The sequence below is a fragment of the Arachis hypogaea genome, chromosome 17 (assembly GCF_003086295.3).
Source record: "Arachis hypogaea cultivar Tifrunner chromosome 17, arahy.Tifrunner.gnm2.J5K5, whole genome shotgun sequence".
In the NCBI taxonomy this organism is placed as follows: domain Eukaryota; kingdom Viridiplantae; phylum Streptophyta; class Magnoliopsida; order Fabales; family Fabaceae; genus Arachis; species Arachis hypogaea.
Genome location: NC_092052.1, coordinates 12711496 through 12783584, shown reverse-complemented (window position 1 = coordinate 12783584; position 72089 = coordinate 12711496). Strand labels below are relative to the sequence as shown.

General features: G+C 33.5%; 3 protein-coding genes, 1 long non-coding RNA gene and 1 pseudogene across 4 annotated transcripts; 4 read left to right on the top strand and 1 right to left on the bottom strand.

Moving 5' to 3' along the window:
- The first annotated feature begins 13728 nt into the window (after positions 1–13728).
- Positions 13729–19507, top strand: LOC112765089 (deoxyhypusine hydroxylase). The gene is made up of 8 exons (XM_025810957.3): positions 13729–14459; positions 16734–17064; positions 17228–17361; positions 17454–17689; positions 17775–17913; positions 18037–18163; positions 18893–19011; positions 19097–19507. Exons 2-8 carry the CDS (start codon positions 16899–16901, stop codon positions 19127–19129), a joined length of 954 nt encoding a protein of 317 aa, XP_025666742.1. The 5' UTR covers positions 13729–14459; positions 16734–16898; the 3' UTR covers positions 19130–19507.
- An 11340-nt stretch (positions 19508–30847) lies between these two features.
- Positions 30848–32204, bottom strand: LOC112762830 (protein FAR1-RELATED SEQUENCE 5-like). Its single transcript, XM_025808659.1, has 2 exons — positions 31493–32204; positions 30848–31395 (listed from the first exon to the last, which is right to left on the bottom strand). The coding sequence occupies exons 1-2, from the start codon at positions 32202–32204 to the stop codon at positions 30848–30850; spliced, it is 1260 nt and encodes a 419-aa protein (XP_025664444.1).
- A 1659-nt stretch (positions 32205–33863) lies between these two features.
- Positions 33864–35149, top strand: LOC112762829 (uncharacterized GPI-anchored protein At4g28100-like; annotated as a pseudogene).
- A 22207-nt stretch (positions 35150–57356) lies between these two features.
- On the top strand, positions 57357–60910 carry LOC112762535 (mannose-1-phosphate guanylyltransferase 1). The gene is made up of 5 exons (XM_025808401.3): positions 57357–57658; positions 59012–59145; positions 59443–59505; positions 59598–59837; positions 59959–60910. The coding sequence occupies exons 2-5, from the start codon at positions 59035–59037 to the stop codon at positions 60628–60630; spliced, it is 1086 nt and encodes a 361-aa protein (XP_025664186.1). The 5' UTR covers positions 57357–57658; positions 59012–59034; the 3' UTR covers positions 60631–60910.
- Positions 60911–65700: 4790 nt separating this feature from the next.
- On the top strand, positions 65701–69644 carry LOC112764921 (uncharacterized). The gene is made up of 2 exons (XR_003183400.3): positions 65701–66139; positions 69314–69644. It is a non-coding gene; the product is annotated as an uncharacterized lncRNA (long non-coding RNA).
- Positions 69645–72089: the final 2445 nt, after the last annotated feature.

The following is a 72089-nucleotide window of genomic DNA, read 5'->3' as shown; positions in this document are numbered from 1 at the left end:
TATTCTTTTATGTTAATATCTCAAATTGATAGTGTTGTAACCGTTGCAAATTATTTTTTAAATTCACTAATTAATATAGTGACGGTTATAGGCCGCCGCAAAATTAACAACTTATTAGTAGTGGCTATATCAATAGTTGCTGAAAACTGTTGCAAAAAAACCCTACGTCCTAAATTACGCGAGTTGTGGAACTGCTGGAATATGATTTTGCGGTAATTTAAAATTATCGCAATTTTTAAAACAAGTCATTGCTATTCGACGCATGTGCTGTAGTGTATATATTTTTTTTTTTTGATAATGCCAAAAGAGATTAATTAATTTTCAAAAGAGGACTTATTTGTAACCCTTTCCTTTTGGTTTGAGATTTTAACCATTGATCTAAGAAAAATATAGAGAAAAATCTAAAACAGTCTCTGACAATTACTTCGAAAGACAATGAGGTCCTTGATAAAATAAAAAACTCAACCCGACCCTGACAATTATCTCGAAAGGACAATGAGGTCCCTGCACCAAAAAAAAGTCAATGTTTTTTTTTTTTCACAGAGACTAATCAGTCAAAAAAAATCAGAGACCGAATTGGATATTTTTTTTTTCTTGAAGGCCTCATTGTCCTTTCGAAGTAATTGTTAGGACTGGATTGGAATATTCACTCAAAAATATATACGGTTGATGTCTTAGTTACATTCAAACTAAAAAATGATTATAAATGCAACGAGTGTGTTCACATATAGATATGCGATTGGCTAATTTATTCACATCACATGCCTGCATAAAGATTAAGAGTTGTGTTTCATAAGTACCATCACTCCACAATGTATAATAGTTCATTGGTTTCTAATTCTAATGTACATCTTAGCATTGCCATTAAAATAAAAAGTCAGTTCTTTACAACTTTTCAGCTTTTACAAAGGATTTTATCAATTTTTTTCATTTTCTTTTTACTTAGCCTGCATTGATCAATTGAATCAAATAAGTATCCGATCCATTTAGATTAATTCAATTTTAGAATTATTTATATTTACTTTTGTCCCATTGGTGGATTGATGTATATCTATTCTTATAAAATAGATTACACACACCTAAAATTTTACGGTGTAAATTGTCATGAAATTATTTATTCAAAAAATTTAAATTGATAGAAAAATACAACATAATGATTATATCTCTAATACTCCCTCTCAGGCGTAAGAGCTTCGGACATAGAGTTCTGATACCATGCATGTCATGAAACTACTCAAAGCTGATAAATGAAGGTAACTTTAATAGTTATATCTCTAACATAAATATATTACACAAAATATTGTTGTTTCTTATTTAAATGAAAGTAAGATTGGCCATGAAATAAGATAAATCACAACCTTCAATTTAAACTTGGAAGAGGGTTCAAAAATGAAATCCTCCAAAAAGCTTCTTAGTATGTTGAACAGGTGAAGGTGATGAAGATATTGTGCTAGCCACTACTGTAATCGCAAGCTTTTGCCCTGTGGTGCAGTGCTCGCCAACACCACATAGATACCATTTTTGCCCTGGACTTGCCAACACAATAACATCATTTCCACTCCTCAATGCGTCGCTGTGATTTGAAGGCACGGTGCAGTTCTGGAACGCTGTTGCATTTACTTTGTACACATTGTGTTGCCCAACTTCATATCTGAATACTACAACATATATATATATATATATATATATATATATATATATATATATATATATATATATATATATATATATATATATATATATCAAATTTTGAAAATTAATTTAATACATTGTCTAAAATTATTAAATATTAAAATGTTATTAACTAACTAAGTAAAATACTTAGTGACACCCAAAAAAGTCATTCAAATTTCAAAATGTTGGAGGACTAATAATTTTTTTGAAAAAAAAAAATTAATATTAGTCATCTAATATTTTTTTAATAATTAAGGTATATCAAATTCGAATGTTTAGTGTAATTTAAGAGATTAATAAAAATTAGCTAATATACTCCAAAAATTTATTTAAAAAAAATCTAAATTTACGATTTTTTTAGATTGGCATACCAAGTGAGTCTCCAACTTTGAAGACTTTATCTGCAGCCCAAATGTTGTAATCAAAGCCTGTTGCCCATCCATGATGATCTCCAACTACATATTCAGTGCCCATAGCAATGCAAGGGAAAAAAATTGTGACTATAACAATCATAATTACATTACTGTAGCCACCAAGAGCCATGGCCATATATAGATCTCTTTTCTTTTTTTTGTTGAATTTATTTATATACAACTCAGTAGAAGAGAGAAAGAGAAAGCGAAAGAGAAAGAGCAAAGAGCATAGTTTATACAATAATATTTCTAAATGTTTGTTATAAGTTGTATGTAACGAGAAATTAATGTTATGGACGGCATGCCGAATAAGAGAGTAACTTGGGCGATAATGTGTTGTACGACTAAACAACATTCTCTGATGCTTCATTGGAGTTTCTTATGCTCCTCTTTATTTTCAATAGAATTATACTAGGACCATTGTATTGATAATACCTTTAATATCGATATCATTCATGGTGTTCTTCTTCTTTTATTCCCCTTGCTTTCGTAGCTAGAAGGAATGAAGGATTGCTACTAAGGATTATAAACAACGGATCTAAACTTCATTTAATTATAACAATCATCTTAACTTTATATACCACAAGTCTTTTTTTTTTTTTCCCAACTCCATTATGTCACTACTCCTTGTCTTGTTTTTTTGTTTTTGTCAGGGCCACTACTCCTTGTGCTTGGCTTTTTTATTTGGAAAGACAATATTCGCATTATACTTATTGTTTTGTCATAATTTTGGGCTTTACTAAAATAATATTGCATCATGTATGCATTATCAAAGCGAAAAAATAAAAAGTTGGTGAAGGGTTCATTGGTGAGTGTATAAATCCAACGGTTATTAGGTGATAGTATTATTGTTTTATAATTTAACCCCAATATCTGTTGTAACTTAATCCCCAACATAGCAAAGTCTAACTAAGACTATCATCAACTTTTTCAAATTCTAGCCAACATGTAACCAGTAAAAAAAAGTGAGTTATTGGATAAAATTTCACACCAATCTCACATCATTAAAATTAGGGTTAAGTACTGAAATCGTCCCTAAGATCTGGGGTGAAAATCAAAATCGTCCCCGACCTTTTTTTGTTATTAAAATCATCCTCAACGTTACAAAACGTTATAAAATCGTCCTTTTCCACTTCAATTTTATTTTTTTTCCCATATTACCCTTCATTATTAATAAAAATAATTAAAAATAATATTAAAAATTTAAAACAACCCCCCCTCCCCTCCCACCCCTCAACCCTCCCCCTCCGCCCTCCGCCCTCCCTCACTCACTCCCGCCTCCCCCTCTGCCCACTCCCTCACCCCCCCCCCCTCACCCCTCACCCCTCACCCCTCCCCCTCCCGTAACTCCCTCTCACTCACCCTCCCGACCCCCCACCCCTCAACCCTCACCCCTCCCCCCTCCCCCTTCCCGTAACATCCCTCACCCCCTCACCCCACTCCCTTCAGCCCACTCCCCTCACTATCCCGTAATCCCCTCACCCCACTCCCGTAACCCCTTCCCCAAGAACCCACCACCACCCCACCTCAGAAAATCATAACTCAGAAAATCATAACTCAAAAAATCAGAATAATCAATCAAAACTCAGCAACAATAATCAACAAATTCAGCAACAACAATAATCAAAACTCAGCAATAATCAAAACTCAGCAACAATTCACAAAAAATTTGGAAATTCTACAACAAAAAGAACAGTGGCAGAAGAAGAAGAAGAAGAACAGTGGCAGATCACAGGCGGCTTGGTCGCCGTCCCTAGACGCCGTCGCGTCAGGCACAGGAGTGGCCACCGTCGCTGCAGAGAAGCCGCACTGTCACCGTCGCATCCTTGCCGCCAGCTTCGCCGGATCTGGCCGTCGAACCAGTCCTTGCCACCGCCGTTGGAGTCGCGAGCAGAAGCGGGAGAAGAAGATGCGAGCCAAGGCCGAGGCGGAGGGGTGGCCACCGTCGCTACAGAGAAGCCGCACTGCCACCGTCGCATCCTTGCCGCCAGCTTCGCCGGATCTGGCCATCGAATCCGTCCTTGCCGCCGCCGTTGGAGTCGCGAGCAGGAGCGGGAGAAGAAGATGCGAGCCAAGGCCGAGGCGGAGGAGGCGCCGTGCCTGGCAGCCGCCGTCCCCCGGCTTCCCTTCCCTCCCCCTCCCCTCCACCCCCCTTCTCGCGCCCCACCCCCTTCTTTCTCTCCCCCCGTTTCTCTCTGTATCCCTTTCTTTCCCTCTTTCCCTTTTTTTAATTTAATTTATATTTATTTTATTTTATAATTTTATTTATTTTATTTTTTAATTTTTTTAATGAGGGGTAGTTTGGTAATAAAAAAAATAAAATTGGTAAAAAGGATGATTTTAAAGCGTTTTTGAACGTTGAGGATGATTTTAATAACAAAAAAAGGTCGGGGATGATTTTGATTTTCACCCCAGACCTTAGGGACGATTTCAGTACTTAACCCTTAAAATTATCATTCATGACTATTTGATGACTACAAATCACAAAAATTGCTATCTCCTAGCACTCCTCTTTTCGAAATTGCCACCAAGGCTTAGAGTATTTAGATCGATAAGCTAAAACACTTGCAACTCTTTGCCTTATTAGTACATGTGATTCATGGTGGATGTTACAATACTTTTCTAATATTTGGAATTTTAAAATTTCTTTACATTATCAATATTACAATGTGTGTTGGCACAATTTTCTAACAGTATTTTATTAATAGAGTTTTTATTATATATTGATAACATCATCAAACAATTAATGTCAACAAATTATATTTTTTAAAAAAGTTACTATTTAAAAAATTAACACTAACATAAAATTATACTTTGAAATAAAAATCATAAAATAATCATAAAATATTAATCTCCCATCTTTACTTATTAAGCAACATTTTTTTAATTAGAGTTTTATTAGTTTTAATTTTTTTATTTTTAAGATTTATTTTATTTTAGAATTTCATAAACTCATTACATATTTTTATTTTTATTTAATCTAATTTTATTCACATAATTTAAAATTATAAAATTTTTAAATTAAAATTTAAATAAATATAATTTAATTAATAACTTAATTTAATTTAATAAAAATAAACGTATTCATATTATTATATTTATATAATTAATTATATTTATTCGATTTAAAAAAAATACTATTTAAAATTATTAATTATAAATTAAAAAAATTTATATAGTCATATTATTTTTAATACGATTACGTTTACAATACTTTCTAATAGTTTGGTGAATTAATCATGTATAAAATTTTTAATTATTTAATGAATTAATACTCCGTATATTTTTTTTTTAAATTAGTTTTTTGCAGTTAAATTTTTTATTTTTTTCTTTATATTTATTTTACCTCTTTTGCTTTAAATTAAAAAATTATTTATATTTATTTTTAAAATATCATATTTAAGTCCCTAACGTTTTAAAATTGGCTCAATGTTGTCCTGCCGTTAGGGATCTGTTAACAGAATTGACGACGAGACGTAAATAGGATGAAGTTTGTAAGTTTGTAAGTTTAACCTTAAAATGAATACTAAATAATGTATTTGGATCTATTAAAACCAAATACAAATTTCTTCTTTTAAATTAATAAAACAGCCTTGATTGTATAACTAGTATTTTTGTCATTTTAAAATGATCTAAAATTGTATCGTAATCTTTTTTAAATTAAATTTGAATTTTAACATTATAATTTAATTAAACAACAATAATCTTAAAAGGATATTTTAGTCTTTTCAAGATTAATCTTAAATAGTATATTTTCATTTTTTTTAATATTTAGGATAATTTTTTAATTTTTAATGCATTTGAAAAGACCATTAATACTAAATAAATATTTTAGACTTTTAAATTTTAATGTTACTCTTTAAAAAGAGTACTTTTATCTTTTTAAATTCAATATAAATTTTTTATTTTTAAAATAATTAAATAACTCTAATCTTAAAAGAGTATTTTACTGTTTTTGTCTTTTAAAATTTATTACAAACTTATTTTACTTTTTTTGAAATTAAATTAAATTTTCAGTTAATTTTAAATGATATTTTAGTCTTTTAATATTAATTCTAAAAGAATATTTTTTTCTTTTCATTTTTTTATAATTTTATGATAATCTAATATCAAATCAAAATAAAATAATATAATCTGATTTAATAATGGTCCAGATTTGTTTTATCGCACAAAAACATGGAAAACCCCTAAGCCCAAATGGATTTGTTTTTAGTATACTAACCCAGGAGTCCAACACAAAATAAATGCAAATAATAATGATAAAAATAAATAAAATACAACTTTGTTAGTTTGTTTATGAGTAAATAGTCAAATTGGTCCCCAAAAGATAGTCCGATCTTCAAACGAGTCCCCGTAAGAAAAAGATAATAAAATTTGTCCCCGAAAAATTTAAAATTGATAACGTTAGTCCTTCCGTCAGTTGGATGATGACGTGTCACGTTAAGTGCCACGTGGCATATGATGACGTGGATGGCTAATGCCACGTGTCACAAGATGATCGGTTGACATGTCAGATCGGTGACACGTGGTATGCCACGTGGCACTTGACATGTAAAAAAGTTATTTATAATCAAAATAGTTCAGACGTAAGTCATATTCATCCCTAAAATTTTAAAAATTAATCAAATTAGTCATTATATAATTATTTTTATTTTTTTATAATATTAAATTTAAAATATTTTTTGATACTATTAATTTTAATAGAAATATGATTGACAATAAAAAAATTAGTAATTGTATCTTTTCTTCTTAAAAATTTGTTCAATAAAATTATCTCTCTCCTCTAATTCTTGTCACAATCTCTCTTATTCTTTTCTATTCTAAAACCTTTTTTTTACATTATTACATTTTGTTGGAATATATATATATATATATATATATATATATATATATATATATATATATATATATATACTCAAAATTGAAATGTAGGTATTTGTTAACCTAAACAAAGTTATATGCTCAAAATCAAAATTTATGTATGTTAATCTAAATGAAAGTAATAACATAATGAAAAAAAAAGATGTATAAATTTTTATTAAATTTGTTTAGGTTAACATACATAAATTTTTATTTTGAGCATATAACTTTATTTAGGGTAACAAATACATACATTTCAATTTTGATTATATATATATATATATATATATATATATATATATATATATATATATATATATATATATATATATATATATATATATATATATATATTCTAGCAAAATGTAATAATGTAAGAAAAAAGTTTTAGAATAGAAAATAATAAGAGAGATTTTGACAAGAATTAGAGGAGAGAGATAATTTTATTGAACAAATTTTTAAGAAGAAAAGATACAATTACTAATTTTTTTATTGTCAATTACATTTCTATTAAAATTAGTAGTATCAAAAAATATTTTAAATTTAATATTATCAAGAAAAAAAATTATATAAGGACTAATTTGATTAATTTTTAAAATTTTAGGGATGAATATGACTTACATCTGAACTTTCAAGGATTATTTTGATTATAAATGACTTTTTTACATGTCAAGTGCCACGTGGCATGCCACGTGTCACTGACCTGACACGTGGCATGCCACGTGTCACCGATCTGACATGTCAACCAATCATCTTGTAACACGTGGCATTAGCCTTCCACGTCATCATATGCCACGTGGCACTTAACGTGACACGTCATCATCCAACTGACAGAAGGACTAACGTTACCAATTTTAAATTTTTCGGAGACAAATTTTATTATCTTTTTCTTATGGGGACTCGTTTGAAGATCGGGCTATCTTTCGGAGACCAATTTGACTATTTACTCGTTTGTTTATAAAATTTTGATACTTCAAAAGTTGTAAGGAGCATTTAATCGGGTCCCGTGATTCATTGCTTTAAATTGCTACCTCTACTTGTAATCTCATATTGAGTTGATTAATGGAACAAGTTTTGTTGACCTCACCTCAAAAGAGGCGTTTATCATATTGATAATCTCACGTTATTTTCTTTCTCTTTTTCTTGATTGGTGTGTCTTGGGTGCAATTAGGAAGCATTCCATGAAAGCGAAACTGGGCCTAACAGTCAATTTATGGAGGGTAATAAAATAACGAAAATATTTGGTAACAAAAAAAAATCAGACAAAAATAGCCATAACTTATTTTATTTAGTATTTATTAATTGTTGCGATAATTAATTAATGTTAAATAAGATAAATTTTTGCTTTTTTTTGTCTACCTAACATTACCCATAAAATAATTGATGGGCACCATATAAATTGATACGAAAATTATTGTTCACTTTGATAAAGACATTAAAAATATTATTTTTTAAAAATATTTATATATATTACATTGTTATTAGATGTATTTATTAAATCAGTTAACAATTTATATTTTAATAAACTAGAATAAAATCTATTTATTGTAACAACAATAATAAATCTAATTGTCTACATTATAATTATCAGACCGAATTTAATTCGATCGATTTACATAATTTAAACTAAATCATGCTTAAATTTTATAAATGGCAGCATCCCAATTTCGGAAGCATTTCCAAATCTAGTGGAATTGAACATTGACTACTACAAAGATATGGTTAAATTGCCTAATGAATTGTGTGATATTTTCCCACTAAAGAATATCAGTATTACAAATTGTCACAAGCTTTCTGCACTTCCTTGAGATATTGGAAAGTTATTAAAGTAGGAACTGCTAAGGCTTAGTTGTTGTTTTTTATTGTGTTGAAAGTTTGAAGAAAATTGATCTCCCCTTCACCCAAATATTTTGTTTGATTATGTTTAAAGTTTGAAGAATAGTGTAAGAAAGAGAATAACAAAATTGGATGGGAGTGAGCACTCTAATGCAAGCAATTCTACTAAGAGGAAGTTAGTTATAAAACAGAAACACGTGGCTGCTGACCCACCTCCTTCAGACGTGCATAGAAGTATGAGAGGACGCATCATAAATTCCAAATGGAAAGATTATGCAAAGTAGCTTGAGCCTGGTATAGTGCCATTTTATCATTCTGTTCCTCACTCTTCTGGTTACATCGAATTCCTTGTATCTGTTCTAATTAATTATTCTCTTCGTCCATGTTCTCATGCACAACGAGCATCGCTGCGTTTCTGCTTCACTTTCGTTTCTTAGTTCATACAACTGTTTCATTAGTTTATTTTGTCTTCAAGTAATACTACAAACTCATATAGCTCTAATTTTCTTGTAATTATTATTCTGAATCATCAATACAATATTTTTTCATTTGCATTCTTAAGTACCTTCTATTTGGTGCTTTCATTGGCATGGCAACCAGAATGAAGGGTTTGGAGGCTGATGTCAAGAAGCTGTTTCAAATGATGGAGTCGATGATGGAGGAGAATAGATATGAGCGAGCTCGATTGAAGGAAGCAACGGATCTGAATTCGAGTCTCTCTAAGCCTCCATTTCCCAAATCGCTAATGAGTCATTTCAGGCTCGATCGGTTGTTTTGGGTTTGAACCATGGCGCGACCTCCGGAGGAGATCATTCTTGGCGTGGAACTACACAACCCAAGAAGATAAACTGCGACTTGGCTAAATTTGATGGATCTAATGCTAGCTTGGATTTTTTCTGTTGATCAAAATTTTTAGTTCTTCCGGTTTCCTGAGGAGGAACAAGTGGGTCTCGCTGCGATGCACATGTCAGACCGTAATAGCTTGGCCGACACCTGAGAACCTCAAACAACTTCAGGGGTTTCTTGTGTTGACAGGTTACTATAGGTGCTTCATCAAACGCTATGCTTCTCTTACATCTCCTCTCATGGATTTATTGAAGCAAGATGCACTCCAGTGGAGCTCAGTTGCTGCTCATGCCTTCGAGTCATTAAAGAAGGCAATTACTTCCGAACCAGTTTTAGCACTTCCAACTTTGATCAAAATTTTATAGTGGAAACTGATGCTTCTAGTACGGGAATTGGAACGGTAATTTTGCAAGATAAACACCCCATCACCTTCTTTTTTAAGAAATTATCTACTAACAAACAGCGTCAGTTAGCTTATGCCCAGGAATTCTATGCGGTGACTGAAGCAGTAGCTAAGTTCTACCATTACTTATTGGGGGAAGAAATTCATTATATGTACAGATCAGTAAAGCTTAAAGACTCTGGGAGATCAGACCTTGCACAGCCCTGACTAGAAAAAGTGGATACACAAGCTCATGGGGTATGACTTTGAGATTCAATATAAACCTGGTAAGAAAAATACTGCTGCTGATGCTCTTTCACGTAGCTTCATGGCTGCTTGGTCTTGCTTGAAACTGGAATGGTTCAATATATTGAAGAGCGAAATTGAGGCTGACAACGAACTGAAGGAGCTTCGGGAGAATTATGAGAAAGGCTCACCTAAGGACCCCAACTATTCTGTTCAGAATGGAGTGCTATTATGGAGGAATAGGTTGGTGGTTCCAAAAGGGAGTTCATTGATGCAAGAAATTTTGCACGAATACCGTGATGGCGTGATTAGAGGTCATTCCGGCATTGCCAAGACTATGGAACGGATTTGTTTTGCCTTTTATTGGCCAAATATGCAAAGAGATATAAGAGCTTATGTTCTTTCCTGCTCCACTTGCCAGCATGCCAAAATAGAGGCTCGACTACCTGCAGGGTTGCTCCAACCTCTCCCCATACCATCATAGGTGTGGGAGAATATCTGCATGAATTTTATCACTGCTCTTCCACAGTCTCATGGGTACACGGTCATTATGGTGGTCATTGATGGATTGACAAAATTTGCTCATTTTATACTCTTGAAACATGACTTTGACAGTCGTTCAGTGGCAGAGGCATTCATCAGGAATATTGTCAAACTCCATGGCTTTCCTAGCTCCATTGACTCGGATAGGGACCGGATCTTTATGAGTCACTTTTGGCAGAGATCATTTAAGTTGCAAGGCACTACTTTATCTATGAGCTCAGCATAACACCCACAAACGGACGGGTAAAGTGAAGTCGTGAACAAGATATTGAAGATGTATCTTTGTTGTTTCTGTTTCGAGAATCCCAGGTTATGGTTCAATATGCTACCTTGGGCCCAGTATTGGTATAACACTTCTCATCACAGAAGTATCAAAATGTCTCCTTACATGACTCTATATGGTCGTGTCCTCCCAAATCTCATTAGATAGAGTTCTCTCATGCTGACGAACCGTCATTGCAAGAGTTGCTTACCAATCGGGACACGCTGCTTGAACAGCTTAAGGCTAACCTCAATTGTGCCCAATAATATATGAAGACGTTACTGATAAAAATTGTCGGGATGCTGAATTTAAAGAGAATGATATGGTGTTGGTTCATTTACAGCCTTATCGCCAACACTCAGTAGCTTTGAGAAAAAATCAGAAGTTGGGAATAGGATACTTTGGACCATCGCATTGTCAATAAACTAAGTTCGGTGGCTTATAGACTCGAACTTCCTCCGGAAGCCAAGATTCATAATGTGTTCCACATTTCAGTGTTAAAAAGATTCCGCGGGGATAACACTAATCAGTACTTGCCATTGCCTTTACATATTAGTGCCAAGGGTCCTATACTTGAGCATTCTCAAGTTTTGGGAGTTCGCACCATTGTCAAACATGGACAACCAGAACAACAGGTCCATGTGCAGTGGAGAATCAGAGACATTGCAGAAACATCCTAAGAACCAATTATAGATGTGACTAGACTATACGCTGCTCTCAACCTTGACGACACGGTTGATCTAAATGCAGACGGTAATATAAGAAAGAGAATAACAAAATTGGATGGGAGTGAACACTCTAATGCAAGCAATTTTACTAAGGAAAAATTAGTTACAGAGCAGAGAGACGTGGCTGCTGACCCACCTCCTTCAGACGTGCGTAGAAGCATGAAAGGACACATCATAAATACCAAATAGAAGGATTATGCAGGGTAGCTTGAGCTCGGTATAGTGCCATTTTATTATTCTATTCCTCCATCTTCTAGTAACATCAAATTCCTTATATATGTTCTAATTAATTCTTCTCTTCGTTCAGGTCCTCATACACGACGAGCATTGATGCGTTTCTACTTCACTTTCTTTTCTTAGTTCATACCACTGTTTCATTGGTTTATTTTGTCTTTAAGTAATACTACAAATTCATATAGCTCCAATTTCCTTGTAATTATTATTCTGAATCATCAATACAACATCATTTTTTCATCTGCATTATTAAGTACCTTTCAAATAGTTATCCTCCCCTTATCCACATATTTTTATGTTTGACTGTGTTTACAATTTGAAGAATAGAGATTCACCTATTATCTAAAATAAAATAAATTGTAGAGTAGTGTTTACATAATGATAGTTTCTTGTAAAACTACTATGCTATATATGGTTGTATTTTACTATTTTCGTGTGTTCTATGTGTAATTTCATGGGTGGACTTCAGTTCATTGCACTAGTGTTTTTTATTAAATAAAGAGTTAATAGTCAAAATCGTTCTCGAAAGATACATCGATCTCCATTTTAGTCCTCGAAAGATAAAATTAATCAAATTCATCTCTAAATAATTTTTTTTAATCACGTTTGTCCCTCCGTAAGTTTCTTGACATTGCCATTAACCTGGAACGTGAAGTGACAGTGCAACATAGTAAACAGTGTCGTTTTGTATTCTTCATCCCCAAAAACAAGCGTTCTCATTCGTTCTTCTCGCACCTCCAGCTGATAGAGAAGCCTCGCTACCATTGCATAGTGATCTCGTCACTTTCAATGTCGCTGCTCAAAGCCATCCCTGCACATGATTCTCATTGCTCCATCGCTCTCTTAGTCGCCTTCTCCTTTTCTCCTTTTTCTGTTTTTGTTGTGCTCAAACACCATCATCCATCTACCTCCATTGAACAAAAAATAATCTACACTAAAACAAATTTTTCCATTCAAAATCCAAATTAATTTCTCTCATGAAGATAATGAAACTAAAAATCACAACAGAACAAAAGCAAAACTACCAACTTCAAATTAGAAACTAACATAAATTTGCATGTGAGAAAAATCACAATAAATTCCACAAATAAAAACAGAAAGATTAAGACTTTGAAAAAAACTCATAGATTCTATGGATTTAAGAGTGAAGGGTGATTCACCATAAAAAATTTCAATTGACCAAGAACCCTTATTGTCTTCTTGACAACCCACGGTGAAAAGACCCGTATGAACAGCAGGTGAGAAGGCAAGCCAAATTAAGGATTTTGAACGCTGCAAGATCTTGCAGCGCCACCGCAATGTACTACCTCAGACACAAGCATTTCATGCCGAAAAAGAAAGAAAAAAGAGAAAGATTTTTGGAGCGAAAGAGAGGGATTTCTGTTATGAGAGGTGGTGATAGGGAGAAACGTGGCTGAATATCCCATCCTAAACATCAAACAGCGTCGTTTTAACCCTTGGAGACAAAAAAAAAAAGACAAAATTATGTCATTTTAGAGTGTGTTACGCTATCAATTAATGTTCAACGTTAGTAAACATTAGCCACATCATCAATCAAAATGACAAAAAGACGAATTCTATTAACATAATTATCTTTTAAGGACTAATTTAATTAATTTTATCTTTTAAATACTAAAATAGAAATCGGATAATCTTTCAACAACGATTTTGACTTATTAACTCATAAAATAAAATTTTAGTACCTTGGTATTTTATTCTTTCGTCCTTGTCAAACTTTACTTTTATTTTCATTGCGGTTCGATGACTTCAGTTCATGCTGAGAAACCGCTGCTCTAAAAATTGCTAGAGAACCGTCCTGTCGGTTTACACAAAAGGGTCAGATTCCTAATTCGTTTCTTCTCCCAGCCCCTTTCTCCCTTTCCTTCTTTCATTCAGAAAGAAATCACAGAAACTGAGAGAAAAAAAAAACCCTAGCCATTACCGCCGCCGTAAGCAGTGGCACACTGCCACCGTCCGTCGCACTCAAAGTCCGCCGGCCGTCCGTCCGTGTAGCTTTCCTCGTGCTTCAAGTCTCCGACCCCTGTTCTCTCTCACCAATCGAAGCTTCTTCCTCGAGGTCAGCTCGGTGTCCGTCGTCTTCGTCTGCCCAGCCATCCTTCCGTCGCCCAAGCCATTGAATCCCTTTTTCTTTGCCATTCGTTCTGCTAGCCGTATCACAGAGCACTAGTTCCGGAACTCTGCCGTCGCTGCGCCGAGGAGGACGACCTTGAACTTCCGCCGCCGCCGTCGTCTTCTGTACGATATGTCTGTTCGGTCTCCGGCATTGGAAGGTGTCTCGTGACTCGTGACTCCTGAGTCGTCAGTGGTGAAGTGACGAAGAAGGAATAACAGTGGTTGTTGTCTGCTCGCCATGCTGCTTGCCGTCGCGCTCAACTGCTCTCCGTCATACTCTGCCCAGACTGCTCAGATCGAAGGTCAGTGCTCATTGCTAGTGCTTGTTCTTCGTTTTTTTATGCTTTGTTCAGAAGTGAGAACGAAGGTTTAGGATTCTGCTAGTGCTACTCAGATTGATTTTTTCGTTTTCTTTTTTGAATTTTTCGTTCTTGGTTCTTTGTTCTTAGGTTTAGGATTCTGCTGCTGCTAGTGCTATTCAGATTGAATTGTTGAATGATTAATTCTGCTCTGCTGCTTTTTTGGTGCTGTGCTGAAACTTTGATAATCCTTCTTAATCTTTGGAAAAGTTTGTTAATTTTTGTTAAAATTGTGCTGAATTCTTGTTAAAATTGTGATCAATCTGCTGTCTGCTGAAAATATTGCTAATCTTTGTTAAAATCATGCTTTATTTGTTTAATATAATCAATCTAATCTTTGTTAAAATTATGCTGAAGCATGAGCTTTTATTTGTTCAATACAGTAGTGATATAATCCACTATAATAAAAACTATGCAAAAGAAAGAATTTTAGCATAAGACCAATAAAAAGAAAAAAGAAAAAAATCTATGCAAAAGATTTAAGTAAATCCAAAAGAAGTTCAACTATGATAGGTGTACACCAAAATCAGCCACCAGAGTAGAAAATATATGGAGGTTGATTTTGGCGTGCAAATAGCATTTTTAAAAGAAGTTCTTGCTTGAAGAGGCATGTTAAATATATAACCATTCATATACATCTTTCTATTAGTTTAAATTTCTAGGAGAAATGATTTCGTCATGACAGGATAGAGTACACCTCCAAGGTTTGCAAGAAGGAAGATTCACAAAATCACTTGATTTTTTCCGACTGATCAATTGTTTTGTTCTTACGAAAACGAAACTGTTTTTAAACATTGGCGATAATTAACTAAATGACAATAAATTTTTTGGTTACATGAGAAAGAAACAAAGAAAACTAACTGAAAACAATACGTGGTCTCTATTACTAGAAAGAAGAAATGCTAAAGATTGAGGAGGTGCGTGCTAAACATGCAGCGCAATGTCCTAATGAAGATTTTCCTTTTTCTAAACAACTTATAGTAGATCATAGATGGTCTTGAAGTGGTTCAAATAGAAAAGCAAAGCACCAAGAAGGGGTCTATGAATTGAATGCTTGTGCTTTGTTATGCTCTTATAAATCTCCCAACCACACACATGCTGAAAGTTTAATATATGCATGGCGATAATGTTGTGCCTTTGTATTGAGTAAAATGATAGAACTTGTTTCATCTAATCAAAATTATATGTTGTTAACTTTTATTTCTTTTTTCTCTCACTATTTTATTTTATTAGATGGAGAAAAAAAGAATGTTGATGTGAATATGCCTAATGTTATAATTGAGTTTTAAATATTACTTCTTTTGGTGATAGTTCTATAGATGATGATCTTCGATTATTATCTACATATGATTTTTGGTCACTTAAACAGTGTTTATGGTTGGTAACGAGTGATGTCTTTCTTTTTAAGTTATAAACTTCATAATAACTATTTTTTAATGACGGAGACATTATGAATTTGAGTGTAAATTTAACATCTATGTTATGATTTATGTGAATTTTTATTTTATTTTATCATGAATTTTGATGTGTTGAACTTAAATAAAAATTTAAATGATAAAATATAGATAAATTATTAGGTGAGGATATAAAATTTACTGTTATTGAATAATTGAATTTAGGTTTTTAAAAAATTATATTGACATAGTTTAAATAACTATTATATATTTAATTAAATCGGTTCCATCACGATAAAATTTTAAACTAATTTTTTTTACCATTATGGCGTTATGCACACCGGTCACCGGTCTAATTCTTGCAGACTCGCCATAAAGACCAGCTGGGAAAATTATTTTCGTTTAATATTTAGAGTAATATTTAGATTTAGACAATACAGTCTCTCCGTTAGTCACTATCGGTGACTACTGATGTGAACGTTAATTCGTATATGTGGTTGTTAAGTGTTTATGTGTGCGAGCTGGACATAGCATTCTCCAGAGTGAAGTGCAAAACAGTTCCAAAGAATTTAAAAAATCTCAAAACAGTCCGTGAGAAATTTTAAAACAGTCCCTTCGAATGTTCTTAATCTTTTTCAAAAGTTAACGTCTAATAATATTTTTATTAATCAAAAGTTTAAAATATTATTGAAAAATATATAATAAATAAAAAATAACAAAATATACATTAAAGGATAATTTTATTTATTAACACTAAAATGTTAGAAATTAAAATTTAATATTTATTTTTTGTTATATTTATATTATTTATTTATTTACCTAGGGCGCATATCCCGGATAGTGTACTGCGTCTTCTGTGTGTGACTGTTATTGCGAGAATTGGATTCGGCGTTGCGCTTTGGTAGAGAAGCCGTAGACGGAGAATCAACTTCACAACAGAACAACTCAACAAGTGAACAACAAGAAGCATCAAACTCCCTTTGTATTCATGGTGGCTTCCTCCAACGACGCCGTTTTTACTTCGTCAAAGGACACCGAGAAGTTCCTCTGCAACTTGTTGCTGGATTCCACACAACCCATCTCTGACCGCTTCAGAGCCCTCTTCTCCCTTCGCAACCTCAAAGGCCCCGCCCCTCGCGATGCCCTCATTCTTGGTTTGTCTTTTTTTTTTTTAATTGTTATTATTGCATTTCAGCCAGTTATAGATTTTATTCATTTATTTATTAAAGTAATTTCAATTTTGTTGCGGAATTACAATAATAAATGTAGCGTATAAACGTCGATGCTGTTTTGATTAGAGCTACTTTTACTTCGCAGCGACGAGAGATTCATCAAATTTGTTGGCACATGAAGCTGCATTTGCGTTGGGCCAAATGCAGGAAACCGAAGCCATTCCAGCTTTGGCAGCAGTTCTAAATGACCTTTCTTTGCATCCAATTGTTCGCCATGAGGTAGTTTCCGCGAAGCCCTGCTCTTTGTTCTTGTTCTTGTTTTTGCAAATTGTTCCAGTTTTAAGACCATTGTGTTTGTTGTAACTGCATAGGCAGCTGAAGCACTTGGTGCTATTGGTTCATACGGTAACATTCCCCTGCTGAAGAGTAGTTTGGATTTAGATCCGGCTCAGGAGGTCCGCGAAACTTGTGAGTTGGCTCTGGAACGTATTCGACATGTAAAAGATGCTGGAAATAGTGATGATTCATCTACAACTGATATTTCACCTTTTAAGTCGGTTGATCCAGCCGCACTGGCATGCTCTTGCACCTCGGTACAACAACTGAGGTTTGTCCAGTTCATGCTAATGGATAGAACCTTGTGTAACTAAACATTAGATAGTTGGTTTGCTAAGCCATCTTAATCAAATCAGGGAAATACTTCTGGATGAAGAAAAAGGGATGTATGAGAGATATGCAGCTCTTTTTGCACTTAGAAATGATGGTGGAGAGGAAGCTGTTGCTGCTATTATCGATTCATTGGGTTCAAAAAGCGCTCTTCTACGTCATGAGGTTTGATAAGTACACTTTGTTTTCTTTGTTTTTATTTTTCTGTAAATTTTATTTTGTTTGAGTATGCCCAAATATTCTTTTGTACTTTGAATGCAAATGCCTATATTTTTGGCAATTTTTTAGGTTGCGTATGTTCTGGGTCAGTTGCAAGACAAAGCTGCTTCAACTGCTCTATCTAACATACTTAAAGATGTGAATGAGCACCCAATGGTTAGACATGAAGCTGCCGAAGCTCTTGGGTCAATTGCAGGTATTGAAACCAAATATTAAAAACTAAAATGTTGTGATATCTTTTACGCACTAAGGTATTCAATATGTTAAAGGAGTGTGATCTTTGTGATGCCAATGTATGTCTAGTAGAAGTGCAATAATATCATATACTGTATGAAATTCATATGTTAATATAGAATCAAGTAGAAAATAGTGGCAGTCCAAGTGAATTTACATTGCAAATTCTAGTTTTTTAATGCTTCTGTCCATCTTTGTTGTGACTGGTCAAAAGTAACCTCATTCTCATTCAGGTTGAATAATGCTTCTTGTACCATTCAACTGGCAATACTTGCTAGTTATAGTCAAAGTGATTTGCAAGTTTTTGAGACATTTATGCAAACTAAAATATCATACAAGTTACTTGTTTGAGTTGGAAGAGATATAGATAATCTCCTCGTCTCTTTTCCATCAAGTGACTTGTCAGGTCGTTAGGAACTAAGGTGGCACATTTGTCAATCTCAGAGACATAATTGGTGTAATTGAGATCTCAGAGATTATTTTAGTACGAGCTGTCAATTTCAAGATGACTCTGGGCTTAACTCGAGAAGCTTAATTTATCTCATTATCTTTAATAAGATTTTTTTTAAGCTAACCGACTGGACATATATTAGTTCATTGCTCAACAATTTATTGCTATTCGGCTTGTGCTCAGCATTTAAATGCCCTCATTTACACTTTTCTAACAAAGTTCTTTTGCTATACCCTTTAGATGACCAAAGTGTAGCCCTTCTTGAGGAGTTTACAGCAGATCCGGAGCCTCTTGTCTCTCAAAGCTGTCAAGTTGCACTAAGCATGCTAGAATATGAGCGATCAGGAAAATCATTTGAGGTATTCACCAAAGTAGTTACCATAGAATTCGCTAGTTTTGTTTTAAATTTTGTTAACATGGCTTTATTTTCTCCCATTGTGGCAGTTCCTCTTCATTCGAACCCCAACTGTGCATTGAATTACAGAAGAAGGAAAGATGCATGAGATTGAAGAGATACACACAGAAAAGGCGTAAAACATTTAGCTGATAATAATTAGCTGATTTTTTGAAAATTTATTTTTATTTAAAAGTTCACACACTTTGATTTTACCTATCTCTTCTTCCTTTTGTACTAGAACCATAGCACCACACCCCCATTGCCAGAACCACTGCTTCACCCTTTGGTAGCAGTCCTCGTTGGCCACTGCAGTCTCTACCATAACCAAAATTACCAAAATGAAAAAGAATGGAAAAAAAATAGATTTGTGACAGAGAGAGGGAGGTGAGATTTAAATTTTGTACTTCAAACATCTTAAACTATGTTTTGAACATTAAAAAAAAATCTTTATATTCAAATGATTGAAATTATAAATCCAAATTGACAAATAAAAGGGAAGAGATTGAACAACTGAAACCCGTTATTTTGGAACATTTAAATTACAAATATTGAGAACGTACACAATTAGAAAAAGGGTCACTGGTGAGGAAGGTAATTTCCTTCTTCATGTGATGAAAGTGAATGATAATAATTTACTTATTGGGCTAATTTTTGGTAGCCTTGGGCTGTTTTTGTTAGGGAATCATCATTTTTGTTTCCAATGTTAATTGTGTTTTTCATTTTTTATTTTAACTGGCTCAAATTAGATTTTTGGTAGGACAATTCTTTTGAAGCGGCATTTTGGGCGTGGAGAGAACGACAATAATCACATCCATAATGTAAAAAAGCAAGCCATGTGAGAGTTAATACTCAAAATGGTCTCTGAAATTTAGAGATATTTAATTTAACTCAAAATTTTAATTAATTTAATTTGAATTCCCAAATTTAAATAAGTGACTCACGTTAGCCCTTCTGTTAATCTCCATTAACGACACGTGGACTTGACATGTGGTTTTATTAAACGATGTCGTTTTCTCCTTGGCGTGTAATCTCTTTTCAAAAGACAGCGTTTTCCATTCTAAATGATCAAACCACTCAAAACAGAGAAATTCTTCTTCATTCTCTCACATGCACCATATGCACCATACTGTGGAAGATCAATGTCACTGCTAGTGTAAGGCGCCGACAAAGCTTGTCGCACACGTTCTCGTTTGCTAGTACAAGGAAGAAGAAGGTGCGCACCACTGTTTTTCCAAAAAAGGTTAGTAACGCAAGCATTCTATGTTTGGGTTCAATGTTATGTTTTGTGTCTTCTCTTGGTTGGGGTTTACAGGCCATTAATTTGTACTCTATTTAATGCTCAAATGGATTGGGTCCATTGTGAAAGAAGATTACAGGCCATTAATTTATACTCTATTTGATGCTCAAATGGATTGGGTCCATTGTGAAAGAAGATAGTTTTAGTTATTGATCCTCTTCTGTTAGGGATTTTTTTTAAAAGATTAATTATGATTAACGTTAACCGTGTTACAGAGAAGAAAGCATATCTAAATTAGTGAAGTCTACCACTTCTTTATGTACTAGTTTCTGTCTATAGATGATTTCAATAGCTGAACTTTTTTTTTTGAAAATATAAAATGAGAAATTCATGAATGAGTAAATAGATTATGCTTGTCAATGTGATAATGCGGAGCTATTAATTATGGCTAACAAAAAATTGTGTAGCTGTTGTTACACGGATAAATTTTATATATGAATTTTTATATTTTCTGTTCTGAAAAAATAATGATTGGCATGTTAATGTAGAATCATCTGATGCATGATATGAAAGGTCTTGGATGTTGAAGTTAATTTGTTAATTGTTTGAATTATATTTGTAAATGTGTGATTTGTTAATCATTGTCTATCATCAGGGAGGCAGCTTTGTTATAAAGAATGATGGCAGTGTAGTTTACAAAACGGACAATACAGATGAATTAATTGGACTAGATGAAAATAGATTGAATGTATTTTCACTAAGAAATTACTACAAGGAGCTCGGTTATGCTGACATTGTTAAATGTTGGTGGCTTATTCCTGTAGAATACTTAAGATTTTTAATTACACTATTATTTTTAACTTGTTTTAATTAAGAGTTTGATATTAATATATACTATTATATTCAAAATTAAACGTGACTTATTAACATATCATAAGGACCTGCTCTCCCTCTAGGAAATACTTATGCATACTTGTTTGAAAGCATATATGTTATTTAAATTTTTCTATATATCGGTTAAACATAAATAAACATGCTAGCAATTAGTGGAGAGTTATGAATACTAGCACTTAGTATGGGAATTATGTGCTATAGAGTACTTAAAGAGTACAAATTCAACTTGTTTCAATTCGAGATGTTTAGTTTTACTGTTAGCATTTTACTAATTACACACATTGTCATAGACCTGGAATACATAGAACATGCAATCTTTTATTTTATCGGGTTCAATAATAGTTCATTAAATATTTCTAATTACATGTAGGTGCCTCCACCTCCACCGCTCACAAGGCTGGATAAGCTACCGCATAAAAGAAGAGCAACTCTCGGTGTGGAACTAATGCAAAAAGCGCATAAAAGAAGAGCAACTCTCGGTGTGGAACTAATGCAAGAAGCTAATTTTGAGACAGCGTTAAAGTTTACAGAATTTATGAAATTTGTCCCCACTCCGGGCTTTAAAACACCAAGGAAGAAATAGAGATTAAATTATGTTGTCTTTTGTGCATGAATTGATAAATGTAATCCAAAATTGTGTGTTTCGAAGTCATTTTGTGGCTGTTTTGTGGCTGAAATGTGTGTCAGTGGTTGTTTATGCCTTTTGTCATAATGATGACATTCTAGACATCACTCTTGGTTTATCATGTATTACAATGGTCATTATCATGACTATGGTTGACCTATGAAATCAGATTCAAGTTTTATTATTATAACTTATTTTGCAATTTAGAGATTTGGTAGATAAATTACAAGTTAGTTTATTATTGATATTTGCATATTTGTAATCAGTCTCTTGTTTATTCTTACCATTTTACTTTTACAACTTTAGTCACAAATTTTAATTTACAGAATCATACCTATTTGTAATATCCTCACTGAATTTGTAAGTTTAGTCAAAACTTACAATTTACAAAACAGATTTGTATTGAAAAAAACATAACTGTAGTGACATTAATTCAATTTTATTCATCACTTTCCTACACCCAAGGTATAGCCAATGGATACAACTACAAACAAAATAAGAAAGAAACTCAAAATACTATTCCATACTTTTAAAATCCTAATTTTCAGCTTCTATTGCACTAATCTTCCAACCCACGTTCATCTTCCAATACTCAATGCTATTTTCAATTTCATGTCTGCCAGTCATGTCTTCTTCTTTCACGCCATTTGCGCACATAAAAAGTCCACACCATCTATTCCCAAAGGTCTATGACAACAAAAATCACAAAATAAATTATGCATGTATTACAAAAAGAAGATGTAAATTCAAGAAGGAAGCAATTCAAGAACTCACATTATAGTTTGGATATCCAAAAAATAGTCTCTCTGAATTTGCTTCTGTTCCAGACCAACGAAGAATGGGACGCATTCCACAACCACACCAGTGTGGAACCTTTCCAGATCTAGCTCGACTTGGATTCCTATCCAAACTTCCATGTGAATGAGATCTGTTGCAGCTTCCGGAACCTTGGTGGTACTCCTCATCATCTTCTCCAACACCTAAACAACGATACCAATTTGGTAATTTGGCACTTGTTAGGATTTTATATTAATTAAAAGGGACTAAATTGAGTCTAAAAATTTTTTCCTATGTCATCAAGGTTTAATAAGGCCACATGTCAAGCCCACGTGTCACTTAACATTCCAGGTAAGTGTGCCGTTAATGGAGATTAACAGAAGGGCTAACGTGAGTCACTTATTCAAATTTGAGGGTTCAAATTGAGTTAATTGAAATTTTGGGGGTCAAATTGAGTCTGTCTCCAAATTTCAGGGGCCATTTTGAGTATTAACTCGCCATGTGATGTTTGATGAACTTTAAACACCGCCTAATTGACCGCCTTATCTCTCTCAGGGAGACTTTCCTCTCTTAAGAAGTTTTTTTAGTTCCTCTATCTTTTTCTACGACAATTCTCGTTTCACTTACTCCTGTATCTCTAGATATGGCTCATGAAGGGTAAAGTCTATCATTTTGGCATGCTATTTCTGAAAACAAACATTCAAGATTTGGTGAGAGGCTAGCTGTCTTTATAAATAGGATGACGAAAGGGAATGATAAGATTCATGTGGCAGAAGAGGATAATTGGGACACAAGGCAACATGATGACAGGGATCAGGACCACGTACAAGCCAAGGAAAATAAGGAGGCTGAACCTTTTGGTATGGGAACAATAAAGAATGAGCTCGAGCTAGCTAGGCTGATGGTAACTGAGATAGAAACAGGAAATTTACAAGTAAACGAAGGAGGGAAGGACAATAACAGGTGTTTAACAATCAGGGAAGAGTTGAATAAGCTTTTTGGCAGGAAGGGGTCTCAGCAAAACCAACAACTCAGTGATGAAATGCTGGAACAAACAGTGAGGGGGATAGAATCTATAAGTCAAAATGCAGATCAGCTGTGGTGTTATTGGGAAAAACCAAAAATGAAAAGAATTGCTACTACAATTACCAGGACCATGATTCAAAGGATGGAAAATAGGGAGAAGTATTTCGTTGAACTAGCAGAGGATCAGCAAGAAATGGAAGAGGATAGTATAGCAAAGCCTCACCAGAGGAATGACTACAAGTGGGATTTGGAGCTGGCTTATAACTTAGAAATGCACCTGAACCTCAAAAGGAAAAGATATTTAAGCATCAATATAGTTAATGAGGAGGAAACGAAGGAAGCTAAGGAAATTAGTATGCAACAACTAGGTAAGAAGTACAAGTATGATGCTGGAACAGACATGACTGAGGAGGCGGGCCTTGACATGCCCCACCATCAGCCATGATTGTCGTCAGCTGGAACTGTCGAGGAATGGCGACCCCTTCGACAATACATGAACTAAAAAGTATCTGTAAATCTCACAGGCCATCCCTTTTGTTCCATATGGAAACTAAAGCCACTAAACTAAGTTGCGATAGAATTAGGAGAAAGTTGTGTTTTGATAACATATTTTGTGTAGAATCTCGGGGGCTTTTCGGGAGACTTTGTATTTTTTGGAAGAGTAATGTAAATATTCATGTTTATGCTTGGTGTGATAATTTTATTAAAACTAGAGTTATTAATGGCAATGACAAGGATTGGGAGGCTATTTTTGTTTATGATCATCCAGATTACAAGAAAAGGAAGGAGTTATGGAAAGATTTAACTTTTCTAAATAATAGTCTGGTACAACCAAGAGTGATGATCGGAGACTTTAACAATGTCATTTCTCAGGATGAGAAGGTAGGTTTGCACCCTAAACCGAGTAGTCAAATAGAGTTTTTTAGGAATTTTGTACATGACAATGCTCTCTTGGATTTTGGAACTACAAGGGATGAAATATACCTGGTTTAGTAATCCAAGGAATGGTTGTGTTACTAAGGAGATGCTTGATAGGGTTCTCGTCAATTGGGATTGGAGAAGAGCTTTCCAACATGCCACACTCTCAATCTTACTGCCTATTAGCTTGGATCATACTCCTCTAGTTTTCGATGTTAATCCTAGAGGTAGAAGGATTAAAAATTTTAAGTTTGAGGCTTTCCGGGTGGGCCATGCCAACTGTGACGCTGTTATAAGGAGAGGATGGAGCAGTTCTGGCTATACTAGTTCTGATCATTGGAAAAATCTAAATCGAAGGATGCATAACTGTAAGAAGGAATTAACCAAATGAAGTAGAATTAGCTTTAAGAGGGCAGATGTGGAAATATAAAGTTTAAAGCTTCGCCTCAAACATTTGCAGGAAGCGGATTTTATAGAGACTCAGCAAGAGGAGATCAACAGGCTTAAATTGGAGATTACCAGATTATGGAGACAAGAGGAGAAATATTGGGGTTAGAGGTCGAGGGTGAAATGGCTGAATTTTGGGGACAAGAATACTTCCTTCTTCCATGCTTCTACCATTCAAAGAAGAGATAGAAATAGGATAGAGAGATTAAGGATTCTACAGAAAATTGGGTGTGTGGGGAAAGGGAGATTCTCAAGCTTGCAGCAGGTCACTTTCAGAATCTTTTTACGACTACAGAGAATATAGATATGATTGCTTGCATAAGCCATGTTCCTGTCAGAGTGACTGAGGATATGAATGGGGAGCTCATGCAGGAGGTTACTAATCAAGAAATTAAAGAGGCTACTTTCAGTCTGGGTAGTCTTAAGGCACCAGGACTAGACGGTCTGAATGGTATCTTTTTTCAAAAGTACTGGACAATTGTCGGTAAAGAGGTTTGTGATGTTGTCAAGAGTTTTTTTCGTGACAAAAATATACCGAGCAGCTTTGGAGAAACTTTTATAGTTTTGGTTCCTAAGACTAACCACCCGAAAACCCTTAATCAGCTTAGGCCGATTAGTTGCTACAACTTTATTTATAAGATGATTTCTAGGGTGTTGGTTGTTAGGCTTAGGAGAATAATCGATAAGATCATTTTACCCATTCAGAGTGCTTTTGTGGGAGGACACCTGATTCAAGATAACTTGGTAATAGTGCAGGAAATGTTCCATGATTTGAATAGGAAAGGGACTAATGCTTCCAGGAACCTAGCCATTAAGATTGATATGAATAAAGCTTATGATAGGATAGAGTGGTCATTTCTAGAAGCAACTCTAAGGGCTTTTGGGTTTAACCCGCATTGAAAAAAGATGTTGATGAAGTGTGTGAGCCAAGTAAGTTATAAGATTAAGATCAATAGACTTTTATCGACGACCATTGAGCTGTAGAGGGGGCTTAGGCAAGGAGATCCTTTATCGCCGTACTTGTTTATCACAGTGGCTGATGTTTTCACCATCCTTATGGATAAGGCTAGAGAAGAAGGCAGAATTTCGGGAGTTAAAATTGTCCCTACTGCACCAGCTATTTCACACCTCCTTTTTGTGGATAATTGTATAATTTTCTCAAAAGATAGTGAGGAGGAAATTTACCAGCTCGTTACTATTTTGAACATATACACTGAAGCCTCAGGACAGAGAATCAACTTGGACAAGTCTGGGATCACGTTCGGAAACCAGATGCCTATTATGAATAGAGTTGAAATAGAAGAGATTTTGGGTTTCTCAGCTTGGGATAAACCGGATAAGTATCTTGGGCTTCCGGCTCACTAGGGAAGATCAAAGAATAAAGCTCTCAGTTGGATTGAGGACAGAGTGGTGGATAAGCTAGGAGGTTGGAAACAAAAACTCCTTAATCAAGCTGGGAAGGAGGTCCTCATCAAATCAATTGTTCAAGCGATACCTGCCTATATTATGAATGTGGTTCTTTTTCCTAAAATGTTTTGTGATCGGCTTAGTAAGAGAATAGCCAAATTTTAGTGGGCGTCTTCCGGAAAGGAAAGAGGTATCCATTGGAAGAGTTGGGATAAGGTTTGTGCCAGTAAAAAGGATGGAGGTATTGGGTTTAAGGATTTATATAGTCAGAATATAGCAAAACAAGCATGGAGAATTTTGGAAAATCCTAAAGCAATTTGGGTTCAGGTACTTAAAGCTATTTACTTTCCAAACGAGGATTTTAAGGATGCTAAAGTAGGAAGGGCGGCATCATGGATGTGAAAAAGTATTGTACATGGCAGGGATTTTCTTTTGAGAAATGGAAGGTGGTTGATAGGGAATGGAGAGAGAGTGAGAATCCTGGAAGATAAGTGGATAATGAACATGGATAAGAATCTTGTGGTTAGAAATCTTGATATTAGGTTTGTCAAAGATATGATTGTTAAGGGAAAGGGGTGGAATTTGAATAAATTAAAGATGTATTTTGATAGAGCTTCGGTTGATAAAATCGTTAGAACCCCAGTAAGTTTTTTTGGAAGGGAGGATAGGTTTAGCTGCCCTTTCAAAATAGATGGCAACTATACTATCAAGACGGGATACCATGTTTCTAGGAATGAAAGGAGCTTCGGTAGTACTAATAACCCATCTTCTAGTGAAGACTTAAAGTTTTTGTGGCTACAGATTTGGAAATTAAGAGTTCCTCAGAAAATCAGAACCTTTATATGGAGAGCTTCGCATAACATTTAACTCGTTTTTGGAAATCTTTTTAATAAAAGAATAACTAACACCCCTATATGTCCTATTTGTTTGCAGGAACCAGAGACTACTGAGCATGCATTCCTGCTATGCCCTTGGACAAGGGCAGCTTGGTTTGGAGCCCAGATTCAATGTTGCCCTACGGTCCTAACAGTTTCTTCTTTTGGGAAGTGCTTGATGGATCTTCTAGAAAAATGAAGCTGATTACAGGGGATAATTATGATCTTTGCAGCAGTAAGGTTGGTTTTCTAGTTTGGGAAGTGTGGAAAGCTAGAAACCAAGCGATTTATCAGAAGTCTATTCCTAATCCTATAAAGGTGATTCGCAAAGCTAAACAAATGGAACTAAAACTTGCAGAAACGGCAGAGGAACCAGCAAAGAGTTCAACTAATGCAACAAGAACAGGCAGCAGGGTTACCTGGAGACCACCACTGGTAGGATGGATCAAATGCAATGTGGATGCAGCGTTCGATGAAGCACACTCCGCGGGAGCAACTGCAGCGGTATTCAGAGACCATAACGGGACCCTTCTCTCAGGAATTAACTCCACCATAGTCGCCACTTCGCCATTAGCTGCAGAGGCATTAGCAGTTAGGGCAGCCTTAATCATGTCATGAAATTTCCAAATGCAGAAAGTTATCATAGAATCAGATAATCAGATACTTATTCAGGCACTAAAATCGCATGCAACAATTGCAGAAATTCAAGTTATAATAGAAGACATTACATTTAGTAAGAGGCATTCCAAGCTGTGGTTTTACCTGGGTGCCCAGAGAAGCAAACTCATTAGTGCATGAAGTGGCGAAGCTCACAGGTCAGGGTACTCTCCACCAGAATTGGATCATGTATAAGCCACTGTCCATCAGGAATATTCTCCAAAAGGATCATCTTGCCATCTCAAGATTGGCAAACAGTTCTTGATTGCTGACAGGTGCTTTTTGGGAGCCGAGGAGTACTAATTAGGTTGTCGTGGAGGACAACTCGACATTCCAGAACACTACGCGGATACCAAAAGCAGATCTTGGAAATGAGGCAGAGGGGCTAGGAGGATTGCTGCATTGTTAGAGGTGCGTGCGAAGGTGGCCCATTGACTTTGATCTAGGGTTTTTGATCTGTGATATTGGTAGATTGGCGAGGTTGTCTCTGGAAGTTGGGGATTGTCGAGAGCGGCGGTGAACATGCACTCTGGCTCGTGCTCACAAGACGCCATGGCTGCGGGGTTAGACCAGAGAAGAACGGCCTTCGACGGTGTGCTTCAAGCTTTGCTCATTGCGTTTTGATGCAGCAACAACCAACATCCCTCAATCGCATAAAGGGGGTGGGGAATCTGCTGGGTTGCAGAAATGAAATGTGGTAGGCGTAGCTCCTGAGGAAAGAAAAGAAAGGGGACCGGGTTAGGATATGGAATGGTGTTTGGATTTGGACCTTGTTTGGGTTTTCTGTTCTGGATCTGGGGTGGGCTGTTGGCCCGGATCCCTGTCCAAAAAAAAAACCCCACCTAATTTCCTAATCGCACTGTCCACTCTTATGTTATAACTTGGACAACATATAAAAAATAATAATCATAAAATACAAAAAGTAATTTACAAAGAATTCAAAACCTGAAAAAAAAATTATTCCATAAAATTAACTTCATCAAAACATATCCAAAATTTTAATTTTATAACATTAACATTATCCAAAATATCCAATAAAAATCCACATATTATACAAGACAATAATTTATTAACGTTACCACAAACTGCTCCTTTATAAAATTGTTAATTATTAATATACTTATTAATATACTGATGTCCTAATATAAAATACAATAATTCTAATCTAATATAATTGGTTAAATCATCCTCATTATTTTATCTTTTCTATTTTGGACTAAAAACATCTTTTCAAAAAATTATAACAAACTTATATTAGGATGGGAATGATTATCCGTTGTGATAGCAAATCCTGTTAATATATTCCTAACGGTCTAATTTAAAATGAACTAATTTTTAGAAAATAAATGTAAGCTGGCATAAAAATCATCCTCCAATTCAAAAATTATTGAGTGACTTAAATGACGGTGTTACCCTTTCCACCTATATCGCCTTTCTTGATGTACTATATTGACTAAGATGATGTAGACAAACAATAGCAGGTTACGATATATATCAGATTCACAGTAAGAGAAATATTTGTTTGAAGGCTTTCTCCCTGTTGCAATGCAGAGTTAAACTAGGTTTGGCAATGGCATTCTGTCTTTTATGGGAAGACACAATGGCTTTGCAATAGAGAAGTTTTATTTGTATCAATACTCGTATTTTATTAATAGGATGGAGATCCCTCAGCTAAAATTGCAAACACACTGCTGATACCATTCTTCACGTACTGAGCTAAGTTCAGCCAACCATCATAGACCCTTCATTCCAAGTCAAAACCACCATGGACGTCGAAAACTCTCCCAACCAAGATATTGAGTGCCACTTGAACGATGAGGCACATGAAATACCCGATGGAGCCACGTTAACCCAACTTTTTGTGAATGTAAGTGGCCTTTGTCACTTTCATGCCGTGTCGTATGGAAAAATCATGTCTTTATCATTTTTGCATGTCTTGTAGGATGAGAATCCGCTCTACTGTGAGCTAACAGGAAGTGTGAAGGCACTCTCTGCTGCAGTTGAAGCTTTGACCTCTAAACTAGAGGTATGTTGTCTTTCTCTTTAACTGCATATTTTTGTCATTTTGAGTGCTTAAAGTGATGAGTTTTCATGTCAAAGACAAGGATACTGATATTCAATTTTTGTTCATCGAACCCACTTCCAGGCATGTGAACTCAGATGACTCTCCTAGCTGCTTTATGTATTCTGACCGATTCAGGTGACTCTCCTAGCTGCTTTAGACGAATGATTTCATTTCTAATCTTACCAGTGACATCCATAAATTCTTCAACTTTTTTACAAGCAAGCACACACATCTCCTTATAAAGATCCTTCAACATCCAATTTCGACAATTGCCATGGAATCCCAACAAAAGAGTCCCTTGTCCATGAGCACCCTCACTCTTGACCTAGCATTCTTTGACCACCTTGCCAAGAAGAGATGGTTTGGAATTTCAGTGAAGTCTAAATGTACAAGTATTGTGACAACATGATCACAAAGTAGTATACCAAGAGATTCAATCCTAATGCAAGAGCACTTAAAAATGGAAGAACTAGGGTAGTGAGATACCTGTCACTCCTTCCATGAATTGCCCAACCATGAAAGGGTGTAAATCTCACATGTTGGTGTGAGTGTGCATGATCAGACCTTCCAAGTGCACACCTTTGTCAACATCGCCCTGAAAAGGAAGAATATTTATCTTGTGAGTATATTTGTAACTGATCTCTCTAGTGCATGGAGCCGACTTTGTAGTACCAAATTGTCTACCACAGAAACTAGGTCAGTTTGGCATTTCCTTGACCTCATTTGCGATATACAACAAAAAAATTGTTTAACAAAGTCTCTCAAATTGTGCCGCGAGTGAACAAATTTTCCAAGCATTGAATGCAACCCCTCACATCTAGATGTCATCCTGAAACCCCCAAAAAAATGCCCACAAATGTGCCATGTTGCCTACATTTTCTTCCTGGCATAAAGGTCACACACCCATTGATTATTCTCGAGGCCAAGTTTTGAAACCATCATCACCCACCGGTCTTGGAACTCTGATATCTCATAATCGAAAGGGATGCATCTTTTAAACTCGGACGTGAATGTTGGGTTTCCAAGGTTGGATGTTGCATTTCTAATTAAGTGCAATGCACAAAACCGGGGGTAGGTACTAGAAAACGCTGATTCAATGGCCTTTTTCATGGTTCCGTGACCATCCGTGATAACACATTGAGGAGCTTTTTCATTCATACATTCCAAGAATTGTTGCAGTAACCAAATATAAGTATCCTCATTCTCATTTGAGACAAGAGCAGCGGCAAACACAATGGTTTGGTTATGATGATTTATACCAAAAAACACAACAAGAGGGCACATGTACTTATTTTCCTGATATGTCGCATAACGCCAACACATCTCCAAAGATATGATAATCCAATTGACTACATTTGTTAGACCAAAAAACATGTACCAAATGACCCTCTTTGTCAGCCAAGTATCAAACGAATATTCTGAAATCGTTTTTATCCGTTGATTGCAAGAACTTTAAGCAAGCTATGGCATCCCTGCCTAAGATCCTTTGTTGCTTTTCTATTAGGCTATACATGCCTCTCTTTAACAATGGAACATTTTGGAAGTCCCCTAATGTGTTGACAAAGGATGCATAAATCTGAGGAGTCTTTATCCTAACTTTCAACATCATGTTCATTTGGTTGATTGCGCCAGCATCCATCTTCCTATGTCCCGGAAGCATGAAGGTCAATTCATTAGCAAGAACGTGGTTACAAGCTTCTTGAAAATATGTTATGATCCATCTCTCAGTATCTATATGGACATGAACATATATCTCAGCCTGGCATCCATATCTAGTCTCTGGTTTTGGCTCATGTTTACGTTGACTGCTCTCGTCATAGGATTTTGTCTCCCTAAATTCCTCTCTAAAGCAAACAAATGATTGTTGCGTGATATCACTGTTAACATTGTGCCTCAACTTGCTCCTCCTTGCAGCAAACCTGTTCATTTTGGCATACAAATTGTAGAAAGAGAAGGCGGCATTAAGATATGGAAAATGTAGCATCTTAATCTCATCCACCATTAGTGAATTTAAATTAAAACTACCAAGGTCACTAATACCATCAATTGACCTGCCATCCCAGTTCTCATAGAAGTTATCGTCAAAAAAATCATCGGCTTCAGAATCCATGTCCAAGCCTTTATCGCTTAGAGGTTCTTTAGCATCACAAAAGTAATTTCCATCATCACTCATTTCCATGGTCGGATAAATAAGTTGGTAGTGCTTCACTCTCAAAAGAGACGTCATTATGGTTAAAGGAGGCTTTCTCTCCTGCTTGGGCCTGGGCCTACAAAGAACAAAGAAACAAACTAAATCTACATCAAATCTCCTAAATCTTTCTCCAACTTAAATGATTTACATAATAACAAATTATAATAACCTTATTATCACAACAATTAATGGAGCCCGCGGAGGGCAATCAATACTCAAATATAATTTCTATCAAATTTGTAAGCTTTATTGTGGGTGGATCTATATTAAAAATAATCAGAATATTAGGTTTACAATTGTATAAATTAATAATAGGGGTGAGTAAAAATACAGTCAAGAAGAAGAAGTGAAAAATTATTTTCAGTGTATCTTTAAAATGTAGAGTAAAGTATCGTTTTTGTCCCCAACGTTTGGGGTAAATCCTATTTGTGTCCCTAACGTTTAAGTCGTCCTATTTGTATCCCTAACATTTATAAAAGTGATTCAATGCTATCCTGCCGTCAATTACACATCATGAACGCTTTAGTTTGAGTTTTAAAAATCTCTTCTTGAAGTTAGAATACAAATGTCTAGGATAGAATCGATGATCCACTCCGAAAAATAACTCATCAAAAGTTGAAACTAATTCCTACAACATTTACATAATTTACTTTTATAGGGACATAATTGAATCTAAACACAAATAGTGGGTATAATATTAAAATCGAACACATTCAAGTGAGACCTAATTGAGAATGAATACATCCAAGTGAGAATAATTGAAAAATATAATCTGATTTGTTAGTATAATTGATAGTAGGATAACATTGAATCACTTTTATAAACGTTAGGGATACAAATAGGATGATTTAAACGTTAGGGACACAAATAGGACTTACCCAAACATTAGGGACAAAAACGATACTTTACTCTTAAAATGTATTATGTTGCCAGTTTTCACTACACTTCTCTTCGGAACTTCGGGACATGAAGCTAAGGTTAAGGTTGCAACAATAGCTTCTAGAGACGGCTAAAACAATGGTTGAAGTTAAGACATACACTTTTCCACATTCCAGTATCATGTATATCAGATTTAATTTTCTAAATTTTTTACATTTTATAAAAATATATTTTCATTTTCATTATCACTCTATTATTAACTATCCAACAAAAACATGCTGGCCTGATTTTTATGAGACCCATTCGAACCAATTCAGCTTCTAGATCAAGAAAGGATACTCCTATAAAAACATAAATCGTTTGAGGTCTCTATATAAATATTATTTTTTCATGGAAAAAAAAAACAAAAAGAGACAAAAAAAAAATCTATAAACCGTGTCAGACCATATGAGCATCATGAAAAGGCTGATTTTGCGAGCCCCAGGTTAGAACTCACCTGTATTCATAATACCTTTAATATCGATATCATTCATGGTGTTCTTCTTTTATTCCCCTTACTTTCATAGCTAGAAGTATGAGTAAAAGACAAATAGGTTCCTGATCTTTTAAAACGCGGACATTTTCGTCCCTCAAGATTGGAAAATACATTTCGATCCCCGACGTTTTAAAACGGCCGACAATTATACCCTTCTGTCTGTTTTGGGCAAAAAAGGGCAACGGAGCCAGCTGACATGGATGGACAGTGAATGATGTGGGCGTTACAGTTGCTGAGGTGGATTGGGACGAAATTTTAGTGGATAATTATACCCTTTCTTTCTTTTTCTCTCAGAAACATTTCATCAAACACCATGTCAGCTCCACTACCACTAACCCTTTTCCTCTTCTGCATTATCATCTTCTTCTTCTATTGCTGCATGTGCAATGACTCATCATCAACAACAACCCTTCAAACCCTTAAGCCCATCCTCCCAAACACAAGCCCAAGCCCAGGCCTATCTCATCCATCAACAGCAACAATCCCTGCATTCCCTGAACAATCTAATGTCAAAGGTTGCCCCTTGACACTCTCAGATGAACTATTTGACGGTATAAAGAATGCTTGTAGAGGTGGTGGTGGTGGTGGTTCTGACATGGAGCTCCACCGCACACCGTGCTGCCCTGTTCTTGCATCATGGTTATACTCTGCATATTCTTCTACTGCATTAACCCATAGCCATACCCACACATCGTCATCATCATATGAGATGCCATTGTTACCAGATGACTCAGAAACATGTGTGAATGACTTAGAGAATGCACTGAAAGTGAGAGGGATTTAGCTGAAAAGACCCAATGAGACATGTGATGTTGTGTTCTGCTTCTGTGGGATAAGGCTTCACCCTCTGAGTTGCCCAGATGCATTTTCAGTTAATGAAAATGGCGAACTTGTTGGGGATAAAACTGTGAGAAGGTTAGAGAAGAATTGCATCAGTAGAACCAACAATGTCAATGGCTTCCCTGGTCTTGGTGGCTTCTCCAAGTGCTTGAACACACTCTACAGTGTCAGTTTTTTATTAATCTTTTCCCAAAATAGATAAAAAAAAAGAAGTTTTTGTTTTGATTTTGGGTTGTTTGATTCGTTATTTTGACTTAGAATTTGATGGATCTTTGTTGAATATGATGAATTTGAGTTCATTTTATTGATGTTGATCTTCTTCATGGTTTGGTGATTTGGTAAAGTTGTGTTTGTTTTATCTTTCTGTTTGAGAGTTTGGTTGCTCTCTAAGTTATCTTGCAATGTCACCATCCTTCACGCGCCTTTGGACCTTGTGCGCTTCACGGAAGTCATAAGAACCAATTGAAGCCAAAGTTCTTGAAATTCTTTAACAAAACAAGAAATTGTTATCTGCATGCAGTGTCTCTATCATGGTATTTAACAAAAAATTGAAGTCTTTGGATTCTTCATATTAAGATGATAGTTGAGTTATCTATAGTCTTTTTGCTAACTTTCTTTTCTTTTTTGATAATTGATGTTACAAAATAAGTTCCTGAAAAGTTTTAACCTGGCTTTCTTTATTATGACAAATTGTGGTGTTATTTGTTAAATGCAGAAGATAGCATAAACAATGCTCCCCCCCCCCTCTAATACGTGGCTACAATGTTCCAATTTGAGTGTTTTTGTTCTTAGCCTTCCACATTCATAAATGATGGTTCCTTAACATAGAAGTGTAAGTTTAATATATTACTTTTCATTCTGACACATGCTACCTTGCAAATTGTCTGCAAAAGGAGTAAAACTGATCCTTAATCAGAATCACATTTCCAACTGAACACATTTTTGAGCAATAGATTTTATAACATCTGTGGTTTTCATTTTCCAACACTCCAGTGGTAAGTTCATTCATTCCCCTGCCACTATTGAGTCCTGGGCATGGTACCGTTATTAGGATAGACAGCCAGAGTTAGGATGGACGAAATTTTAGGATGGACGAAATTTTAGTGGCCATTACTGGAGCAATTTTTCAGATAACACCATAATTAGACACAGAACACTCTCATCCAACTACTATCAAAATAATCGCTCACCTTGAAGAATGGACACTCGAGAAACATCCTATTGGGATTAGATGCTGTTCTTGACTTGTAAAGAATGGCATAAACGCCGCAGAAGTACTTCAGCGCAACCCCATCTCGATTACAACCTCTTGCAACAGCGCATGAAGATCCCCGTCCAGGTCTTGTGCATGAAGAACCTCTCTCACTCATCATGGACGATCACATAAGCAGCGGCCATGACTTCCACCTTGCGTTTGGATGAAATAGGGCTCACTGGTGGAAACGGCGTCGTTTGGCACTTCAGGGACGAATTTGTCCACTAAAATTTCGTCCCAATCCACCTCAGCAACTGCAACGGCTACGTCATTCACTGCCCCTCCATGTCAGCTGGCTCCGTTGCCGTTTTTGGCCCAAAACGGACGGAAGGGTATAATTGTCGGCCGTTTTAAAACGTCAGGGATCGAAATGTATTTTTCAATCTTGAGGGACGAAAATGTTCGCGTTTTAAAAGATTAGGGACCTATTTGTCTTTTACTCCTAGAAGTATTGTTACTAAGGACTATAAATAGATAATACTTTGTAAAATAAATGAATAAGTAAATTACTTATTATATAGGTTGAAACTTGAAACTTTTACTAGTCTAATTATTTTCAAATTAATTTGATGGTATCTAATTTTTATCTAATTTATTTTTTTATAATAAATTTTAAATATTTTAAAATTATTTACTTTTATATTTTTTAAATTAAATATTAATTTTAAATTTTTTTAATAAATTAAGTATCAAATTTTTAGACACCATAACAATCACCTTAACTTTTTTTTTCATTGTCCATGGTATCCTAACCTGACAGGTTAAGGATTAATCCGTCACATATTTGAATTCCATTTAATGGTTTTGTCGCTGGCCAATGAGTTATTATATGCACAAAGCGAAATTTAAACTTTCCACACTTACTTAAATGAACGAGTAAGCTAACTACTCAACCAATCTAAATCGAGTATAACAATCATCTTAACTTTATAAAAAGAATTTCAAGTATACCAAGTACATCGTTGTTTTAATAATTTCAACCGTTGATCTCAATTAAAAAAAATATATAATATATATTAATTAAAATTAATGATTAAAATTACTAAAATACCAGTATTCAAAGTACATTTAAAAACTTTCCAATTTTATATACCACTAGTCTTATTTTAATTTTTTTCCAATTCCACTAGGTCACTACTCCTTGTCCTTGGAGACCCGGAGACCCAATATTGGGCCTTTTTCCTTTGGAAAGACAATATTGGCTTAATACTTTTTTTTGTCCATAATTTTGGACTTTACTAAAGGACAATTTAGGTTAGTCGAGTAGTCAATTTATTCGTCCATTTAAGTAAGTGTTGAGATTCGAATCTCGTTTTGTATATGCAGTAATTTATTGACCAGCAGCAGACTCTTAAATAAAGCTCAGATTTACAATAAATTAGTTCTTAGTTTGTCAGATTAGAGGATATTATAGACAAAAAAAAGGGGAAAAAAAAAGGCTGGTGAAGGATTCGTAAATAATTCGTTGATGCTTCATAGTTTTGCACTAATGTTAATGCAAAAACAAATCAATAGTTTGATGATGAGTGTATAAATCCATCGGTTATTAGGTGATAGTATTTATTGTCTTATAATCTAACCGCAATATCTCTTGTAATTTAACCCCCAACATAGCAAAGTCTAACTAAGACTATCATTTTCGAAATTGCCACCAAGGCTAGGATGTTTAGGTCGATATAAGCTAAAACACTTGCAACTCTTTGCCTTATTAGTACATGTGATTCATTGCTTTAAATTGCTACCTCTACTTGTAAATTGTAATCTCATATTGAGTTGATAATGGAACAAGTTTTGTTGACCTCACCTCAAAAGAGGCGTTTATCATATTGATAATCTCACGTTATTTTCTTTCTCTTTTTCTTGTTTGGTGTGTCTTGGGTGCAATTAGGAAGCATTCCATGAAAGCGAAACTGGGCCTAACAGTCAATTCAATTCTCAGTGATGATGCTCTTGGATCCATATTTCTGCTAGTTTTCCACTTTGTCAGTCAATGGCTTCTATTATATGCTTTCTTAGCTTAGACCATTAAATTGAGACTGACATGGTTAAGTGTGACAAAAACAATAGTGTGGTCCTTAATTAATTAATTAATTAAAATTGGAGCCAATCAATTTATGGAGGGCAATAAAATAATTGATGGGCATATAAATTGATTTGAAAAGTATTGCTCACCTTCATTCAAGGTTTATCTATATATAGGGTTTAGAAGAAGTTTGGCATATTCCTGACATTAGTAACGTTGTATTTATGCTCATTTTCTCCTGGTTGGTAACACAGTAGCTAGATCTTGATCATGACCATTTGTGTTAGTGATGTCCTCTTAATCAAAATCAAGTTGGTGAGGTAGTGAATAACAGATAAGAGGTGGTTGAATAGAATAAGCTTAAAGGTAGGTCAAAATATTTATTTTTTATCTATTTATTTATCATTTTTTCTTTTTTTTTTTTTACTCATTGATCCAACCTGAAAGAGCTTGTTAGAAAAAAGAGTCTTAATGTCTCCTCACATGAACATAAAATTTTTTTATGGATAATGTTACACGATTAATAAACATTATTTTTTGTCAGTACTTGATCAGCAATAATTTACATTCATATTTATAAGGATTTTATACACAAAAAGTATATAATTTGTACCTATATTTATCATAATTTTGTACACATGAATCAATATAATTTGCACTCATATTTTTTCAGAATTTACACACATGAATTAATAAAATTTATTTGTTAAAGATAATTTAATATTTGTGCTGGTTAAATAATAGTAAAAAATACTAAAAATTTCTAATCCAAAAAAATTTTAGCTCACTTTTAATGTATTACTCTAATAAGTTAAAACATTTATTTTTCTTCTTTCATTGGTATTATATTAGTTAATAAAAATGTTATTATAACCATACACACTAATGATAATAAAGTTTGAGCTAAAGTAATGTCCAAAATTTTCACTAATAAATCATTCTTACTGGGTTAATAGAAGACTTCCCAATTCGCAGTGAATTTATGACTATAGCGTTTGGACAAGTTACCGAAATGAAGTAATGAAATTGAGTGAGTTGTGTGCTTTGCAAATTATAACTAATTAAGTATATTTATTTTAATAATTTGACAACTGTCAACTGATCTACACCATGTGAGATTGTGAGGGAAACAGGATTTTTTTTTGTGGTGACTTGAAAAAATCAATCGAACAAGCAAGAAAGAAAAAAAAAAAAAAATTTCTTAAGAAGAAGAGCACTCTTCCTGAATATTATTTTCACACTCTTTTTAAGACAATGAAAGTTTTACTTTGTGAGAAAGAATTTTTATTGCTGTCTTTGTTATAATGTCCGTTACTATATTTATAATTCTCAAGATCAATCGGATATTAGCATGTTATTTTTAAAATATGATATTTCTGATTTTTAACATTAAAAGATCAATAAAACCAAAACAATTTTGTAAATTATTGACAATAATAAAGACCTCCACACAATTTGTCGCACAATAACATTTCTTTGTCCCAAATTCTAGACTAGAAAATAGCTTGTCCAAATAGCGAACAATTCTCCTTACAAAATACTATGATTCTTAATTGTTTCCAAACAGCCTTGTTATCACCTTCCGTTCCAATCTCTGCTAATACATGTAAAGTCAACTCGAGCATTATTACCAGGATAACTAGCATCACAATTAATCTTAAAGGTATCCACTAAAGGAAAAATTCAAGAGCTACTAATGGTAGAAGGGATAGACACTCGTTGCAACTCAAAAATATTCCGGAGCTTTTTTTCAAGGACAAAGCCATGTTAGTCACTTTGTTCGTGGGTCAAAGCTCGTTGGGATAAAAGATCTTATTATTCTTGGAACGCCAAATCCACCGGAGATCAGAAAAGAATCTAAAAGGGTGTTGTTTGTCATTATGTAAAAATCAACTCATCAATTCCAGCTATTGACTGAAAATCTCCAAAACTTGCCAAACTAGCTGGCTTTTCAGACAATACTGAATGCAATATAAAACTGATTCCTGACTTGAGAAACATCTTGGGCAGCTATCTATGGATGAAATGCCTCTTCTAAAACGAAATGCAGCAGAGCCTCCCAAAGACAAAGTTAGGCCAAGAATTTGTGTTTTTCGAGAACAAGTTGAAGCCAAAATCAATTCCCATAATCCTCCCAACTAAACATCTTACTGAGCCACAAGTAACCACTATGAGAATCATAAACTTTTGAAGTCGTACTAGATCAAAACCAACGAACCACTAAACCTGCTTATATATCCGGATTGTAAGAGAAAATGTTGCTTACAACACTTACCTATACATATACACTTTAATATTATTAATTTGAAGGATTATATACGTCTATATTTTTTTTGTTGAGATACTTAAAGATCGTATTTGACCACTAAGATCCCATTTAAAAAAATAATACGAAAACATTTATTTAAATTTAAAAATTTTAAAATAATAAGAGTGTTTTTATTTATAATTTTATAATTTAAAAATAATACAAATACATCGATTTTTTTAATTTAAAATTATCGATTTTAAACCGTTAATTTTTATAAAACTGAATAAACATAATTAATCATATAAGTAAAATAATATAACTACGTTTATTATTATCAAATTAAATTAAAATTTTAATTTAAATTATATCTATTTAAATTTTAAATTAAAAAATAAAAATATATCAATACAATTAAATTGTATAAAAATAGGAGCAAGTTCTTCGCACTAATAGAAGAACTTGTTAGTTTTAATAAAATTTGCCATTGTCAATATAGTGGGTGAACTTATTTCAACTTTTAAATAAAGAAATAGATTTTAAAAAATAAAAATAAAAATTTTATTTTAAAAAATATATATATTTTTAATTTATTTTAAAAAAATTTCCTTGTATTTTGCATTAAAAAAAAAGTGGTAATATGATAAGTATAAAGAGCCCTCTCAAGATGAAAGTAACTTGACTAAATATATTGATGAAAAATTTATTGGCCCGCATACAAATTATTTGATTATGCATCTTAGTACGCAAATCTACAATTAAACTAAAAGAACATTATTTAAAGAGGAAGAATGAAACAATAGGTACACCGTACACCTGGATGGGTTTCATCAATATATAATAAAGGGGAAAAATGGATCAAGATTCTAATAAAGGTGTTCAATCATACTCAGTGACGAAGAGAAAATTCCATGGTCAAATAATTAACATTTTTTTATATATAAAAAAAAGAAACCTAATATATTAATTTAATGATTTATTATTTAAATCTCATTTTATTGTTTAGTTATCGAGTATGAAACAGAACACACAAGATATGATATGACACAAGATATATAAATATATTAATTTTAATTTTTTTGAAATACAATAACACAATATATATATATATATCACAAAGTACGTTTTAAAAAAAATTGTAATAATGTATTGATATTTTATTTAATATTAGAATTAAACTAGTATTTTCAAGTATTTCAATGACGTTTTTTATTATATAAATTATTTAAAATAATTTTTAGTTTTAATAAATAATAATATATATTATTTTTAAATTTATTTTAAAATATATATTAAAAATAAGGTTAAATACGTTAATACACAATGATATTTAAATGTATTTAATCGTATTTGGAGTACTTTTTATTTTTTTTTATTAAGATACACTTGAATATAAAAGATATGCAATTATCAAATTGAAATCCAACCATAGTTGAATTGGTTTAATTAAATATATAATAAAATTATTAAAAATTCAATATACAATTTTAAATATACAAATTCAATAATTTCTAAACTAATAAAATTCAAAACTTTTATAATTTGACATAATAACTTATTCATATTTTATCATTAAAAATCTATAAAATAAAATTTTTTTAATTAACTTCTAAATCATAATGAAATAATCAGCAAGAATACTCATTGCAACAAAAATTTAGAATCACAAACTTACACTTACACAAAAATTCAAACAATCAGCAACAAAAAATTTAGAACCACAATAAATTTCAACAAAAATTTTTCAATCAAGTATTCAACAATAAAAATTCAGAATACAGAAAACTCAACATCCTAATCCAGAGAATCCAAACACAGAAAAACTAAGTAAAACAATCCAAACTAAATTCAAAATCACATAAGCAACAACCCAACTCAGAGCACAATCCTAACTCAGAATCTAATACAAAAACTCAACTCAGAAGCTAGAATCTTAAAAATTGAAACTGAAGAAGCAGTGCCTTACCGAAAACACGGTGAAAAAGGAACGATAGTGACAAAGTGAGCTTAGAAGAGGATCAGTTTGCAACGGCGAGGCCTCGAGCAGAGATTCCACGGTGAGGCTCCGGGCAGAGACTCACGGAGGAGAGGATGCGCTTGAAGAGGATCGAGGAGGAGGAGGACGACGACGACACCCTCTATCACTGCCACCACCGCCGATCACAGAGGCGGGCTTTACGACGAGCGCAAAGATGGTGAGGAGGAGAAGAGTGGCAGTGGCTGGTGGGGCTTCGCGACGAGCACAAAGACAATGAGGAAGAAAAGAGTGGCGGCAGCTGGGAGATGACAGTGGCTGGTGGGGCTTCATGACGAGCAGGCGGGTTGGGGTTGACGGTGGCGTTAGTGTTTGCTTTGATAGGGTTAGGTAGTGAGTGAAATTAAGGATTTTGGTGAGAATGTAAGAGTGAGAGAGAAGGGAGAGGGGGTCAGGTGTTCTGTCGTTTATGGGTGATATATTTTTTCTTTATCAAAACGACGCTATTTTAATACTGAAAGGAAGAATTAGAACTTCAAAAAATTCGATCAGTTCATCGATTAATTACTGATTCAACCAATTTTTTTATTAATTTTTTATAACACGATTTTGAAATAATTAGACCGACCAAAAGACCGATTTCTAATTAATTCAGTCAAACTGATCAGTCCCATTCCATTTTCAAAATCTTGACAATTATATTATTGAATGGTTATCAAATAAGTATTGTACTTGAAATGTATGCAAATAATTAACTAAGTCTATTCTTGTTTACTATAAAAAATTATGAAGGAAAATTTCATAGAAAGATGTCAAGGATAATAATGTAATTAAGAAAGAATTGTTATTCTGTTGTGACTTACGTGTGTAGCAAGAGTCATAACTACTTAGGGTTAATGTTCAAATTGGTCCCTGAAAGATTGCACGATCATCAATTTTGTCCCCAAAAATTTTTTTAATCAAATTAATCCTTGAAAGATTTGACATCGATCACGTTTGTCCTTCTGTTTATGGGTTCACAGATTCCGTTAACAGCAGTATACGTGGACCGTTAAGTGACAGGTGTGTACCCAGTTGGAAGCTGACAAGATATGTTCTCCTTATTATGTCAAAATAATCCCTATTCCCATTTTATAAACCCTAACCCCCAAATTGAACGGAAACATTAAGGAATGGCGTTGCAGTGGAGTAAAGACATCACCCAGGTTTAGAAGCTAGGATGCAGAGCGCCGGTGGAGGACGAAGTGCTGGTTTATCACCGCGATCGGTTGGTAGCTTCGGCTCTAGCTCCTCCATGCGAAAAAGGAGGATGAAGACGGACAGAACCTGTTTCTGTGGGTTGAAAACTGTGATCAAGAAATCTGGAACACCAGAAAACCCAGGAAGGTTGTTTCACACTTGTCCAAGATATCGGGTTAGTTTAAATTGGTATGAACCATAGTTTCTTGAACTCCCCTTTCACCATTAATATGAGATTCAAATTTTTCACTTCACATGTGCAAAAAGGCAACCATTGTAACTACTTTAGTTGGGTAGATGATAATGAATATGAAGTTTTTGAAGTTGCCAATGGTGGGGCAGAAGCAGAGTTTGAAGTTGAAAGTGATTATGAAGATTGGAAAGTGAAACTAGGTTGGAGAATGGGTAGTTTGGAAGCTGAAGTCAGAGTAGTGAAGATGTTATTTTTTTTCATGTTTGTCCTAGTAATAATGCTTATATTAATGGTTGGAGCATTTTGTGTCAAATCAGTGAGAAAGTGAAAAACTTGTAAAAGCATTGGTGATGTTTGTTAAGAGTATTGGTGAAATATAAAAAATCAGTTTGAACATTTTTGAATATCCATTAATAATCATGCAACCTGCATATTTTGACATTAGCTTAACAAATTTTTACACAATTTTAAAAACAAGTGAATAAAAAATAAGTCTAAACATTTTTGCATAAGATAAATTAAGTCTAACCATATGTATTAAAATTAAAGCATTTGCATGTCCATATAAGCATGCTAATATAGTCTTCACAATAATACCAAACCTATTAATGAAGTCTTTATAATATCAAACATAAGTTACCTAATTTTGGGCTATACCAAAATATGAACAAGGTTGTACAAAATACTTCAATATGTCTATAATGCATAAAGATTCTAAAGTAGCAGCCCTTTACAAAATACATAATTCAACCCTTAATGAACAACACAACTCAAACATCATTGTATTTCTTCCTCGGGTGTTTGAATCCGGGAGTCGGTACAAAAGTCATGAAGCTAGCAAGTTTCTTCGTAGTAGCAGAACTGGTGCCCTTGATTGTTTCAGCTGAAACCGGAATTGTTGTAGCTGCAGCCGGTTGTGGTGAGGCTGGGATTGTTGCTTTTCCTTTTTTAACATGAAGCTTTGGAGGCCTTGCTCTAACTTTATCCTACATTTTATCATCATGAAGGATAAAGTCAATTGACTAATCATGTTCACATTATGGAACATTATAATTTACAATAAAAGATAGATTATAAATAAAGTATTATACTTGGCTGAAAACAGATAAAGGTTGAGATTCTTGTGTAACTAGAACTCCTTCCGATTGGTCAATGATCATCTCAGTTGGTGCATTTGAAGTTGCTGCTGGTGGATTGGTAGGATCTTGAAAAACAGGATCAATCGGGGTTCCATTGGGTGCATGTTCAGCATTAGCATCAGCAAGGTCAGTAACTACTGCAAGTTGAAGTTGCATAAGCCTTGCTTGTTCAGAAGCTTTCTCTTGTTTCTTCACTTTGCACGTTCTTCTGTTGTGCCTAACTTCACCATAATACAGGCACCGTATTGAGTTATACTTTCTTTTTATCCGTGTCTTTGAACTAACAGGTTGCTCATCTTTGTCTTTTCTCCTGTTCATTGTGGGCCTACCCGACTTGATCTTAACTGGAGGCGGAACCGGTGCTGGCGACCCTGTTTTTTCCCATAGATATTTGCCTTTTTATTGGATTCACATTGAAGCAATATGTTCTTCTATACGCATCCATCGTTAACCACTCGTGGCAATACTCCTCAGGCCTCTTGTCATTCTTGTCTTGAATTGCAGCGATGGCATGCATGCAGGGCATACCTTTGCATAATACGACAAAAGCACAACAACATCCATCACAATCTTTTAGCACAAATTTACAAATCTAAAAGAATTCACTAAAGAAACATAATTTACAAACAGTAAAGAAACATATTTTCATTCATAATATTTCAGGATCTTAAATGCAAAATATAAAATTTCAGGATCTTAAATGCACAGAGAGCGACAGCATAATATAACAACATAATTTAACAACCTAAATTCAGGAGCTATGGTGAGCATTCTTTATACCTGTCAGCTGCCAGAATCTACATGTGCAAGTGCGACTTTCCAAATCCACCACCATATTTGTTGGCCAGCCTTGCACTTCATACAACACCTTCTTGTCATCACCCGACCATTGAGGAAACCAATTTCTTGACAGCTTTGTCATTGCCTCTAACCGGCTTTGTTGAACTGGAGTAAGAATTCCCTGATAGTGCAATAACTTTTGCCTATTCTCAATCATTCTCTTCATGATGATCCTCCTGACTTCTTCAGCTAGTGTCAAGGTGGGCTTTCCCCTGTCATGCTTTATTTTTGCGTTGAATGACTCACACGTGTTATTACATATTGTGTCCATCTTCGGCTCCTCTCTGAAGTGTGCCTTTGTCCATACTTCTTTTGGCCATTTATCAAGGTATGCCCAAGTTGGCTCACTAATCTTTTTTACCTTGCTCATGTTTCTTTCAAATTCTGACACGGTTCTTGATCTAGCACATTCTCATACCATATCCTTTAATTCCATGCTGCCCCATTGCTTCGAAAAATTTTTCCATAGATGCCAAACACAGAATCTGTGGTGAGCATTTGGCATGACTTCTTTCACAGCTGGAATTAGCCCCTGTATAAACATCAAAACTCGAAAAGATAATGAGTTAAAATAATCCTTAAATGATCATCATTAAATCAATTTAGTCCTTAAAAATCTTTTCGAAAATCAAAATAGTCCTCACCTTTTGCATGTATGAGATAAATGCTCAGCCATGCTGTGTGTCACCGAGGTCATTGTAGAGAAGTTCCAAGAACCAACTCCAATTGTCTTTGTTCTCAACTCCCACAATTGCATAAGTAATCATGTAAACGTGATTATTGGCATCCTGCCCACATGCAGTCAAAATTTGTCCCCATGTAGATTCTTCAAAAATGCCCCATCCAATCCGATCAACGGTCTACACCCGGCCTTAAACCCTTTCTTACAAGCGTCGAGGCACACATAGAATCTCTGAAACTGTGGGGGGCTCTCGGGCATCGGAATCACTCCAACCTGAATTGTTGAACCTGGGTTAGTGGTATACAGTTGATGGGCATAATCCCAAATCAGACCATATTGTGCAATCTCATCTCCTTCAATAACCTTTCTAGCTTTCCTTAATGCCCTAGTGATACATGTACTGTTCATCCGTATGCTACATTTTCTCATAAACCATTCATACACCTCTTTGTGCTTCATTGTCGGGTGTTTTCTTAGTTTAGAAACAAGCTTCTTCAAAGTCCACTCCTGAGTAGCAGCCCTATTACTCCTGCTCTTAGGACATGTATGTTTATCCACTAAAGTTTTAATCTGCCAAGACATATCGGACTTCTTCAAAGCACAATACACTACCCAAGGACAATTTTCTCCCCTACAAACAGCCCTAACCCGCACATTATCATTCTTCTTGAAAACAATATTCCTACTCCACTATATAGTGTAGTCCCTAGTGGCATTCATAAACTCACGCTTTGTCTTGAAGATCATACCTACCTCAAGCTTCAGCTCTCCAAACCTGGCTTTCTCGTTATACGGTGGATAAACCGCACAGTCTTTCTCATCAGAATTCAATGCTTGATTCATATCTTTTGAGTGCCAGGATCCACAATCAGATTCACTGTTAGAATCTACACCTCTTTCTGATCCTGAAAAATTGATAACAAACAGTATTTACAAAGTAACACAACACACCACTATAGAGTTTCATAAATAAAGTTTCATAAATAAAGTTTCTAACACAACACTATAAATAATATAACAAAGTAAATTGCATGTCACCTGAATCCGATATCTCATCATCTTCAATATCCTCATAACTAGAGTCATCTGTATCAATTGCCTTTTCAGTGGTCTTGTGAGATGCAGGCCTAGACTTCTCCTTTTACAAAGAAAACATCTAGTGTATCCCCTTCAACTCCCGCTAACACTTTTGTATTGTCTGGTTCATAAATTTTTGATCCACCTTCATCATTCTTAAACTTTCCACCATGATGAAAAATAAATGTCATTGGATGATTTTCCATATACAAATTAAAAATAGCAACAATGAATCATGAGAGTGCACTCTGTTTTATTTTTATTTTTTAGTACAATTTATTTATGTTTCATTAACAAAATTTCAATCACTATTTTTATCTAAAATGAACACCGCAAAGAATCAAACCTTGTCTTTTATAAGAACTAAACAAAACAAAAAATTTAATCTAGCCACACACATTGCATTCGGCCATATCAAAACAAAGAGCATCCACATTTTTTCAACATACACAATGTCTCAACCATTACAAAACCCTAGCAGCAACTACCCCCAGCACAAAAACTCTAACCCAAAATCAACCAATATTCAAAATCATCGAATATGATACCACACATTCATACAAAAAAAGGAAAAAGAAGTAGAGAAGGAACTCGCCATGCAAGAGAACTTACCTCTCACCGGAGACAGTGCCTACCACCGCAGAAGACTGGTGGCATTCAGACCGTGACGAGGAGGACCAATCGCAATGCGAACGGCGTCGCTGATTATTGCTTTCACGGGTGATCAGAGTAGCTTCTTCTTGTCACTCTGTTTCGGTGGTTTTGGGTGAAAGGGGGGAAAAGTGTAAGTGAAAGTAAAAGGGAGAAGGGGAATAGGAGAGTTACTTCAGTAGTAATAGGGATTCTTGCTATACGGCGTCGTTTTGGATGAACCTAGGTGTCACTTAACGGTCCACGTGTACTACCGTTAACGGAATCTGTGAACCCATAAACAGAAGGACAAACGTGATCGATGTCAAATCTTTCGAGGATTAATTTGATTAAAAATTTTTTTGGGGACAAAATTGACGATCGTACAATCTTTCGGGGACCAATTTAAACATTAACCCTAACTACTTAGCATATATATATGTTGTAGTTTTATAAGTGTGAATACATATGTGCCAGTACAATGCGTAAAATATGGACAAATTATGTGCCAGTACAATGCGTAAAATATGGACAAATTATCAGAATAAATTAATTGACAATTAAATTTATCGGATTATAATTTTTGAAGATTACATATGTAAATATATTTTTTACAAATCTATAGAAATTGCGAGAGAAGTCCCACAGATTTTAAATGCACGTAAATCGTTACACCCCTCTAGCGATTTACGTTGAAATTCGAAATGGTCAGAAACTGCGATAAGAGTGTAGCAGTTTATGCTTTAGTATAAATACACTAGAGGGAGTCGCGGTTTATTCACTTTGCACCATTTTAAAATTCTTAGAGAGAGAAAGTGACTTTTTAGAGAGAGAGAGAGAGAGAGAGAGAGAGAGAGAGAGAGAGAGAGAGAGAGAGAGAGAGAGAGAGAGAGAGAGAGAGAGAGAGAGAGAGAGGAAATTTTAAATTTCATGTGCAACTGTTCCTGAATTCCTTGTATCTCCAATGATACTTCAGATGATCTGACTCTATCAGCTGGTACTCAACTCCACGACGGATGTTATAATCCTTAACACTTAACACAGCTTTCTCCTTAGTCTGGAAAGATTGGCCAATCTGAAATTCCCCAGAAAGATTCCCCTCGTGTAATTCTTGACCTCCGAAGGTGGGATCTATGTCCGGTTGCTGGCCGACGGCTTCCAAGTTCAGCATTGAAAAATGTGACGGGTATTGCTGTGACCCAGAACTTGATGGCCCCTAACGTGTTGGTGGGCTCCTAGGAGTATCCTCGTCACTGTCCCCCAAGATGTGAGATGGCTAATCGTCCGAATCATCCTCTTGCATCGCATTTTCAACCCGATCTGGTTCACCGTCACCTAAACGACCAGAAATCAAACCGGGTGACCTAGCTATCCCAGCTGAAACAAATGGAGGTTAGCCAACAGATAACCAAGTGCAACGACAGACATCGAGGTAGAAGTATCCCCCCACCGTCGTTGTCTGAGGATTCGACGCTGATGCCTTGGAACTGTTGACACCATCTTCTAACTTGGCATATAGCTCGTGTATTCTCACTTCTGAAAAACTGCGCCGACAGTGAAACAAAACCTGCATGTCTTCGTCTGACCCTATCACAAATGTTTCATACTGCACATTAGTTGACACAACCGCAATCGGAATCTTGTAGAACACCTTCTTCACCCACTTGGCCCCACACAACCCTGCCTTTTGCAATATACTTGTCTTTAGCTCTGACAAAGTAGATGTTGACTGGATAAAAACACTCACAAGTTCTTTATCAGTGAACTTAACACCATGTCTTTTGCTTTTTTTAATTTTTCCACAACAATATACTAACACCAAAAAACTCTCCTCACTATCCATTTGTGAGTTTGTGAAAATGACCCTCTACCATCACACCACTCCCTCTTGGTTGGTATTTATAGGTATTTTTTGTGCATGCATAAACAGCTACACTCTTATCACGGTTTATGCACATTTGCCAAAACCTGAAGAAACTGCTGGACTCCTGTTGCGGTTTTTGGCCATTTCGAATTTTAACGTAAACCTTTAGAGGAGTGTAGCGATTTACGTGCATTTAGAATTCGTGGGACCTCTCTTGCGGTTTCTATAGATTTGTAAAAAGTACATTTGTGTCTGCAATCTCCAAAAATTATAATCTGGTAAATTTGACTGCCAATTAATTTATTTTGGTTATTTGCCTATAAAATATACTTGTAAAATTGCAGCATATATATATCGGAACCACTCCGATAAAGACGTCTAAAACATCATTTTTTAATAATTAAAATTTAACATATATAATCGATTAAATCATGTTATTTTTGTCAAAATTAGGCCAGACAAATTAATTTGACCGAAAAATAGTGAATCAAATTTTGAATCGGTTTAAATTAATATTATTTTTTATAAAAAATGACTACAATACCTTTATTATAGAAAATGACTAAAATACTCTTATCTGCGTAATAAGGTTAAGATTTAGGCTTGGTTTGATAAAACTTTTTGAAGAGGTGCTTGTGCTTTTAAAAAGCACAAGCACCTCATTTTGCGTTTGGTAAATTAAAAAGTCCAAGTGCTTGTACTTGTGACTTTTAAAAGTTAGAGATGCTTTTGAAAGCACCTAAGAGGGAGTTTTTCGAAGTTGGCTTGTACTTATCAAAATTAAAAAAAAATCTAATATTACCATATATAATAATAAATATTCAAAATTACCCTTATTAATTATTAAAAGCTGTTTTACCAAACACAATTGTAGTGCTTGTGCTTATTAAAAGCCATTTTTAATTTAATTTTACCAAACGCAAGTGCTGCAGCTTTTCAAAAGTTATCTTTTAAAAGATAGCTTTCATAAGCTACTTTCGAAAAGTAAAAGTTTTACCAAATCAAGTCTTAGAGTTTTCAATATATATATATAGAGAGTATTTTAGTTATTTTTTATAATATAGATATTGTAGTCATTTTTTATAAAAAATATTAATTTAGACTGGTTTAAAATTTAATTTATTAATTTTTTGGTTAAACTGATTTATCTGGTCTAATTTTAATAAAAATAACACAATTTAATTGATTATATATGTTAAATTTTAGAGTAATTCTCCACATACAAGTGGTTTTCCATACAAGTCATACAAGTCATTTATAAACACGCCGTTTCACATTTTTTTTGTGCCTCTTTTTCTTCTTTTTCTTTCTCCGTTCTTCTTCTTCTTCTTTCTCTGTGTCTCTTTTTCTTCTCTTCCTCCCTCTTTTTTTTATTGAAATTTCTTCTCCTCTTTTCGTTTTCTCTTTCTCCTTCATCAAAATCACTAGAAAAAATGAAGAAACATTATTCAAGGTACGTTTCTTGCCTTCTCTTTCTCCTCCTTCTTCTTCTTGCTACACGTTCTTCTTCCTTCCTGTTCTTCTTCTTCATTTACGTGCTTTTCTCTTTGTTTTCTTTCTTCGTTATTCTCGGTTTCCATTATTTTTTTACATCAAGCTCTAAAATCATTTTTGAAGAAGAAGAAGCAGGAGCAGAAGATGAGGAGGAAAAAGAGAAAGAGTTCTGAATTATGCATAAGGTGTACTTCAACGAATTTTGGGTGTATTTCTTAAATTCTTTGGGTGTATTTTTGTAATCCTTTGGGTGTATTTCTATAATTCTTTGGGTGTATTGATTTCAAGAAGAAATATACTGTCTCTCCCTATATTGGGTGTATTTCTGTAATCCTTTGAGTGTATTTCTGTAATCCTTTGGGTGTATTTCTGTAATCGTTTGGTTTATTTCTGTAACTGTTTGGGTGTATTTCTGTAATCCTTTGGATGTATTTCTATAATCGTTTGGGTGTATTTTTGTAATCGTTCGGGTGTATTTCTGAAGTTCCATCATCTTCAAAACAATTTCAAAGCTTGATTTCAGAAACCATGAAAATCGAAAAAAACAGAAGGAGATCGAAGGCAAAGAGATAACGATTTTCCATACAAATCATACAAGTCATTTATATTCACGCTTCTTCTTCTGTAACGCGCGTGTTAGGCCCAACTTCTTCTTCTTCTTCTTCTGCTTCTTCTTCTTCTGTAACGCGCATGTTAGGCCCAACTTGTAAGACTTGTAAACAAAAATGACTTGTGTGTAGCACTCCTCTAAATTTTAATTTTTAGAAACATCTTTAAAAAAAAAAGATATTTTTGACATCTTTATCTAAGTGACTTTCTATATATATAAATACAAGAATGTTGAACAGTAATAATTTTTGTCACACACATAAATGACAACAGAATATCAGAATCTTTTTTTAACTATTTTTCACTAACTAATTTACTATTTAGTTACATCATTATCTTTGACAAAAGAAAAAAAGGAATTGAACTTATCAGCTTAGTTTGAGATGAAACTTAAAGGCCTTAGAAACTTAAGTACTTATATAGAATCAATTAATTAAAGCTTCTCATACCACATCCTCGTGTGCAAAGATCTCATCATTGGCAACATTATTTTTTGATGGTGGTGGTAGTAGTAAATTAATAATACAATTATACAAAGATTTTATAAAGTTAGACAATACTTAAAACCTAGGCTGCCAATCAAGAAGACCAGATGCATCATATAACTTGCTGTTTTGTCAAAGCGATAAATCAAAAAGTAAACGCGTAATAGTTAGGTTATTTGCATGAAATCGAGGCTCTGATGACTGCAAATTAGAGTAAATGAAAAAAGATATAATAATGAAATTAAAATCGAGTTACACATTGTGTCTCGCGCAAATCCTTCAGTTTTCTAATTCCAAAGTTTAACACTTTAAATCCACCGACGCGTTACGTACTTACGTTGTTGCATTTGGTTTCAAGTTTTTTTTCCCTTTTTTTCCCCTTCTAATTCTTCTATTATGGTCAACACCATACGTTATACGTAACCTCATTCATCATGCTACAGTTAGTTTATTTGTGAATCAACTTTCATTACGATTTATGAACGCAAATGCATGCCGTCTCAAGCTTCAAGCTAAAGTGGATTATACACCTATCTCTTAAAGTAATGTGAATTAACATTCAAGTTATAGCCGCAATGGAAGTTTTTGTTGAAATATTTATAGATAAATTTAATTTTGATGTATTGATCATTTAAAAAAGTTTATAGTTATACGATTATTATTGAATTAGATTTATGTATTTAAATTATTTTTAAAGTAATTAATTAGTATATATACCCGTATATGAAACAATATACCAAAATATATAAAATAATTTTTTTTTAAATTTCTAAATAAAAATATGCATAGTAATTTTTGTTATAAAAATTTTATAAAGTTAATTAAACTTAAAGTTACTAATTTTAATATTAAAAATAATGAAATCAATAAGTAATAATTTTATATGTTTTCAAAATAATAATTACTCATTGATAGTAATATATAGTTTGTGATTAAATTGAAATATTTATATTAGAATTTTATTTTTTGAAAGTTTTTTTTTTAAATAACATTAGTGGTTGAATTTTTAGACATTTTCTCATAATTTATGAGTAAAATTTTTAAATTCTCTTATTCCTTTGTTAAAATTAATTTGAGTAAGTACAATCTAATATAAAATAAACTTTTTTTTTGTGACTGCATGAAGTAAAATTTGTCTTTGAATTATTTTTTTTATTATCATAACAATATATATATTATGATGAATTATTTTTGATAAAATCTATCTAGAGAAATGTTTTATATTCTGATATTAAATTTATTTTTGGAACTAAAATAATATGACTAATGTTATTATTTATAAAATTTATCTACATATTTTAATATTAAAATAATTACATTTATACTTAAAAATAGTTTCATGTTTTCTTGTTATTTTAAACATCTATTAAAATTGTTAAAGATAAGATGATCATTTATTGATGATAGCTTTTATGCTTGAGTTAAATCCACCTAAATAATGTATAGAAGATAATTATTAACCAATAACCATTTTTGTCTTATGGTTCTTGATGAGTTTATATTATGGTTCTAATAAGGGTGTTCATAGTTCGGCCCGGTTTGAAGACTTGGTTCGGCCTCGAACCTTTTAGGGATTAATTTGGTGTGATTTCATCGGATCTAGGGTCGGGTAAGAGTTTCAAAAATAGACCCAGTCATTATTTCGGGGCGGGTCCGGGCCATAGTTCGAGTCACCCAAACTCAGTCGGGTCATCGTACACAATTAATATTTTCTGTTATTCGTGATGGATGATAACTACTCTTATGTAAAATTTAAGTATTGTAAACCTTAATATTTTGTGTTATTAGTCATTATAAGACATAAGTTAATGTTTTATGTTTAGACAATATTAATATTGATTGTGGTTATGTTTTAATTTTAGAGAAGGGATGGTTCTTGTTATATTTTTCTAAGTGAATTTTACTATGTGAATTGTGAAATTATGGTTGAATATTAGATGATTTTTACATGCTAAAGACAAGGTTTTCACTCCATTTTTATCCGGTTTTCACCCAGTCCGAATGTGCATAGGTTTTATTGGGTTTAGAATCGGGTTATGATTTAAAAATTAGACCCGGTCTATATTTCGGGTCGGATCTATATTTGGCCAAATCCGGTGTGGTCCGAGCCATGTACACCCTAGGTTCTAATATGATATATAGGTTATGAGAAATCTGAATTTGATATCATGGACGAAGCTACCTATTATGGATCTTCTAGTTTAAGCAACAAAGTCTCTATTTTATTTATTTTTGGTACTTTGGTACATCCCGTTGCAAATCTGCAATCTTCTACTCACAGGTAAGGAAATTTCTTTACTTTAAAAGAAGCCAAAATTTAATAAATATTTTTTAAAAAATTAATCTTATATATGAGTAATTGATTATATGATATTGCTGAAAGGAGAGAAGTTCTCCAGTATAAAAGAGGTTGAGCAAGAAAATTACAAGGAAAGTATTTTTTCGCATTACACATACAGACATTATTCCTATAATTCTTAATAGAAACACAGAGAATTTAAACCTTTATATAAACCAAAACATACAGTAGAGGTATCTAAAAGGGATATTCTGGTTTCGGCTCTCTCTTGACAAATTAAATTATGTGTAATTTTTTAAAATAATATACTAAATACGTAATATCACATGGCAAGGACTTTGATTGTGATATAACAACAATTGGAAATATATAATAATTCCCTTAAGAGTTTAGTTAGTTAATCAATCTTTTTTAGATAACCAAAAAAAAAAAAAATATATAAATATTCTTTTGCTAACGAGAGAGAGAAAGATGAAAAAAAAAAAAAAACATTAACAAATTAGTTCAATGGAAGTAAAAAAAAAAAAGTGAAATTTTCATTGTAATATTGTGATTCGTGCTTACATGCATGTAAGCATATGATAATTTTTCTTTTTATTAAACTGATGTAAATTATATATTCATATTGAATGCTGTATTATGCAAATGGAAAATAAAAATTGCAAAAATAATGTAAAAAAATTTAACATGTATAGCAATTATGAATTCAATCATGATTCATGAGTACAAAATTTGGTGGTGTCATGCGTACGTTATAAAATAATAATAATTATAAAATAATAATAATAAAAGGAAGAAGCGAGAGAAGTAATGGCCAAAATCCGAAAGAGCTTAGGAAGCCACCGACGAACGAAAGGGAAACATCAGTCCTTCGCGCCCACAGAAAATTTTATTCAATGTTTAGTTAATACTTAATAATAAAATTACGAAAGAATAAGTCACAAAAAAAAACTACCAAAGAATAAGAAAAAAAATAAAAAAATTTTATTTTGTGTTATTATTGTTGTATTATAAAAAAATAATGTTATTTATTTATATTAATTATTAAATTAATTTTAAATTTTAAAATAAACTAAACTAATCAAAATATTTAGATGATTCGGTTAAAAAAATAAATATAATAAATTGATTTTAAAAAAAAAGATAAAATAATAAATAAAATAAAATAAAAATTTAATACTTAATAATAACAATTTATTTTTGATCATAGTGATTTAACATCTAAGGATAATATTAATGGCGGAGTTTAGTTCAGACAAGGGGGGCCATGGCCCTCCAAACTTTTTATAAAAAACTTAGTAGTACTTTTTTAAAAGATAAAAAATAGTTCAATTGACTTAAATACTTTATTATGACTTAAAGTATCTAATAAGTTCAATTGTTCAATAAACAATACTCTTTCTATCTTTAAGTTCAAATATAAAAAATTAGATATTTATTTATTTATTTAATTTAATATTATTTTATATTTTACTATTTATTTAATTTAATTTTTTATATGATAAACAATAATAGAATATTCAATAAGTATTAATATTATTGTATTTGTATAAATTGATAAAAAAAATTCAATAAATATTATAAATTTTAATATTTGTCCTTCTAACTTCTTCTTTACATATTTTATAGGATATATATTCAAATTTTTATATAAAATAATAATGAAAAATCAAAAAATTGATATATTTTTTAAGAGGAAGGTTAATATTTAAGAAGGAAAACATATAACTTTTACAATATCAACACATGTAGTGTAGATAGTTGTTCTACTTTAATGAATCACGAAGAAAGTGAGATATAACCTTCAAAAGTTCAAAAAGTTACCTATGATGACTTTACCCTTAACTTTTTGGAACGAGATTTTGAAAAACGGCTTTAAATTTAGCAATATCACCCAAACCAGAGAGATGAGATTAGACGAGCATATCTTAAATGAGGTCCATATCAAAAACAATTTGACAATTATTTTCTATCTGGCCCCCCAAAATTTTTTTTCAAGTTCCACCACTAGATAATACTCAATTTGGTCTTGTATATGAGTTTTAATTTAATCTTTAAAATTATAATTATTATTATTATAAAATTTTAATTTTTGGCATACAAATATTAATAGAGCACTGATATACAATTAAATATCACACTAAAATTTTTAAAATGATGTAGTTTTAATTTTAGCGCTCAAATAGTTCAAAAAACGATATCGTGTCACTTTTTGAAAAGAAACATTTTTATAAGCACCGCTTGTAATATTATTTTTGACTATTTAAGTGTCAAAATTAAAAGTTATATAATCCAGTTTGGCATCCGACTGTCTATATAAGCGTTCTGTTAACATTTGTCCCTAAAAAAATATTTCAGGAACTAATATAAATCATATTTATAAAATTTAAGGACTAAAGATAATTAAAATTTTAGAGACTAAATTAAGACTTGCGTAAAAATTTAGAAACTAACTTAAATATAATCTCAAGTATTTGTTTAAATAATCTTTTAAATAATAAATTAAAAAGTCGTTATTTTGTAATTGTCATCATAAATAATTGATTGTATAAATTATTTTTTATTAACAACGTATAAAAGTTAAAATTTTAAAATTAAAGTAAATTAAATGTTAAAATATTTTTAAAAAATTTAAAAATTTAAAATAATAAAATAATTTTAATTTTAATATATTAAAAATGTAAAAAATTATAAGATCATTCAATCAAAATTTATATTTATATAAATTTTTAATTAATAAATTTTAAAATTAATTATTTTATTAATATAATGAAAATTAAATATGCTTTACCTTTAAAAGAAAAGTAATTTTAGGATATCCCTTCAGTTGATTACGTGGAAAATCATATTATTAAGATAAGATAATATATAAAAAGTAAAATGAAAGAAAGAAAAAAGAAGGGAAGAAGAGCGCTAGTTAAGAAAAAATGATTGGGTGTGGGTGGTTGGTATATATAAAGAAGATTAGGAAGATGAATGGCATAACTGGCATTACAGCTCACTCAGTAACTTCTTTTTCTTCTTCTTCTCCTCCTTCTCCTTCTAGACTCGGACTCGCCCGCGTTGACCCGGTCCGGGTTGACGCTCTTTCTTTCCCTGCTTAACTGTTTCTCTTTCCCTCTCTCCGGTTTTTATCTCTTTCCATCGTTCAACCTTATCGCCATCTTCAATTTCTTCCTCCGAGGTAACTCGTCCATGATCCAATCATGGTTTTTGTCTGTGCTTGAATTTTCATGTGGCTATGGCAATGTGTTTCTGATTTCGTGTAATTCCTGCTCGATTTGTTATTCCTTTGTCTCTAGCTCTTATTATCTTTTCGTAATTCTGAATTTCCGATCGAGTAATCACAATGTTGTTAGCTCTGGGGATAATTTTTTTTTTTCTTTCTGTTGTTTCATTTGTGATCTGAGTTTTTCTGCTTAAATTTTACTTCTTTTCTGTGTGCAAGTGAGATCTGTGCCTTTTATTTATCTCTTTTTTTGGTACTTAGTCCTTTCTCTTTTTCTCCGTCGGATTGGTCATCTATTCACTGATTTTGAGTTTTTCAGCCAATAATTCAATGTAAAATAAGTAAATAGACTAATGTGGACTAACGAGATTTGTTTTTTTCATTTGCAATAGGTAGGTTCAGCTGGAAAAATTACTCAACTAGAAAATATGTTATTCTTTTGTTTGATTTATTGAAGCAAACAATATAAGTCAGAGCTCTTTTCCTCTGTTCTGATATAAGACTCAATACTATTTGTTCTATGAATGCATATCAGCTCACTGCATGAAATTCTTGTTTACAGAGAGAGTTTGTTGTTCTTGCTCTGATCCATTGATTGCATACCAGATCAGTATCGTGGTTGTTAAGAATTTGAAGGTGGCTTGAAAATGTGGATGGTTAAGAAAAATAAAGCCGATGCAGCATGTAGTTGATGGATCTGAGCAAGAGCAAGAGCAATCTTGTTCTCATAGTACAGAAGAATTTTTACACACTTCAGCCTTTCATTTTTCACATATTTCATCTTTTTCCTATAAATTTTACTTTTTTGGTGGTTTCACATATTTTTGTCCAAGTAAGTACTGGAAAAAAGGAGATTGTTGAACCAAAGCAAGGTGCTTTACTTTGAAGGGTTCCTAAGCATAATGCTTAATAAAAGCTACATATGCAAAATTACTCCATTTATGAAAGAAACAGCTGCATACTTTAAACCTTGTAGTCATTCTTGTTAAACTCTAGTGCTTGCATATAGCTGTTTTTTGTCTTTTCCTTTCATATGGAGTAAACTATTTTTGCGTATTTTCACTTGCCTTTCTAGCTTATGGTTCATATGTTGGCATGTACTGAATTTGAATCCATGTCTCACTCAATAGAACACACCATGGCTCACTTTCAATTGATTTGCCAGATGTTAACTTACATGTGTTCAGTGCAACTTCGTTCTTTCTTTCTTGGATGTCAATATTTATAGGAGAGGGTGGGATCTGTTTGCTCACATTTGAAATTGTTGTTAAGTTTTCTCGATCTGTTTCTAAATTTATAAGCTTACAGGAAAAAGCAAAGGGCATATTACAATGAAGGCACTGATTCTGGTTGGAGGGTTTGGAACACGGTTGAGGCCATTGACACTGAGTTTCCCTAAGCCTCTTGTTGATTTTGCTAATAAGCCCATGATTCTGCATCAGGTAAAGGTTTTGCTGGCCTTTTTTTGCTCTTCAAGTTTCACATGTGTTATGTATAGACTTTGTTGTTGAATGTCCTTTTTTCTCTTTGCAATATCTGAGTCCATTTATCCTACGTACCGAGACTCTATCAACATTTTTTAAAATTAAACATTCTCTTATTTGTATTTTCTAGATATGTGATAAGTAACCTTTTTATGTATGTGTGTATGTATTTAGTTGCATATCTCATGCATTTCACTTAATATGGCTTAATAGACTATATTCCTGATTTACCTTTTTACTTGACATGCTTTTCAGATTGAGGCTCTTAAGGCCATTGGAGTTTCTGAAGTAGTTCTTGCTATCAATTACCAGCCAGAGGTTCCTTTCCTTACAACATTTTGTCAATGTTGAAAGTGATTTATATGGCTAAAGTTTCTCTATTTTAACTTTGGTAATATTTCGTATTGCAGGTTATGTTGAATTTTTTGAAGGATTTTGAAGAAAAGCTTGGCATCAAGATCACATGTTCTCAAGAAACTGAACCGCTTGGAACTGCAGGCCCCCTTGCTCTTGCTAGGGATAAGCTGATAGATGAATCTGGCGAGCCATTTTTCGTTCTCAACAGTGATGTTATCAGTGAGTACCCACTTAAAGAGATGATTGAATTCCACAAATCCCATGGAGGAGAGGCTTCTATAATGGTGACAAAGGTACCAATATTTATCCTCCCCCAAAAAAAATATGAATGTAAAAGCTAAATTCCATTGCAAGAATATGAGACTATACATTCCAGTTGTGGCATGTAATATTATTTTCCATGTGCTTGTGTAGGTTGATGAGCCATCAAAATACGGTGTGGTTGTGATGGAGGAGAAAACGGGGAAGGTTGAGAAATTTGTGGAGAAGCCAAAGCTCTTTGTTGGTAACAAAATTAATGCTGGAATCTACCTGTTGAACCCCTCTGTCTTGGACCGAATTGAACTGAGGCCCACTTCTATTGAGAAAGAGGTGTTTCCAAAGATTGCAGCAGAGGAAAAGTTATATGCAATGGTTCTGCCTGGGTTCTGGATGGATATTGGACAACCAAAGGACTACATTACCGGTCTGAGACTCTACTTGGATTCATTGAGAAAGAAGTCTTCTCCTAAGTTGGCTAGTGGCGCACACATTGTTGGGAATGTCATTGTGGATGAGACCGCCAAAATTGGCGAGGGATGCCTCATTGGACCTGATGTCGCCATTGGTCCTGGCTGCATTGTTGAGTCAGGTGTGCGACTCTCACGCTGCACGGTAATGCGAGGAGTCCGGATCAAGAAGCATGCTTGTGTATCCAGTAGTATTATTGGATGGCATTCCACAGTTGGGCAATGGGCACGAGTGGAGAATATGACTATCCTTGGAGAAGATGTCCATGTTTGCGATGAAATTTATACCAATGGTGGCGTGATTTTGCCTCACAAAGAGATCAAGTCAAGTATTCTGAAGCCAGAGATAGTCATGTGAGGTTAATGTTCAAACTGGTAGCAATGTGATGAGGAGGCAGTAAGTTATTGAGTTGAAATTCTGTTGGTTTGTTTCATCTGTTTTCCTTTCATGCCTTCATTCCTTTTGTTTTCTCTTGTCCTGCATAGTGTACAAGTCAGTTCTTTGTTTAGAACGAATGATGCCATTGCGATGTTGAAAGGCCACAATCTTTGTAAATGGCAAGTTTGGTCTTTTGTGTAAAAGTTGTCTAATTTTAAGTGTAAGTATAGAAATAAATTATTAATTAGTTGTTTATTTCCATCTGTTGGTAGCAAGGATCAAGAAGCCAAGGAAGAGTTCAATCATCTTTATAGGGAAAGCTAAGGGTTTTTATGATTTGCATTTATGTTTTTATTTTTAATTTTTATTTTTATTTTTTTTTGCTTTTAGAATTTTGTAAAATGAGAAAAAATAAGACAACAGTATAGACAATGAATTTTGTTTTTTGTTTTATTTTCATTTTTTCTTTTACAAAATCGTACAAATGGGAAATATTTAGAATTAAAAGAGAAATTAAACATGGTAACCAAACTCGGGCAAAGTGGTTGAGAGCATATACTTTGCAGATTGCAGCGATGAATGCTAATAATTAGAATATCAATATATCATGCTGTTGGTGAACCATCGTCATCGAATACAGGTAAACTTCTATACTATGGGGCCTAAGGATTGTGGATGTTATGCAGTTCCTGGATCTTGTATCATGACCATGTGAAGGAGGGGTCATACAAATGAAGTTGCTTAACAAACCATTTTCATCACTACTTTGTAAGCATGATTTTTACACTTCTTTTTGTGTAATTTTAAGTTGACTTATCTGGACACAGGTCTCAAGTTTTATCCAGTAAATTGCCAAGAATATGGTCAGGTATCAATTTTGATTTTTCACAGAGGAAAAGTGTAAAGCTATTTTATCTTGAAATCTAAATTCTAAGAATATGTGAGTCGTACATTTGTGCATACAATGCACGTGCATCACCCAGAAATTTATCTGATTGCTTCTCAAATAGTTGTATATCACATGAGAAGTTGAGAAGAACAGAAAACTTTTGGTTACATGGCTTTTCCTTTTTGTTTGTCTTATTGTGTATATAATAAGTGCCCCAACCAGATGACAAGACAAGAGGTGGGGGCAGGATTTAATTGGTGCTGCAACTGTTGGAGTTGGAGACATAAAGCAGCAAATTAGAAAACCAGTGAATTTGGTTAACTAATATGAGGCACCTAAAAAATTTTAGAGGCAGATAGATGATTTTCGGCCGTTGATAGAGTTTTCATTTTCTTATGATGCAACCTTAATAAAATCGACGGTTAAAATTCATGGTGAATCCATTATCCAGTATCCACAACCTCCACATTTGTAGGGGCATTTAAGACAAGCATTCAATAATGGAGTTAAATGTGTCGCTTCATCACTTTATTTAATCCAAATCTGCCAAAGATTTTATGACAGCTATGTACGAAAGCTTCCTACAAGTATTTCAATTTTTTAAATAATTATTTAAAACAATACATATTAGATTATTAGTTATTCTATGGTAATTGACAAAACAATGAAATTTGAATAATCTCATACTATCAAAATATTAGGTAGTCTAAAGTTATTTTGCTTTTTGTAACCGACAACAGCAACAACAGCTGTTAAAAGAAACTGCTTTAGAATATTTAACTATCTGTCCAAACATGTGGAAATGAACCAGAAACTGAGTTCTGCAACGAAGTCTTGCCTCTTGAATGTAGATAGATCTAGGTGGACATAATTGTCATGGCCCCTAGATGCAATCCAATTTTAATTTCTGTGGTTAATCTGAATCATCATAACGCTACTTCACAGCCTAAGATAAAAAATTTCCAATTACATCACTTAGAACTAAAATACAGCGATACTTGTGCTTTCAAGGAGTTTCTTTGTTTGGCATTGCTAATATCAAGAAATGATTACTAACGTAGCAATCTATATGATTGTCCCAGAAGACACAAACTCCAATATATCAAAAGAAAATTAATCAAAACAAAATCCTAATCATGTGGTCTTGTCATCTCATGCAATCAACTGAATTTTTTTCACCTTTTCCAGGACCTACTGATTTGTCTGATTCTCATCCATCTTCACACTGCTAGATTCATTCACCTCCATGTTCATATCTGCTGGATTAAGGCCAGTAGTGTAGATCAAAACCTCCCAACACTGGAGAAATTGCTTCTTGTTAATTTTCAGACTTTTCCTGAAATTCTCAATAGCACTTGTAGGGTGGCATGAGCTGAGAAGAATGCATTTCCTTCAATAGCTAAATCTGCTTGTTGATTGGAATCACAAAAGAATTCAAGTTGGAATCCAGAATAAATTCAAGTAAATTGAATACAAGGAATTCCATGCTTGGAAAGAAAAAGGTTGGAATTCATCCTTAGCTTTTATCAACGATGTATCAAGTTTTAAGTTCAGATTTCCATACATTTGTGGGGCTATATATAGCAAAGCATCGAACTCAATAAGCTAAGCTAACCAGCAGCATCATGACACAGTTATCGAAATTATGTACATATTTTAAAATCATAACAACATACAAAAGTGTCAAACTTTTTGTTTAATGTTGTTATCATATGATTGCTTAATATATTTACGTAAAATATTCGAGTTTATAAGAGACATAAAAGAGTAATAAGAGTAATAATATTATTCACTCCATTAGCTAAAACAATTTTTACTTTTGGCTATTAATAATGAATTAACAGTGAGATTTAAATAGTTTATATATATAGGGGAGTTTTATGGTGGTATTAGTTTTGGTGATCAAGGGTGGCATGAATTTGACTTATAAGTAAAATACTAACACATGACAAGAAAATTAAATCCAACACCAAAATGATTCTCTCTCTTATAAATATAAATTTTTATGATTACTTTTATCAAAATAATTTTTTAATTATATTTATATTTATATTTATATTTATAATTATTATTTTATTTTTATTTTTATTTAAAAAAATTCTTATAATTATTTTTATGATTATTTTTACTAAAATAAGATTTTTATAATTATAATTATTTTTATTTTTTAATTTTTTATTATTATTATTTTTAATAATTTCCAAAAATTACACCAAAATTATTTTTTCAAATATTTTCATTATTATTTTTATTTTAAAAAATAATTTTTTATAATTATTTTTATTATTATTTTTACCAAAATGATTTTTTTACAATGATTTTTTGTTTTTGTAATTTTGAGAAACTAACACCAAAATGATATTCTCTTTCTTGGTGTTAGTTTAAAAATAATTATAAGAAATTATAAGGCTTTTTTATATAAATAAATAAAAAAAAAATATTAATTACCAAAATACGCACCAGGCAAAACTCTTTCAAGAATACGCATGGCTAATTCATGGATGGTGCACACGAAGTGGAGTTTCACTCCATTACAGGTCCGACGTCCACGAAATGAAGTAGATAGCAAGCAGCAGGAATCATGCAGGTCCCCACGTCGCACCTGACAAGCACGAAATGGACCAAGTCAGGCCCCGCGCACACGAGTTGGTCCAACCCAGGGGCAGCGGCAACGAATTGGCCCATCTCGCCGGTGGCGTCTGCGAATTGGCCACCTCGTGAGAGAGGGGTTAACGTGGAGGAGAACCTCAATCGGTTGGATGAATTTTATATTGTGGCACATTTGCTCCATAAGGTGAGTTTAAGGGTGTGTTTGGCAAACACGTTGAAGATGATAAACGTGCGGGAACGCTGTTCTTTGATGTTTGGCAACTTTTTTTCTTTGAATACAGACGTGATTTTGTATACCAAAAGCCCGTTCACTTGAAGGAAGAAATTAATGTTTTTTCCTTATTTATTTATATAAAAAAGCCAAATTATAGGAGAGAGAGTATCATTTTGGTGTTAATTTTTTAAAATTACAAAAAAAAATTATAAAAATAATAATTTGGTAAAAATAATAATAAAAATAATTATAAAAAATTATTTTTTAAAAATAAAAAAATAATAAAAATAATTAAAAAATAAAAATAAATATAAAATAATCATTTTAGTAAAAATAATAGTCATAAAATAATTATAAGAAATTATTTTTTAAAAATAAAAATAATATTAAAATAATAATTATAAATATAATTAAAAAATTATTTTGGTGTTATTTTTTTAAAATTATTTTTTATAATTATAAAAATAATTATAAAAAATTATTTTAATAAAAATAATTATAAAAAATTATAAGAGAGAGAATTATTTTGGTCTTAGTTTTAGTTTTTTTTTTTTATCATATATTAATATTTTATTTGTAGGTCAAATATCACTTTTAGTCACTAAAATTAAAGTTACAAGAGAACTCTCCATATATATAAGCTTTTTTAATTATCATTTTAAGGAAGATAATAAATTTATGAACACATTTCATGAACTAGGAATAATTACTCTTAGATTCTTATGCTCAACCATGTATTATGTGATTAAGATTTATTTTTAAATGATACTTATTAAGTAAGAATTAAGAAGTACTGTATTTCTTATTAATTAAATAAATTTTAATTTTTTATTTATTATATAAATTAATTATTCAAATTTAGAATTCAAGATTTAACATTCAGAATTTATAATTTATATTGTATGATTTAAAGTTTAAAATTTAAGATTTAAAATTTAAAATTTATAATTTAAGAAAATATTATTTCATTTAAGAAAAAGTATAGAGAGCTAACTTTTTGTTAGTTAATATTAGCCAATTTTAATGTTTAGGTTTATAATTCAAAATTTAGTTAAATTTTTTAATCTAAAGTTTAAATTTTAAGATAAATAAAATAATTTTTAAATAATTGACTAATATCAATAGAAAAAAGAAGTTAATATCTAATACTTTTGTGCATTTTTTTTTTGGTATTTAAATAAGACTAAAAAAATCCAAAAAAAACTTACAAAAAAAAGCTAAACTACAAATAGATCAAGGTAAGATAGTCTCTCTTTCATCCTTCTCGAGAATTTTGACTAACTCTAAAAATGTGTTATCCCAAAATAAAAAATCAAATTCAATTTTCATGCTTTTCGTAGCTAAGTAATCTACACATTTATTGTCCTTCTTGTAGATATCTACAAAAAGAGTTCTCTAATTATAATTTTTTAGCTCATCAATTCTCCTAATTAGAGAACTAGAGTGTTTCTCCAACCTTTTTTTCCCATTCAATAACTTCACACTTTCAAAGTCACATTCCATCATCACTCTTCTCATCCCCATTTTTCATGTTAAAATTAGCCTCTAAACAATGTCCCAAAGTTCAACTACAAACGCTGAGCAGCACCCAAGAATCCAAGATTGTGCGTGAAGCCCACAACCTAATGTCCATCCTCGTTAGGCAGGAGACCGTCACAGCCTGCTCTTTGAGAGTTTCCCAACAATGTCGCATCAATGTTCAGCTTCGCTCGTCCTTGCGGCGGGCGCTTCTATCCTATCTCTGCGGATCTTCTCCCTCTTGTCTTTTCCGTCAAGTAAGTTTTTTTATAAACTTGGTTAATTTTTTAAATTTGCTTTATGATTTCTTTATGTGGTTGAGCTGGCCTATTATAATTATCATCATGATATTTTTTATTCTTCCAATCCCAAATTCTATAGCAAGTAATGAGGTACATATCCTTTCAATCTACCCTTCTATTTTGGCCTAGCTAATTTTGTAGGTTCAAATCCACCCAGTCTCTCCAGTTGAGTCTGAAGAACGTTTGTAGTTCTCTAAGATTTAGGATATTTACCTAAATTGTCGAAGTTTTAAGACAATTTCAGAAAATATGTATGAGATCTTCTTGCACTCTCTGACAATTTTGTATTCCCCACTCTCTCTAAAAAATCTTGCTATTCTTTAACTAGTAAGGATTCTCCTATGTATGATTATCCACATGAAGATTTTTACTCTTTGTGGTCCCTTCCAATTTCAAAGATTATTCTAGATAGTTTTGTTAGGCTTGTCCCAATTATTTAAAACTTTATAAGTTGAAGCAATTGAGAAGTCTTCATTGTGAGTGTGCTTCCAACCCCTTCTATCTTCATCTCCTTCAAGATGTGGTAGATACATAGTTGTTTGACCCTTTTTTGTGGTAGGTGGAAGTTTAGTTTATCCACATCCTAACTCCTACTATCTTTAGTCCACTCAATAACAAGGCTATTGTTGTTTACAATGTGACTCTTAGCACTATCCTTGAGCGCTCCTACTCCTTCTACCCAACAATCATTCCAAAAATTAGTTCTTTATCCATTTTCTATAAGCTTCATCGAGTTTTCTTGAAAGATAGGCCACATCTTAAGAATTTTCTTCTAGAGGCATGAATTAGAATTCTTACTTTAAGTATTATTATCTATAAAGTTTCATTACAATATTTGTACTTCAGAACTTTAACCTACAAGTTAGGATTTTCATTCATTTGCTAAAATATTTTGATGAGAAAGGCATCATTCATGGAGGATAATCTTCTAAATCACAACCCCTTTCTTGTCTTGGTTGACATAAAATCTTCCAACTGATTACGTACATCCTTTTTTTATTGGGTTCATCTCCCAAAATAAAACTTTACTTTAGCCTTTCCACTTCAACACATACTCCCTTAAGCACTCTCTCATGTTGCATTTGGTAATTAAGAATCGGGCTGATAGTAGATTGCGTTAGTGTCATTTTTCTCATCAAAGACAAACACTTACTCTTCCAATTTCAGCTTACTCTGAACTTTGCCCACAACATTCTTATACTTTTCATTTCCCTCTCTCTTGTTTGTGACAATAGCTCCAAATTATTTTTCGAATTCTTTTTGCTCTTTGAAATTGGTCAAACTCAAGATATATTTCCTAGTATTTTCGGCCATACCTTTAATGAACACTGAAGACTTTTCTTCATTTATTATTAGCCCTAAAGCTTGGCAAAAATCCTCCATGGTCTCCTTTATTCTTTACATTTGGTTCTAAGTAGCTTCTGCAAAAAAAAAAAAAAAAGGAGGTCATCTATAAGGTGGGATATCTTTGGACCTTCATTACCCACTCCCATCGGCCTCCACTCTCCATCAAGCACTTTTTCCTCTATAAGGTAAGAAAGCTTACCTATGCCTATCACAAAAAGGTAGGAAAAATGGGATTTTCTTTGGAATAAAATCTTCTATTCTATTCCTATTCTAGATCACATTGAAAGACATAGTGCTCACACAGAACATAATTATCTGAATCATCTTATCTAGTAGTCCAAACTCTTGTAATCTCAACTTGAAAAAATCCTAACTTATCTTATTATAGGCCTTTTTGAAGTCTTTCTTGATTGCCATAAATTGCTTGCTTCCTTTCATTCTCTTCATTGTGTGCATGTACTCCTTTGTAATGATGATGTTATCTTGAATCCTCCTCCTTTATATAAATCTGGATTAGTGTGCCGCGATTCTGTCATTCAAGTGTGGCTTGATCCTTTCGACAAGAACTTTTGTTATGACGTTATAGCACGCACATTGCAAATAGCTATAGGTCTTAACTAGTTGATGAACACCAGATTTTTAGTCTTCGACACCAAAGCTATGAGGGTAGTATTTGCTTGTCTAATAGTCTCTGGATTCCTCCAACACATCTCAATGAATTCTTAAACTTTTCCTTTCATGTTGTCCTATTTGTTCTTGAAGACAAGTGCAGGGAACCTATCACTTCCAGGAGCTCTCAATGACCAATGCTGAACATGGCTCTTCTAACTTTTTCTTCATTTGGTAGGGCTGAGAATTTCGTATAAATATCATAGTTAAAGTCATATAATGCATAGTATTTTAATATAAAAGAACAGTAGTTACCTCTTCTTAATAAATACTTTTGAAGTGGTCAACAATGTGGTTGCCTAATTCCTCTTCTTCCTCTATCCATTCTCCATTTGTGTTTTTGAGCTTTAAAATCCTATTTTTTCTTCTTTTGATGATAGTCATAGTGTAATAAAATCTAATATTCCTATCACCATCCACGATCCACCTTTTTCTAGACATTTATGCAGCTAGAATGCTTCCTTTTTGTCCAGAATGTCATCCAATTCTTTGTTCAAGTTTTGTTCTAGCTCATCTAGATAGGAATTTTTACTATAACTGTTGCTCCTTTAGACACCTGCAATTCTATTAAGTAATCACTTTTTAGTCATGAAGATGTTCCCAAAACTGTTTTTATTCCATTCCAAAAGGTCCCTTTGGAGGTTGTTAAGCGCACTCCGAAGGGGAAGTTGATTATTCCAAATAGCATTTAAACAATTTGGAAAACAATAAAGCTTTATAATCAAGCAAAAGACTTAACCAAATCCAACCAAGTTGTTATAATGTGTTTCACATCCATGCGCGCTATACATTATCGTATTCATCATCATCATCATCATCATCTTCTTCTTCTTCCTCCTCGTCCTCCTCCTCCTTACACCCCTGATGGTGCTGCTTCTTCTCCTCCTCCTCCTCTTTCGTCATCTTTCTCTTTTATTATTGTCGTTGTCACCACCACCACATCACCACCTCCATCTCCTCCTCTTTCTTTTTTCGTTTGAATTTCTTCGATCTCCTCCTTTCTTTTCCTCCTCCTCCTCCTCCTCCTCTTCCATTGTCATTATTATCATCATTGTTATTGTTATTGTTATTGTTATTGTCATTAACATCGTCTTCTTCTTATACGTATAACAGTTCAAATCCAGAATGCATCGAAATTCCTTTGTAACACCCTTACAACCCAAATGTCACGCTTCCGGCTGTGCCACTCCGATAGCGAGGATATTACGACAACTTTCATATACTTGATAATAAACTAGGAGTCTTTAACTCAAACAATTGTATCGCTATTTTCTTTGAAAAACCAAAAATACTTTTTCTTTGTACAAACATATATAAAATCACAACTCACAACACTTACATATAGATGTATATATATACATACAATACTTCTTATACAAGTAACTTACCAATATACATACATACATATCATTACAATCTCGACTCCTATCACTCTTTACAAAAATGCAAGAATTAAAGGCGAGGAAAAACTATAACTAAGATGTACAACCAGACGCGTAGAAGAAACTTCATAGGCTATCTCGTCTGTCCTGAAAAGAGAAGTTTGTAAGGGGTGAGAACCTAACCACACGGTTTCACCAAATAAGTTTAGAATTGTCATAAGAGGATATGAAAAAAGAAGGTTGTTTTCAACCATAGTGATCATAGCTCGTCTTATGAACCTTTTCAAAACAAAAATTCAGTTTCAAATTTTTCTTACAAGAATCTTAAAAGTTACCTAATTTGTATGAATGACCAATCTGTTCCAAGCATAGGTTCATTATGTCTATACTGAACTAGCTTGATTTTTCATACTTTGCTAAATCTCAAACACAAATCAATCACGGCCTCCGGCCCATCACAAAGTAATCATGGCCTTCGGTCCAAGCAATTCAATCAACACTCAAATCACCACAAGTCAAAGTGCATATCAACCTTTACCAACTTACCAAATTACGAGCTCTGGCCCAAAATAATCAAATCATGGCCTCCGACCCACAACAATATCAAATCTAGGCCTTGAGCCCAAAACAATATAAAATCTCGGCCTCCAACCCCACATATAAGCACTTACACACCACCACACTCCAAACCAACAAGTCACAATTACAAGCAATCAAACAAACAAGCAAACAATCACACATAGAGAGCAAGTATGATAAGTAGTGCAATTAGCAATTAACAAGATGTCAATTAGGCACGCCAAGTAATTATGCAGATGATAAACCACTATTTTATGGTTTATCTTGTGTTTAATTGAGTGGTTTCATCAAGTCTTCACCCACTTATTCATACTAATTGCATGATTTTATAATCCCTTCCTAGTTTTGTTTTATGATTAAAAACTTGCTTCCTAGAGATCTTTAATTAGTATATTTTAATTCTCCTTTATACCATTCGATGCCGTGATCTGTGTGTTAAGTGTTTCAGGCTTTATAGGACAGGAATGACTTAGAAAATGGAGAGGAAGCTTGCAAAAATGGAAGGAACACAAGAAACTAAGGAGATGACCAGCGAGCATCGACGCGCACGCATGGCTCACGCGTGCACGCAACATGGAGAAAATTGCAGCGACGCGTGCACGTGCCTGACGCGTACGCGCGGATTGGAGTCTGCACGAATGACGCGCACGCGTGAACGACGCATACACGTGACAAGGAAAAATGCCAAATAACGCGCACGCGTGACTGACACGTACGCGTGACCTGCGCGATCTGCAGAATTAACAAAAAATGATGGGGGCGATTTCGAGCCGCGTTTTGACCCAGTTTTTTGCCCAAAAACACAGAATAAAACCAAGGAACATGCAGAGACTCAACACATATACAGAGACACATTAACATATTCCCATTAGGATAGTTTTATGTTTTCTTTACATTCATAGTTTATTAGTTTTATGCTTTTGCTTTGGAGATTGAAGAGTCATTACCTCCGTTGAAGACATTATTCTAGTTTGTTTTCTTATTTACTCTTTTATTTATTCCATATTCTTAATTCTTGTTTAGAGTGGTAATTGGATTATTTTCATGGATTGTTAGTGCAAAGGATTACTTTTATTTTTAATTAATTTTGAATCCCTGTTTTTATTTAATTTATCATGTCTTCTTCTTATATTTCTATGAGCGTTATATTCATGTCAATGGAGTAGATCCCCTACTTGACATGGGGGTTAATTAAAAGGAGACACTTGAGTTGGAAGGCTTAAGTGCTGATTAAACTTGAAGTTGTTGGCTAGTTCTGTATTTACTAACGCTAGACCTTCCCAAGGGAGAGGACTAGGATTTGCGAATAAGAGTTAGCTCAATCACTTGACTTTTCTTTATTTAGTAAGGTTTAACTAAGTGAAAACAACAACCTTTTTGATACTATACTTAAGAGATCCCAACAAGGATAGAACTTCCAATTAATCATTCCCCCAGTCAAGGCTTTTTATCTAGAATATTAATAATCATTCTTAGTTTTTATTGTTTTAATTTACAATTATTTAATTGCTCATTATTCAACTCTCAAACTCTCTTGGAAACTCCTAATTAATAAATTAGCATCCTTCCTTGCAACTCGTTGGGAGACGACCTGGGACTCATACTCCCAGTATTTTTATTCTAAATTTTTGTGACACCTTTCTAAATTGGTGAGGTGGATTTTAGCTAGTTAAGGGCTATACTCACAACGTTGTTCTTACATTACAATCTCTTGATTGGCCTAACTTCCATCACGCACCAGTTTTTGGCGCCGTTGCCGGGGAGTTGTAGTTGTGTGCTAAATTATTAATTAGTGTACATATTTTTATTTTTATTTGCATATTTTATTTTTTATTTATTCACCATGAGCTATATGTTTCTTTCATGACGCGTGATGGGTTGAAATCTGATTCCAACACCTAAACTCACCGGCAAGTGTACCGGGTCGC

Coding starts and splice junctions, on each gene's coding strand:
- LOC112765089 (XM_025810957.3), top strand. CDS start 16,899: ATGGTGGCTTCCTCCAACGACGCCGTTTTTACTTCGTCAAAGGACACC. Junction 17,065..17,227: donor TCGCGATGCCCTCATTCTTG/GTTTGTCTTTTT, acceptor TTTACTTCGCAG/CGACGAGAGATTCATCAAAT. Junction 17,690..17,774: donor ACCTCGGTACAACAACTGAG/GTTTGTCCAGTT, acceptor TAATCAAATCAG/GGAAATACTTCTGGATGAAG.
- LOC112762830 (XM_025808659.1), bottom strand. CDS start 32,204: ATGACGTCTCTTTTGAGAGTGAAGCACTACCAACTTATTTATCCGACC. Junction 31,396..31,492: donor TGTTCCATTGTTAAAGAGAG/GCATGTATAGCC, acceptor AAACGATTTCAG/AATATTCGTTTGATACTTGG.
- LOC112762535 (XM_025808401.3), top strand. CDS start 59,035: ATGAAGGCACTGATTCTGGTTGGAGGGTTTGGAACACGGTTGAGGCCA. Junction 59,506..59,597: donor CTATCAATTACCAGCCAGAG/GTTCCTTTCCTT, acceptor TTCGTATTGCAG/GTTATGTTGAATTTTTTGAA. Junction 59,838..59,958: donor CTTCTATAATGGTGACAAAG/GTACCAATATTT, acceptor GTGCTTGTGTAG/GTTGATGAGCCATCAAAATA.